Below are 72,089 nucleotides of genomic sequence, written 5' to 3' on the forward strand. Positions count from 1 at the left end.
TACATTTTGCTTGGTGTGGCAAGGCTGCTTAGTCTTTTTAGACCAATATTTTGATGTCCTGAGTTATATTTTCTGCTTAAATGAGTGTTAGGTTGCATTGAAGAAAATCTGAACCCTAACCATAACGTCCCAAACCCTTAGATAGGGTTAGGGTTAGTATTATTAGAAAACATAGAGGATGTTTGATGGCATGTGTGTGTTTTAGGACAGAAGTGAAATTGAGGAAAAGTGTTAGTTTAATGTTCTCTGCACTTTTTTTTTCTTGCATATATGGCTCTATGTATTGCATTGCCCTAAATGGGAATGTTGTCCAAATCCCCGAAAAGCAAAAGATTGAAAGAAAGTGGTTAAATGTCTCAATCTGTTGCATTTGGCATTTAATGCATTGGCATTTTAACAGGTGTAGCTAACATTTATTGGGTTTTCCTGATTCTTAACCTCTGAAACGCTGATACCATGGTCATGGATGGCAGGATTCGACACAAAATTTCCAATACCAGAATTCTTGTCAAAAAATTAAATTGTACCACAGTTGATACATTTTACGTGGTATGGCAAGGGTGCTTTGACTTTTCAGACCAATATTTTGATGTCCTGAGTTATATTTTCTGCTTAAATGAGTGTTAGGTTGCATTGAAGAAAATCTGAACCCTAACCCTAACGTCCCAAACCCTTAGCTAGGGTTAGGGTTAGTATTATTAGAAAACATAGAGGATGTTTGATGCCATGGCTGTGTTTTAGGACAGAAGTGAAATTGAGGAAAAGTGTTAGTTTAATGTTCTCTGCACTTTTTTTTTCTTGCATATATGGCTCTATGTACTGCATTGCCCTAAATGGGAATATTGTCCAAATCCCCGAAAAGCAAAAGACTGAAAGAAAGTGGTTAAATGTCTCAATCTGTTGCATTTGGCATTGAATGCACTGGCCTTTTAACAGGTGTAGCTAACATTTATTGGGTTTTCCTGACTCTTAACCTCTTTAACGCTGATACCATGGTCATGGAGGGCAGGATTCGACACAAAATTTCCAATACCAGAATTCTTGTTAAAAATTAAATTGTACCACAGTTGATACATTTTGCTTGGTGTGGCAAGGCTGCTTAGTTTTTTTAGACCAATATTTTGATGTCCTGAGTTATATTTTCTGCTTAAATGAGTGTTAGGTTGCATTGAAGAAAATCTGAACCCTAACCCTAATGTCCCAAACCCTTAGCTAGGGATAGGGTTAGTATTATTAGAAAACATAGAGGATGTTTGATGGCATGGGTGTATTTTAGGACAGAAGTGAAATTGAGGAAAAGTGTAAGTTTAATGTTCTCTGCACTTTTTTTTTCTTGCATATATGGCTCTATGTACTGCTTTGCCCTAAATGGGAATGTTGTCCAAATCCCTGAAAAGCAAAAGATTGAAGGAAAGTGGTTAAATGTCTGAATCTGTTGCATTTGGCATTTAATGCATTGGCATTTTAACAGATGTAGATAACATTTATTGGGTTTTCCTGATTGTTAACCTCTTAAACGCTGATACCATGGTCATGGAGGGCAGGATTCGACACAAAATTTCCAATACCAGAATTCTTGTCAAAAAATGAAATTGTACCACAGTTGATACATTTTGTGTGGTGTGGCAAGGCTGCTAAGTCTTTTCAGACTAATATTTTGATGCCCTGAGTTATATTTTCTGATTAAATGAGTGTTAGGTTGCATTGAAGAAAATCTGAACCCTAACCCTAACGTCCCAAACCCTTAGCTAGGGTTAGGGTTAGTATTATTAGAAAACATAGAGGATGTTTGATGGCATGGCTCTATTTTAGGACAGAAGTGAAGTTGAGGAAAAGTGTTAGTTTAATTTTCTCTGCACTTTTTTTTCTTGCATATATGGCTCTATGTACTGCATTGCCCTAAATGGGAATGTTGTCCAAATCCCCGAAAAGCAAAAGACTGAAAGAAAGTGGTTAAATGTCTCAATCTGTTGCATTTGGCATTGAATGCACTGGCCTTTTAACAGGTGTAGCTAACATTTATTGGGTTTTCCTGACTCTTAACCTCTTAAACGCTGATACCATGGTCATGGAGGGCAGGATTCGACACAAAATTTCCAATACCAGAATTCTTGTTAAAAATGAAATTGTACCACAGTTGATACATTTTGCGTGGTGTGGCAAGGCTGCTTAGTCTTTTCAGACCAATATTTTGATGTCCTGAGTTATATTTTCTGCTTAAATGAGTGTTAGGTTGCATTGAAGAAGTTCTGAACCCTAACCCTAACGTCCCAAACTCTTAGGTAGGGTTAGGGTTAGTATTATTAGAAAACATAGAGGATGTTTGATGGCATGGCTGTGTTTTAGGACAGAAGTGAAGTTGAGGAAAAGTGTTAGTTTAATGTTCTCTGCACTTTTTTTTTCTTGCATATATGGCTCTATGTACTGCATTGCCCTAAATGGGAATGTTGTCCAAATCCCCGAAAAGCAAAAGACTGAAAGAAAGTGGTTAGATGTCTCAATCTGTTGCATTTGGCATTGAATGCATTGGCATTTTAACAGGTGTAGCTAACATTTATAGGGTTTTCCTAATTCTTAACCTCTTAAACGCTGATACCATGGTCATAGAGGGCAGGATTCGACAAAAAATTTCCAATACCAGAATTCTTGTCAAAAAATGAAATTGTACCACAGTTGATACATTTTGCTTGGTGTGGCAAGGCTGCTTAGTCTTTTCAGACCAATATTTTGATGTCCTGAGTTATATTTTCTGCTTAAATGAGTGTTAGGTTGCATTGAAGAAAATCTGAACCCTAACCCTAACGTCCCAAACCCTTAGCTAGGGTTAGGGTTAGTATTATTAGGAAACATAGAGGATGTTTGATGGCATGGCTGTGTTTTAGGACAGAAGAGAAATTGAGGAAAAGTGTTAGTTTAATGTTCTCTGCACTTTTTTTTTCTTGCATATATGGCTCTATGTACTGCATTGCCCTAAAAGGAAATGTTGTCCAAATCCCCGAAAAGCAAAAGATTGAAAGAAAGTGTTTAAATGTCTCAATCTGTTGCATTTGGCATTTAATGCATTGGCATTTTAAGAGGTGTAGCTTACAATTATTGGGTTTTCCTGATTCTTAACCTCTTTAACGCTGATACCATGGTCATGGAGGGCAGGATTCGACACAAAATTTCCAATACTAGAATTCTTGTCAAAAAATGAAATTGTACCACAGTTGATACATTTTGCTTGGTGTGGCAAGGCTGCTAAGTCTTTTCAGACCAATATTTTGATGTCCTGAGTTATATTTTCTGCTTAAATGAGTGTTAGGTAGCATTGAAGAAAATCTAAACCCTAACCCTAACGTCCCAAACCCTTAGCTAGGGTTAGGGTTTGTATTATTAGAAAACATAGAGGATGTTTGATGGCATGGCTGTGTTTTAGGACAGAAGAGAAATTGAGGAAAAGTGTTAGTTTAATGTTCTCTGCACTTTGTTTTTCTTGCATATATGGCTCTATGTACTGCATTGCCCTAAAAGGGAATGTTGTCCAAATCCCCGAAAAGCAAAAGATTGAAAGAAAGTGGTTAAATGTCTCAATCTGTTGCATTTGGCATTTAATGCATTGGCATTTTAACAGGTGTAGCTAACATTTATTGGGTTTTCCTGATTCTTAACTTCTTAAACGCTGATACCATGGTCATGGAGGGCAGGATTCGACACAAAATTTCCAATACCAGAATTCTTGTCAAAAAATGAAATTGTACCACAGTTGATACATTTTGCTTGGTGTGGCAAGGCTGCTTAGTCTTTTCAGACCAATATTTTGATGTCCTGAGTTATATTTTCTGCTTAAATGAGTGTTAGGTTGCATTGAAGAAATTCTGAACCCTAACCCTAACGTCCCAAACCCTTAGTTAGGGTTAGGGTTAGTATTATTAGGAAACATAGAGGATGTTTGATGGCATGGCTGTGTTTTAGGACAGAAGAGAAATTGAGGAAAAGTGTTAGTTTAATGTTCTCTGCACTTTTTTTTTCTTGCATATATGGCTCTATGTACTGCATTGCCCTAAAAGGAAATGTTGTCCAAATCCCCGACAAGCAAAAGATTGAAAGAAAGTGTTTAAATGTCTCAATCTGTTGCATTTGGCATTTAATGCATTGGCATTTTAATAGGTGTAGCTAACATTTATTGGGTTTTCCTGACTCTTAACCTCTTTAACGCTGATACCATGGTCATGGAGGGCAGGATTCGACACAAAATTTCCAATACCAGAATTCTTGTCAAAAAATGAAATTGTACCACAGTTGATACATTTTGCTTGGTGTGGCAAGGCTGCTTAGTCTTTTCAGACCAATATTTTGATGTCCTGAGTTATATTTTCTGCTTAAATGAGTGTTAGGTTGCATTGAAGAAATTCTGAACCCTAACCCTAATGTCCCAAACCCTTAGCTAGGGTTAGGGTTAGTATTATCAGAAAACATAGAGGATGTTTGATGGCATGGCTGTGTTTTAGGACAGAAGTGAAGTTGAGGAAAAGTGTTAGTTTAATGTTCTCTGCACTTTTTTTTTCTTGCATATATGGCTCTATGTACTGCATTGCCCTAAATGGGAATGTTGTCCAAATCCCCGAAAAGCAAAAGACTGAAAGAAAGTGGTTAAATGTCTCAATCTGTTGCATTTGGCATTGAATGCACTGGCATTTTAACAGGTGTAGCTAACATTTATTGGGTTTTCCTGACTCTTAACCTCTTTAACGCTGATACCATGGTCATGGAGGGCAGGATTCGACACAAAATTTCCAATACCAGAATTCTTGTCAAAAAATGAAATTGTACCACAGTTGATACATTTTGCTTGGTGTGGCAAGGCTGCTTAGTCTTTTCAGACCAATATTTTGATGTCCTGAGTTATATTTTCTGCTTAAATGAGTGTTAGGTTGCATTGAAGAAATTCTGAACCCTAACCCTAACGTCCCAAACCCTTAGCTAGGGTTAGGGTTAGTATTATCAGAAAACATAGAGGATGTTTGATGGCATGGCTGTGTTTTAGGACAGAAGTGAAGTTGAGGAAAAGTGTTAGTTTAATGTTCTCTGCACTTTTTTTTTCTTGCATATATGGCTCAATGTACTGCATTGCCCTAAAAGGGAATGTTGTCCAAATCCCCAAAAAGCAAAAGATTGAAAGAAAGTGGTTAAATGTCTCAATCTGTTGCATTTGGCATTGAATGCATTGGCATTTTAACAGGTATAGCTAACATTTATTGGGTTTTCCTGTTTCTTAACCTCTTAAACGCTGATACCATGGTCATGGAGGGCAGGATTCGACACAAAATTTCCAATACCAGAATTCTTGTCAAAAAATGAAATTGTACCACAGTTGATACATTTTGCTTGGTGTGGCAAGGCTGCTTACTCTTTTCAGACCAATATTTTGATGTCCTGAGTTATATTTTCTGCTTAAATGAGTGTTAGGTAGCATTGAAGAAAATCTGAACCCTAACCCTAACGTCCCAAACCCTTAGCTAGGGTTAGGGTTAGTATTATTAGAAAACATAGAGGATGTTTGATGGCATGGCTGTGTTTTAGGACAGAAGAGAAATTTAGGAAAAGTGTTAGTTTAATGTTCTCTGCACTTTTTTTTTCTTGCATATATGGCTCAATGTACTGCATTGCCCTAAAAGGGAATGTTGTCCAAATCCCCGAAAAGCAAAAGATTGAAAGAAAGTGGTTAAATGTCTCAATCTGTTGCATTTGGCATTTAATGCATTGGCATTTTAACAGGTATAGCTAACATTTATTGGGTTTTCCTGTTTCTTAACCTCTTAAACGCTGATACCATGGTCATGGAGGGCAGGATTCGACACAAAATTTCCAATACCAGAATTCTTGTCAAAAAATGAAATTTTACCACAGTTGATACATTTTGCGTGGTGTGGCAAGGCTGCTAAGTCTTTTCAGACTAATATTTTGATGCCCTGAGTTATATTTTCTGCTTAAATGAGTGTTAGGTAGCATTGAAGAAAATCTGAACCCTAACCCTAACGTCCCAAACCCTTAGTTAGGGTTAGGGTTAGTATTATTAGGAAACATAGAGGATGTTTGATGGCATGGCTGTGTTTTAGGACAGAAGTGAAGTTGAGGAAAAGTGTTAGTTTAATGTTCTCTGCACTTTTTTTTTCTTGCATATATGGCTCTATGTACTGCATTGCCCTAAATGGGAATGTTGTCCAAATCCCCGAAAAGCAAAAGACTGAAAGAAAGTGGTTAAATGTCTCAATCTGTTGCATTTGGCATTGAATGCACTGGCATTTTAACAGGTGTAGCTAACATTTATTGGGTTTTCCTGACTCTTAACCTCTTTAACGCTGATACCATGGTCATGGAGGGCAGGATTCGACACAAAATTTCCAATACCAGAATTCTTGTCAAAAAATGAAATTGTACCACAGTTGATACATTTTGCTTGGTGTGGCAAGGCTGCTTAGTCTTTTCAGACCAATATTTTGATGTCCTGAGTTATATTTTCTGCTTAAATGAGTGTTAGGTAGCATTGAAGAAAATCTAAACCCTAACCCTAACGTCCCAAACCCTTAGCTAGGGTTAGGGTTAGTATTATTAGAAAACATAGAGGATGTTTGATGGCATGGCTGTGTTTTAGGACAGAAGAGAAATTGAGGAAAAGTGTTAGTTTAATGTTCTCTGCACTTTTTTTTCTTGCATATATGGCTCAATGTACTGCATTGCCCTAAAAGGGAATGTTGTCCAAATCCCCGAAAAGCAAAAGAATGAAAGAAAGTGGTTAAATGTCTCAATCTGTTGCATTTGGCATTTAATGCATTGGCATTTTAACAGGTATAGCTAACATTTATTGGGTTTTCCTGTTTCTTAACCTCTTAAACGCTGATACCATGGTCATGGAGGGCAGGATTCGACAGAAAATTTCCAATACCAGAATTCTTGTCAAAAAATGAAATTGTACCACAGTTGATACATTTTGCGTGGTGTGGCAAGGCTGCTAAGTCTTTTCAGACTAATATTTGATGCCCTGAGTTATATTTTCTGCTTAAATGAGTGTTAGGTTGCATTGAGGAAAATCTGAACCCTAACCCTAACGTCCCAAACCCTTAGTTAGGGTTAGGGTTAGTATTATTAGGAAACATAGAGGATGTTTGATGGCATGGCTGTGTTTTAGGACAGAAGAGAAATTGAGGAAAAGTGTTAGTTTAATGTTCTCTGCACTTTTTTTTTCTTGCATATATGGCTCTATGTACTGCATTGCCCTAAAAGGAAATGTTGTCCAAATCCCCGACAAGCAAAAGATTGAAAGAAAGTGTTTAAATGTCTCAATCTGTTGCATTTGGCATTTAATGCATTGGCATTTTAACAGGTGTAGCTAACATTTATTGGGTTTTCCTGACTCTTAACCTCTTTAACGCTGATACCATGGTCATGGAGGGCAGGATTCGACACAAAATTTCCAATACCAGAATTCTTGTCAAAAAATGAAATTGTACCACAGTTGATACATTTTGCTTGGTGTGGCAAGGCTGCTTAGTCTTTTCAGACCAATATTTTGATGTCCTGAGTTATATTTTCTGCTTAAATGAGTGTTAGGTTGCATTGAAGAAATTCTGAACCCTAATCCTAATGTCCCAAACCCTTAGCTAGGGTTAGGGTTAGTATTATCAGAAAACATAGAGGATGTTTGATGGCATGGCTGTGTTTTAGGACAGAAGTGAAGTTGAGGAAAAGTGTTAGTTTAATGTTCTCTGCACTTTTTTTTTCTTGCATATATGGCTCTATGTACTGCATTGCCCTAAATGGGAATGTTGTCCAAATCCCCGAAAAGCAAAAGACTGAAAGAAAGTGGTTAAATGTCTCAATCTGTTGCATTTGGCATTGAATGCACTGGCATTTTAACAGGTGTAGCTAACATTTATTGGGTTTTCCTGACTCTTAACCTCTTTAACGCTGATACCATGGTCATGGAGGGCAGGATTCGACACAAAATTTCCAATACCAGAATTCTTGTCAAAAAATGAAATTGTACCACAGTTGATACATTTTGCTTGGTGTGGCAAGGCTGCTTAGTCTTTTCAGACCAATATTTTGATGTCCTGAGTTATATTTTCTGCTTAAATGAGTGTTAGGTTGCATTGAAGAAATTCTGAACCCTAACCCTAACGTCCCAAACCCTTAGCTAGGGTTAGGGTTAGTATTATCAGAAAACATAGAGGATGTTTGATGGCATGGCTGTGTTTTAGGACAGAAGTGAAGTTGAGGAAAAGTGTTAGTTTAATGTTCTCTGCACTTTTTTTTTCTTGCATATATGGCTCAATGTACTGCATTGCCCTAAAAGGGAATGTTGTCCAAATCCCCAAAAAGCAAAAGATTGAAAGAAAGTGGTTAAATGTCTCAATCTGTTGCATTTGGCATTTAATGCATTGGCATTTTAACAGGTATAGCTAACATTTATTGGGTTTTCCTGTTTCTTAACCTCTTAAACGCTGATACCATGGTCATGGAGGGCAGGATTCGACACAAAATTTCCAATACCAGAATTCTTGTCAAAAAATGAAATTGTACCACAGTTGATACATTTTGCTTGGTGTGGCAAGGCTGCTTACTCTTTTCAGACCAATATTTTGATGTCCTGAGTTATATTTTCTGCTTAAATGAGTGTTAGGTAGCATTGAAGAAAATCTGAACCCTAACCCTAACGTCCCAAACCCTTAGCTAGGGTTAGGGTTAGTATTATTAGAAAACATAGAGGATGTTTGATGGCATGGCTGTGTTTTAGGACAGAAGAGAAATTTAGGAAAAGTGTTAGTTTAATGTTCTCTGCACTTTTTTTTTCTTGCATATATGGCTCAATGTACTGCATTGCCCTAAAAGGGAATGTTGTCCAAATCCCCGAAAAGCAAAAGATTGAAAGAAAGTGGTTAAATGTCTCAATCTGTTGCATTTGGCATTTAATGCATTGGCATTTTAACAGGTATAGCTAACATTTATTGGGTTTTCCTGTTTCTTAACCTCTTAAACGCTGATACCATGGTCATGGAGGGCAGGATTCGACACAAAATTTCCAATACCAGAATTCTTGTCAAAAAATGAAATTGTACCACAGTTGATACATTTTGCGTGGTGTGGCAAGGCTGCTAAGTCTTTTCAGACTAATATTTTGATGCCCTGAGTTATATTTTCTGCTTAAATGAGTGTTAGGTAGCATTGAAGAAAATCTGAACCCTAACCCTAACGTCCCAAACCCTTAGTTAGGGTTAGGGTTAGTATTATTAGGAAACATAGAGGATGTTTGATGGCATGGCTGTGTTTTAGGACAGAAGTGAAGTTGAGGAAAAGTGTTAGTTTAATGTTCTCTGCACTTTTTTTTTCTTGCATATATGGCTCTATGTACTGCATTGCCCTAAATGGGAATGTTGTCCAAATCCCCGAAAAGCAAAAGACTGAAAGAAAGTGGTTAAATGTCTCAATCTGTTGCATTTGGCATTGAATGCACTGGCATTTTAACAGGTGTAGCTAACATTTATTGGGTTTTCCTGACTCTTAACCTCTTTAACGCTGATACCATGGTCATGGAGGGCAGGATTCGACACAAAATTTCCAATACCAGAATTCTTGTCAAAAAATGAAATTGTACCACAGTTGATACATTTTGCTTGGTGTGGCAAGGCTGCTTAGTCTTTTCAGACCAATATTTTGATGTCCTGAGTTATATTTTCTGCTTAAATGAGTGTTAGGTAGCATTGAAGAAAATCTAAACCCTAACCCTAACGTCCCAAACCCTTAGCTAGGGTTAGGGTTAGTATTATTAGAAAACATAGAGGATGTTTGATGGCATGGCTGTGTTTTAGGACAGAAGAGAAATTGAGGAAAAGTGTTAGTTTAATGTTCTCTGCACTTTTTTTTCTTGCATATATGGCTCAATGTACTGCATTGCCCTAAAAGGGAATGTTGTCCAAATCCCCGAAAAGCAAAAGAATGAAAGAAAGTGGTTAAATGTCTCAATCTGTTGCATTTGGCATTTAATGCATTGGCATTTTAACAGGTATAGCTAACATTTATTGGGTTTTCCTGTTTCTTAACCTCTTAAACGCTGATACCATGGTCATGGAGGGCAGGATTCGACAGAAAATTTCCAATACCAGAATTCTTGTCAAAAAATGAAATTGTACCACAGTTGATACATTTTGCGTGGTGTGGCAAGGCTGCTAAGTCTTTTCAGACTAATATTTGATGCCCTGAGTTATATTTTCTGCTTAAATGAGTGTTAGGTTGCATTGAGGAAAATCTGAACCCTAACCCTAACGTCCCAAACCCTTAGCTAGGGTTAGGGTTTGTATTATTAGAAAACATAGAGGATGTTTGATGGCATGGCTGTGTTTTAGGACAGAAGAGAAATAGAGGAAAAGTGTTAGTTTAATGTTCTCTGCACTTTGTTTTTCTTGCATATATGGCTCTATGTACTGCATTGCCCTAAAAGGGAATGTTGTCCAAATCCCCGAAAAGCAAAAGATTGAAAGAAAGTGGTTAAATGTCTCAATCTGTTGCATTTGGCATTTAATGCATTGGCATTTTAACAGGTGTAGCTAACATTTATTGGGTTTTCCTGATTCTTAACTTCTTAAACGCTGATACCATGGTCATGGAGGGCAGGATTCGACACAAAATTTCCAATACCAGAATTCTTGTCAAAAAATGAAATTGTACCACAGTTGATACATTTTGCGTGGTGTGGCAAGGCTGCTAAGTCTTTTCAGACTAATATTTTGATGCCCTGAGTTATATTTTCTGCTTAAATGAGTGTTAGGTAGCATTGAAGAAAATCTGAACCCTAACCCTAACGTCCCAAACCCTTAGTTAGGGTTAGGGTTAGTATTATTAGGAAACATAGAGGATGTTTGATGGCATGGCTGTGTTTTAGGACAGAAGAGAAATTGAGGAAAAGTGTTAGTTTAATGTTCTCTGCACTTTTTTTTTCTTGCATATATGGCTCTATGTACTGCATTGCCCTAAAAGGGAATGTTGTCCAAATCCCCAAAAAGCAAAAGATTGAAAGAAAGTGGTTAAATGTCTCAATCTGTTGCATTTGGCATTTAATGCATTGGCATTTTAACAGGTATAGCTAACATTTATTGGGTTTTCCTGTTTCTTAACCTCTTAAACGCTGATACCATGGTCATGGAGGGCAGGATTCGACACAAAATTTCCAATACCAGAATTCTTGTCAAAAAATGAAATTGTACCACAGTTGATACATTTTGCTTGGTGTGGCAAGGCTGCTTACTCTTTTCAGACCAATATTTTGATGTCCTGAGTTATATTTTCTGCTTAAATGAGTGTTAGGTAGCATTGAAGAAAATCTGAACCCTAACCCTAACGTCCCAAACCCTTAGCTAGGGTTAGGGTTAGTATTATTAGAAAACATAGAGGATGTTTGATGGCATGGCTGTGTTTTAGGACAGAAGAGAAATTTAGGAAAAGTGTTAGTTTAATGTTCTCTGCACTTTTTTTTTCTTGCATATATGGCTCAATGTACTGCATTGCCCTAAAAGGGAATGTTGTCCAAATCCCCGAAAAGCAAAAGATTGAAAGAAAGTGGTTAAATGTCTCAATCTGTTGCATTTGGCATTTAATGCATTGGCATTTTAACAGGTATAGCTAACATTTATTGGGTTTTCCTGTTTCTTAACCTCTTAAACGCTGATACCATGGTCATGGAGGGCAGGATTCGACACAAAATTTCCAATACCAGAATTCTTGTCAAAAAATGAAATTGTACCACAGTTGATACATTTTGCGTGGTGTGGCAAGGCTGCTAAGTCTTTTCAGACTAATATTTTGATGCCCTGAGTTATATTTTCTGCTTAAATGAGTGTTAGGTAGCATTGAAGAAAATCTGAACCCTAACCCTAACGTCCCAAACCCTTAGTTAGGGTTAGGGTTAGTATTATTAGGAAACATAGAGGATGTTTGATGGCATGGCTGTGTTTTAGGACAGAAGTGAAGTTGAGGAAAAGTGTTAGTTTAATGTTCTCTGCACTTTTTTTTTCTTGCATATATGGCTCTATGTACTGCATTGCCCTAAATGGGAATGTTGTCCAAATCCCCGAAAAGCAAAAGACTGAAAGAAAGTGGTTAAATGTCTCAATCTGTTGCATTTGGCATTGAATGCACTGGCATTTTAACAGGTGTAGCTAACATTTATTGGGTTTTCCTGACTCTTAACCTCTTTAACGCTGATACCATGGTCATGGAGGGCAGGATTCGACACAAAATTTCCAATACCAGAATTCTTGTCAAAAAATGAAATTGTACCACAGTTGATACATTTTGCTTGGTGTGGCAAGGCTGCTTAGTCTTTTCAGACCAATATTTTGATGTCCTGAGTTATATTTTCTGCTTAAATGAGTGTTAGGTAGCATTGAAGAAAATCTAAACCCTAACCCTAACGTCCCAAACCCTTAGCTAGGGTTAGGGTTAGTATTATTAGAAAACATAGAGGATGTTTGATGGCATGGCTGTGTTTTAGGACAGAAGAGAAATTGAGGAAAAGTGTTAGTTTAATGTTCTCTGCACTTTTTTTTCTTGCATATATGGCTCAATGTACTGCATTGCCCTAAAAGGGAATGTTGTCCAAATCCCCGAAAAGCAAAAGAATGAAAGAAAGTGGTTAAATGTCTCAATCTGTTGCATTTGGCATTTAATGCATTGGCATTTTAACAGGTATAGCTAACATTTATTGGGTTTTCCTGTTTCTTAACCTCTTAAACGCTGATACCATGGTCATGGAGGGCAGGATTCGACAGAAAATTTCCAATACCAGAATTCTTGTCAAAAAATGAAATTGTACCACAGTTGATACATTTTGCGTGGTGTGGCAAGGCTGCTAAGTCTTTTCAGACTAATATTTGATGCCCTGAGTTATATTTTCTGCTTAAATGAGTGTTAGGTTGCATTGAGGAAAATCTGAACCCTAACCCTAACGTCCCAAACCCTTAGCTAGGGTTAGGGTTTGTATTATTAGAAAACATAGAGGATGTTTGATGGCATGGCTGTGTTTTAGGACAGAAGAGAAATAGAGGAAAAGTGTTAGTTTAATGTTCTCTGCACTTTGTTTTTCTTGCATATATGGCTCTATGTACTGCATTGCCCTAAAAGGGAATGTTGTCCAAATCCCCGAAAAGCAAAAGATTGAAAGAAAGTGGTTAAATGTCTCAATCTGTTGCATTTGGCATTTAATGCATTGGCATTTTAACAGGTGTAGCTAACATTTATTGGGTTTTCCTGATTCTTAACTTCTTAAACGCTGATACCATGGTCATGGAGGGCAGGATTCGACACAAAATTTCCAATACCAGAATTCTTGTCAAAAAATGAAATTGTACCACAGTTGATACATTTTGCGTGGTGTGGCAAGGCTGCTAAGTCTTTTCAGACTAATATTTTGATGCCCTGAGTTATATTTTCTGCTTAAATGAGTGTTAGGTAGCATTGAAGAAAATCTGAACCCTAACCCTAACGTCCCAAACCCTTAGTTAGGGTTAGGGTTAGTATTATTAGGAAACATAGAGGATGTTTGATGGCATGGCTGTGTTTTAGGACAGAAGAGAAATTGAGGAAAAGTGTTAGTTTAATGTTCTCTGCACTTTTTTTTTCTTGCATATATGGCTCTATGTACTGCATTGCCCTAAAAGGAAATGTTGTCCAAATCCCCGACAAGCAAAAGATTGAAAGAAAGTGTTTAAATGTCTAAATCTGTTGAATTTGGCATTTAATGCATTGGCATTTTAACAGGTGTAGCTAACATTTATTGGGTTTTCCTGACTCTTAACCTCTTTAACGCTGATACCATGGTCATGGAGGGCAGGATTCGACACAAAATTTCCAATACCAGAATTCTTGTCAAAAAATGAAATTGTACCACAGTTGATACATTTTGCTTGGTGTGGCAAGGCTGCTTAGTCTTTTCAGACCAATATTTTGATGTCCTGAGTTATATTTTCTGCTTAAATGAGTGTTAGGTAGCATTGAAGAAAATCTGAACCCTAACCCTAACGTCCCAAACCCTTAGTTAGGGTTAGGGTTAGTATTATTAGGAAACATAGAGGATGTTTGATGGCATGGCTGTGTTTTAGGACAGAAGTGAAGTTGAGGAAAAGTGTTAGTTTAATGTTCTCTGCACTTTTTTTTTCTTGCATATATGGCTCTATGTACTGCATTGCCCTAAATGGGAATGTTGTCCAAATCCCCGAAAAGCAAAAGACTGAAAGAAAGTGGTTAAATGTCTCAATCTGTTGCATTTGGCATTGAATGCACTGGCATTTTAACAGGTGTAGCTAACATTTATTGGGTTTTCCTGACTCTTAACCTCTTTAACGCTGATACCATGGTCATGGAGGGCAGGATTCGACACAAAATTTCCAATACCAGAATTCTTGTCAAAAAATGAAATTGTACCACAGTTGATACATTTTGCTTGGTGTGGCAAGGCTGCTTAGTCTTTTCAGACCAATATTTTGATGTCCTGAGTTATATTTTCTGCTTAAATGAGTGTTAGGTTGCATTGAAGAAATTCTGAACCCTAACCCTAACGTCCCAAACCCTTAGCTAGGGTTAGGGTTAGTATTATTAGAAAACATAGAGGATGTTTGATGGCATGGCTGTGTTTTAGGACAGAAGTGAAGTTGAGGAAAAGTGTTAGTTTAATGTTCTCTGCACTTTTTTTTTCTTGCATATATGGCTCAATGTACTGCATTGCCCTAAAAGGGAATGTTGTCCAAATCCCCGAAAAGCAAAAGATTGAAAGAAAGTGGTTAAATGTCTCAATCTGTTGCATTTGGCATTTAATGCATTGGCATTTTAACAGGTATAGCTAACATTTATTGGGTTTTCCTGTTTCTTAACCTCTTAAACGCTGATACCATGGTCATGGAGGGCAGGATTCGACACAAAATTTCCAATACCAGAATTCTTGTCAAAAAATGAAATTGTACCACAGTTGATACATTTTGCTTGGTGTGGCAAGGCTGCTTACTCTTTTCAGACCAATATTTTGATGTCCTGAGTTATATTTTCTGCTTAAATGAGTGTTAGGTAGCATTGAAGAAAATCTGAACCCTAACCCTAACGTCCCAAACCCTTAGCTAGGGTTAGGGTTAGTATTATTAGAAAACATAGAGGATGTTTGATGGCATGGCTGTGTTTTAGGACAGAAGAGAAATTGAGGAAAAGTGTTAGTTTAATGTTCTCTGCACTTTTTTTTTCTTGCATATATGGCTCAATGTACTGCATTGCCCTAAAAGGGAATGTTGTCCAAATCCCCGAAAAGCAAAAGATTGAAAGAAAGTGGTTAAATGTCTCAATCTGTTGCATTTGGCATTTAATGCATTGGCATTTTAACAGGTATAGCTAACATTTATTGGGTTTTCCTGTTTCTTAACCTCTTAAACGCTGATACCATGGTCATGGAGGGCAGGATTCGACACAAAATTTCCAATACCAGAATTCTTGTCAAAAAATGAAATTGTACCACAGTTGATACATTTTGCGTGGTGTGGCAAGGCTGCTAAGTCTTTTCAGACTAATATTTTGATGCCCTGAGTTATATTTTCTGCTTAAATGAGTGTTAGGTAGCATTGAAGAAAATCTGAACCCTAACCCTAACGTCCCAAACCCTTAGTTAGGGTTAGGGTTAGTATTATTAGGAAACATAGAGGATGTTTGATGGCATGGCTGTGTTTTAGGACAGAAGAGAAATTGATTAAAAGTGTTAGTTTAATGTTCTCTGCACTTTGTTTTTCTTGCATATATGGCTCTATGTACTGCATTGCCCTAAAAGGGAATGTTGTCCAAATCCCCGAAAAGCAAAAGATTGAAAGAAAGTGGTTAAATGTCTCAATCTGTTGCATTTGGCATTTAATGCATTGGCATTTTAACAGGTGTAGCTAACATTTATTGGGTTTTCCTGATTCTTAACTTCTTAAACGCTGATACCATGGTCATGGAGGGCAGGATTCGACACAAAATTTCCAATACCAGAATTCTTGTCAAAAAATGAAATTGTACCACAGTTGATACATTTTGCTTGGTGTGGCAAGGCTGCTTAGTCTTTTCAGACCAATATTTTGATGTCCTGAGTTATATTTTCTGCTTAAATGAGTGTTAGGTAGCATTGAAGAAAATCTGAACCCTAACCCTAACGTTGCAAACCCTTAGCTAGGGTTAGGGTTAGTATTATTAGAAAGTATAGAGGATGTTTGATGGCATGGCTGTGTTTTAGGACAGAAGAGAAATTGAGGAAAAGTGTTAGTTTAATGTTCTCTGCACTTTTTTTTTCTTGCATATATGGCTCAATGTACTGCATTGCCCTAAAAGGGAATGTTGTCCAAATCCCCGAAAAGCAAAAGACTGAAAGAAAGTGGTTAGATGTCTCAATCTGTTGCATTTGGCATTGAATGCATTGGCATTTTAACAGGTGTAGCTAACATTTATTGGGTTTTCCTGATTCTTAACTTCTTAAACGCTGATACCATGGTCATGGAGGGCAGGATTCGACACAAAATTTCCAATACCAGAATTCTTGTCAAAAAATGAAATTGTACCACAGTTGATACATTTTGCTTGGTGTGGCAAGGCTGCTTAGTCTTTTCAGACCAATATTTTGATGTCCTGAGTTATATTTTCTGCTTAAATGAGTGTGAGGTAGCATTGAAGAAAATCTGAACCCTAACCCTAACGTCCCAAACCCTTAGCTAGGGTTAGGGTTAGTATTATTAGAAAACATAGAGGATGTTTGATGGCATGGCTGTGTTTTAGGACAGAAGAGAAATTTAGGAAAAGTGTTAGTTTAATGTTCTCTGCACTTTTTTTTTCTTGCATATATGGCTCAACGTACTGCATTGCCCTAAAAGGGAATGTTGTCCAAATCCCCGAAAAGCAAAAGATTGAAAGAAAGTGGTTAAATGTCTCAATCTGTTGCATTTGGCATTTAATGCATTGGCATTTTAACAGGTATAGCTAACATTTATTGGGTTTTCCTGTTTCTTAACCTCTTAAACGCTGATACCATGGTCATGGAGGGCAGGATTCGACACAAAATTTCCAATACCAGAATTCTTGTCAAAAAATGAAATTGTACCACAGTTGATACATTTTGCGTGGTGTGGCAAGGTTGCTAAGTCTTTTCAGACTAATATTTTGATGCCCTGAGTTATATTTTCTGCTTAAATGAGTGTTAGGTAGCATTGAAGAAAATCTGAACCCTAACCCTAACGTCCCAAACCCTTAGTTAGGGTTAGGGTTAGTATTATTAGGAAACATAGAGGATGTTTGATGGCATGGCTGTGTTTTAGGACAGAAGAGAAATTGAGGAAAAGTGTTAGTTTAATGTTCTCTGCACTTTTTTTTTCTTGCATATATGGCTCTATGTACTGCATTGCCCTAAATGGGAATGTTGTCCAAATCCCCGAAAAGCAAAAGACTGAAAGAAAGTGGTTAAATGTCTCAATCTGTTGCATTTGGCATTGAATGCACTGGCATTTTAACAGGTGTAGCTAACATTTATTGGGTTTTCCTGACTCTTAACCTCTTTAACGCTGATACCATGGTCATGGAGGGCAGGATTCGACACAAAATTTCCAATACCAGAATTCTTGTCAAAAAATGAAATTGTACCACAGTTGATACATTTTGCTTGGTGTGGCAAGGCTGCTTAGTCTTTTCAGACCAATATTTTGATGTCCTGAGTTATATTTTCTGCTTAAATGAGTGTTAGGTTGCATTGAGGAAAATCTGAACCCTAACCCTCACGTCCCAAACCCTTAGCTAGGGTTAGGGTTTGTATTATTAGAAAACATAGAGGATGTTTGATGGCATGGCTGTGTTTTAGGACAGAAGAGAAATTTAGGAAAAGTGTTAGTTTAATGTTCTCTGCACTTTGTTTTTCTTGCATATATGGCTCTATGTACTGCATTGCCCTAAAAGGGAATGTTGTCCAAATCCCCGAAAAGCAAAAGACTGAAAGAAAGTGGTTAGATGTCTCAATCTGTTGCATTTGGCATTGAATGCATTGGCATTTTAACAGGTGTAGCTAACATTTATTGGGTTTTCCTAATTCTTAACCTCTTAAACGCTGATACCATGGTCATGGAGGGCAGGATTCGACACAAAATTTCCAATACCAGAATTCTTGTCAAAAAATGAAATTGTACCACAGTTGATACATTTTGCGTGGTGTGGCAAGGCTGCTAAGTCTTTTCAGACTAATATTTTGATGCCCTGAGTTATATTTTCTGCTTAAATGAGTGTTAGGTTGCATTGAAGAAATTCTGAACCCTAACCCTAATGTCCCAAACCCTTAGCTAGGGTTAGGGTTAGTATTATCAGAAAACATAGAGGATGTTTGATGGCATGGCTGTGTTTTAGGACAGAAGTGAAGTTGAGGAAAAGTGTTAGTTTAATGTTCTCTGCACTTTTTTTTTCTTGCATATATGGCTCTATGTACTGCATTGCCCTAAATGGGAATGTTGTCCAAATCCCCGAAAAGCAAAAGACTGAAAGAAAGTGGTTAAATGTCTCAATCTGTTGCATTTGGCATTGAATGCACTGGCATTTTAACAGGTGTAGCTAACATTTATTGGGTTTTCCTGACTCTTAACCTCTTTAACGCTGATACCATGGTCATGGAGGGCAGGATTCGACACAAAATTTCCAATACCAGAATTCTTGTCAAAAAATGAAATTGTACCACAGTTGATACATTTTGCTTGGTGTGGCAAGGCTGCTTAGTCTTTTCAGACCAATATTTTGATGTCCTGAGTTATATTTTCTGCTTAAATGAGTGTTAGGTTGCATTGAAGAAATTCTGAACCCTAACCCTAACGTCCCAAACCCTTAGCTAGGGTTAGGGTTAGTATTATTAGAAAACATAGAGGATGTTTAATGGCATGGCTGTGTTTTAGGACAGAAGTGAAGTTGAGGAAAAGTGTTAGTTTAATGTTCTCTGCACTTTTTTTTTCTTGCATATATGGCTCAATGTACTGCATTGCCCTAAAAGGGAATGTTGTCCAAATCCCCGAAAAGCAAAAGATTGAAAGAAAGTGGTTAAATGTCTCAATCTGTTGCATTTGGCATTTAATGCATTGGCATTTTAACAGGTATAGCTAACATTTATTGGGTTTTCCTGTTTCTTAACCTCTTAAACGCTGATACCATGGTCATGGAGGGCAGGATTCGACACAAAATTTCCAATACCAGAATTCTTGTCAAAAAATGAAATTGTACCACAGTTGATACATTTTGCGTGGTGTGGCAAGGCTGCTAAGTCTTTTCAGACTAATATTTGATGCCCTGAGTTATATTTTCTGCTTAAATGAGTGTTAGGTTGCATTGAGGAAAATCTGAACCCTAACCCTCACGTCCCAAACCCTTAGCTAGGGTTAGGGTTTGTATTATTAGAAAACATAGAGGATGTTTGATGGCATGGCTGTGTTTTAGGACAGAAGAGAAATTGAGGAAAAGTGTTAGTTTAATGTTCTCTGCACTTTGTTTTTCTTGCATATATGGCTCTATGTACTGCATTGCCCTAAAAGGGAATGTTGTCCAAATCCCCGAAAAGCAAAAGACTGAAAGAAAGTGGTTAGATGTCTCAATCTGTTGCATTTGGCATTGAATGCATTGGCATTTTAACAGGTGTAGCTAACATTTATTAGGTTTTCCTAATTCTTAACCTCTTAAACGCTGATACCATGGTCATGGAGGGCAGGATTCGACAAAAAATTTCCAATACCAGAATTCTTGTCAAAAAATGAAATTGTACCACAGTTGATACATTTTGCGTGGTGTGGCAAGGCTGCTAAGTCTTTTCAGACTAATATTTGATGCCCTGAGTTATATTTTCTGCTTAAATGAGTGTTAGGTTGCATTGAGGAAAATCTGAACCCTAACCCTAACGTCCCAAACCCTTAGCTAGGGTTAGGGTTTGTATTTTTAGTAAACATAGAGGATGTTTGATGGCATGGCTGTGTTTTAGGACAGAAGAGAAATTGAGGAAAAGTGTTAGTTTAATGTTCTCTGCACTTTGTTTTTCTTGCATATATGGCTCTATGTACTGCATTGCCCTAAAAGGGAATGTTGTCCAAATCCCCGAAAAGCAAAAGATTGAAAGAAAGTGGTTAAATGTCTCAATCTGTTGCATTTGGCATTTAATGCATTGGCATTTTAACAGGTGTAGCTAACATTTATTGGGTTTTCCTGATTCTTAACTTCTTAAACGCTGATACCATGGTCATGGAGGGCAGGATTCGACACAAAATTTCCAATACCAGAATTCTTGTCAAAAAATGAAATTGTACCACAGTTGATACATTTTGCGTGGTGTGGCAAGGTTGCTAAGTCTTTTCAGACTAATATTTTGATGCCCTGAGTTATATTTTCTGCTTAAATGAGTGTTAGGTAGCATTGAAGAAAATCTGAACCCTAACCCTAACGTCCCAAACCCTTAGTTAGGGTTAGGGTTAGTATTATTAGGAAACATAGAGGATGTTTGATGGCATGGCTGTGTTTTAGGACAGAAGAGAAATTGAGGAAAAGTGTTAGTTTAATGTTCTCTGCACTTTTTTTTTCTTGCATATATGGCTCTATGTACTGCATTGCCCTAAAAGGAAATGTTGTCCAAATCCCCGACAAGCAAAATATTGAAAGAAAGTGTTTAAATGTCTCAATCTGTTGCATTTGGCATTTAATGCATTGGCATTTTAACAGGTGTAGCTAACATTTATTGGGTTTTCCTGACTCTTAACCTCTTTAACGCTGATACCATGGTCATGGAGGGCAGGATTCGACACAAAATTTCCAATACCAGAATTCTTGTCAAAAAATGAAATTGTACCACAGTTGATACATTTTGCTTGGTGTGGCAAGGCTGCTTAGTCTTTTCAGACCAATATTTTGATGTCCTGAGTTATATTTTCTGCTTAAATGAGTGTTAGGTTGCATTGAAGAAATTCTGAACCCTAACCCTAATGTCCCAAACCCTTAGCTAGGGTTAGGGTTTGTATTATTAGAAAACATAGAGGATGTTTGATGGCATGGCTGTGTTTTAGGACAGAAGAGAAATTTAGGAAAAGTGTTAGTTTAATGTTCTCTGCACTTTGTTTTTCTTGCATATATGGCTCTATGTACTGCATTGCCCTAAAAGGGAATGTTGTCCAAATCCCCGAAAAGCAAAAGACTGAAAGAAAGTGGTTAGATGTCTCAATCTGTTGCATTTGGCATTGAATGCATTGGCATTTTAACAGGTGTAGCTAACATTTATTGGGTTTTCCTAATTCTTAACCTCTTAAACGCTGATACCATGGTCATGGAGGGCAGGATTCGACACAAAATTTCCAATACCAGAATTCTTGTCAAAAAATGAAATTGTACCACAGTTGATACATTTTGCGTGGTGTGGCAAGGCTGCTAAGTCTTTTCAGACTAATATTTTGATGCCCTGAGTTATATTTTCTGCTTAAATGAGTGTTAGGTTGCATTGAAGAAAATCTGAACCCTAACCCTAACGTCCCAAACCCTTAGCTAGGGTTAGGGTTAGTATTATCAGAAAACATAGAGGATGTTTGATGGCATGGCTGTGTTTTAGGACAGAAGTGAAGTTGAGGAAAAGTGTTAGTTTAATGTTCTCTGCACTTTTTTTTTCTTGCATATATGGCTCTATGTACTGCATTGCCCTAAATGGGAATGTTGTCCAAATCCCCGAAAAGCAAAAGACTGAAAGAAAGTGGTTAAATGTCTCAATCTGTTGCATTTGGCATTGAATGCACTGGCATTTTAACAGGTGTAGCTAACATTTATTGGGTTTTCCTGACTCTTAACCTCTTTAACGCTGATACCATGGTCATGGAGGGCAGGATTCGACACAAAATTTCCAATACCAGAATTCTTGTCAAAAAATGAAATTGTACCACAGTTGATACATTTTGCTTGGTGTGGCAAGGCTGCTTAGTCTTTTCAGACCAATATTTTGATGTCCTGAGTTATATTTTCTGCTTAAATGAGTGTTAGGTTGCATTGAAGAAATTCTGAACCCTAACCCTAACGTCCCAAACCCTTAGCTAGGGTTAGGGTTAGTATTATTAGAAAACATAGAGGATGTTTAATGGCATGGCTGTGTTTTAGGACAGAAGTGAAGTTGAGGAAAAGTGTTAGTTTAATGTTCTCTGCACTTTTTTTTTCTTGCATATATGGCTCAATGTACTGCATTGCCCTAAAAGGGAATGTTGTCCAAATCCCCGAAAAGCAAAAGATTGAAAGAAAGTGGTTAAATGTCTCAATCTGTTGCATTTGGCATTTAATGCATTGGCATTTTAACAGGTATAGCTAACATTTATTGGGTTTTCCTGTTTCTTAACCTCTTAAACGCTGATACCATGGTCATGGAGGGCAGGATTCGACACAAAATTTCCAATACCAGAATTCTTGTCAAAAAATGAAATTATACCACAGTTGATACATTTTGCGTGGTGTGGCAAGGCTGCTAAGTCTTTTCAGACTAATATTTGATGCCCTGAGTTATATTTTCTGCTTAAATGAGTGTTAGGTTGCATTGAGGAAAATCTGAACCCTAACCCTCACGTCCCAAACCCTTAGCTAGGGTTAGGGTTTGTATTATTAGAAAACATAGAGGATGTTTGATGGCATGGCTGTGTTTTAGGACAGAAGAGAAATTGAGAAAAAGTGTTAGTTTAATGTTCTCTGCACTTTGTTTTTCTTGCATATATGGCTCTATGTACTGCATTGCCCTAAAAGGGAATGTTGTCCAAATCCCCGAAAAGCAAAAGACTGAAAGAAAGTGGTTAGATGTCTCAATCTGTTGCATTTGGCATTGAATGCATTGGCATTTTAACAGGTGTAGCTAACATTTATTAGGTTTTCCTAATTCTTAACCTCTTAAACGCTGATACCATGGTCATGGAGGGCAGGATTCGACAAAAAATTTCCAATACCAGAATTCTTGTCAAAAAATGAAATTGTACCACAGTTGATACATTTTGCGTGGTGTGGCAAGGCTGCTAAGTCTTTTCAGACTAATATTTGATGCCCTGAGTTATATTTTCTGCTTAAATGAGTGTTAGGTTGCATTGAGGAAAATCTGAACCCTAACCCTAACGTCCCAAACCCTTAGCTAGGGTTAGGGTTTGTATTTTTAGAAAACATAGAGGATGTTTGATGGCATGGCTGTGTTTTAGGACAGAAGAGAAATTGAGGAAAAGTGTTAGTTTAATGTTCTCTGCACTTTGTTTTTCTTGCATATATGGCTCTATGTACTGCATTGCCCTAAAAGGGAATGTTGTCCAAATCCCCGAAAAGCAAAAGATTGAAAGAAAGTGGTTAAATGTCTCAATCTGTTGCATTTGGCATTTAATGCATTGGCATTTTAACAGGTGTAGCTAACATTTATTGGGTTTTCCTGATTCTTAACTTCTTAAACGCTGATACCATGGTCATGGAGGGCAGGATTCGACACAAAATTTCCAATACCAGAATTCTTGTCAAAAAATGAAATTGTACCACAGTTGATACATTTTGCTTGGTGTGGCAAGGCTGCTTAGTCTTTTCAGACCAATATTTTGATGTCCTGAGTTACATTTTCTGCTTAAATGAGTGTTAGGTTGCATTGAAGAAATTCTGAACCCTAACCCTAATGTCCCAAACCCTTAGCTAGGGTTAGGGTTAGTATTATTAGAAAACATAGAGGATGTTTGATGGCATGGCTGTGTTTTAGGACAGAAGTGAAGTTGAGGAAAAGTGTTAGTTTAATGTTCTCTGCACTTTTTTTTTCTTGCATATATGGCTCTATGTACTGCATTGCCCTAAATGGGAATGTTGTCCAAATCCCCGAAAAGCAAAAGACTGAAAGAAAGTATTTAAATGTCTCAATCTGTTGCATTTGGCATTGAATGCACTGGCATTTTAACAGGTGTAGCTAACATTTATTGGGTTTTCCTGACTCTTAACCTCTTTAACGCTGATACCATGGTCATGGAGGGCACGATTCGACACAAAATATCCAAAACCAGAATTCTTGTCAAAAAATGAAATTGTACCACAGTTGATACATTTTGCTTGGTGTGGCAAGGCTGCTTAGTCTTTTCAGACCAATATTTTGATGTCCTGAGTTATATTTTCTGCTTAAATGAGTGTTAGGTAGCATTGAAGAAAATCTGAACCCTAACCCTAACGTCCCAAACCCTTAGCTAGGGTTAGGGTTAGTATTATTAGAAAACATAGAGGATGTTTGATGGCATGGCTGTGTTTTAGGACAGAAGAGAAATTGAGGAAAAGTGTTAGTTTAATGTTCTCTGCACTTTTTTTTTCTTGCATATATGGCTCAATGTACTGCATTGCCCTAAAAGGGAATGTTGTCCAAATCCCCGAAAAGCAAAAGATTGAAAGAAAGTGGTTAAATGTCTCAATCTGTTGCATTTGGCATTGAATGCACTGGCATTTTAACAGGTGTAGCTAACATTTATTGGGTTTTCCTGACTCTTAACCTCTTTAACGCTGATACCATGGTCATGGAGGGCACGATTCGACACAAAATTTCCAATACCAGAATTCTTGTCAAAAAATGAAATTGTACCACAGTTGATACATTTTGCTTGGTGTGGCAAGGCTGCTTAGTCTTTTCAGACCAATATTTTGATGTCCTGAGTTATATTTTCTGCTGAAATGAGTGTTAGGTAGCATTGAAGAAAATCTGAACCCTAACCCTAACGTCCCAAACCCTTAGCTAGGGTTAGGGTTAGTATTATTAGAAAACATAGAGGATGTTTGATGGCATGGCTGTGTTTTAGGACAGAAGAGAAACTGAGGAAAAGTGTTAGTTTAATGTTCTCTGCACTTTTTTTTTCTTGCATATATGGCTCAATGTACTGCATTGCCCTAAAAGGGAATGTTGTCCAAATCCCCAAAAAGCAAAAGATTGAAAGAAAGTGGTTAAATGTCTCAATCTGTTGCATTTGGCATTTAATGCATTGGCATTTTAACAGGTATAGCTAACATTTATTGGGTTTTCCTGTTTCTTAACCTCTTAAACGCTGATACCATGGTCATGGAGGGCAGGATTCGACACAAAATTTCCAATACCAGAATTCTTGTCAAAAAATGAAATTGTACCACAGTTGATACATTTTGCTTGGTGTGGCAAGGCTGCTTAGTCTTTTCAGACCAATATTTTGATGTCCTGAGTTATATTTTCTGCTTAAATGAGTGTTAGGTAGCATTGAAGAAAATCTGAACCCTAACCCTAACGTCCCAAACCCTTAGCTAGGGTTAGGGTTAGTATTATTAGAAAACATAGAGGATGTTTGATGGCATGGCTGTGTTTTAGGACAGAAGTAAAGTTGAGGAAAAGTGTTAGTTTAATGTTCTCTGCACTTTTTTTCTTGCATATATGGCTCTATGTACTGCATTGCCCTAAATGGGAATGTTGTCCAAATCCCCGAAAAGCAAAAGATTGAAAGAAAGTGGTTAAATGTCTCAATCTGTTGCATTTGGCATTGAATGCATTGGCATTTTAACAGGTGTAGCTAACATTTATTGGGTTTTCCTAATTCTTAACCTCTTAAACGCTGATACCATGGTCATGGAGGGCAGGATTCGACAAAAAATTTCCAATACCAGAATTCTTGTCAAAAAATGAAATTGTACCACAGTTGATACATTTTGCGTGGTGTGGCAAGGCTGCTAAGTCTTTTCAGACTAATATTTGATGCCCTGAGTTATATTTTCTGCTTAAATGAGTGTTAGGTTGCATTGAGGAAAATCTGAACCCTAACCCTAACGTCCCAAACCCTTAGCTAGGGTTAGGGTTTGTATTTTTAGAAAACATAGAGGATGTTTGATGGCATGGCTGTGTTTTAGGACAGAAGAGAAATTGAGGAAAAGTGTTAGTTTAATGTTCTCTGCACTTTGTTTTTCTTGCATATATGGCTCTATGTACTGCATTGCCCTAAAAGGGAATGTTGTCCAAATCCCCGAAAAGCAAAAGATTGAAAGAAAGTGGTTAAATGTCTCAATCTGTTGCATTTGGCATTTAATGCATTGGCATTTTAACAGGTGTAGCTAACATTTATTGGGTTTTCCTGATTCTTAACTTCTTAAACGCTGATACCATGGTCATGGAGGGCAGGATTCGACACAAAATTTCCAATACCAGAATTCTTGTCAAAAAATGAAATTGTACCACAGTTGATACATTTTGCTTGGTGTGGCAAGGCTGCTTAGTCTTTTCAGACCAATATTTTGATGTCCTGAGTTATATTTTCTGCTTAAATGAGTGTTAGGTAGCATTGAAGAAAATCTGCACCCTAACCCTAACGTCCCTAACCCTTAGCTAGGGTTAGGGTTAGTATTATTAGAAAACATAGAGGATGTTTGATGGCATGGCTGTGTTTTAGGACAGAAGAGAAATTGAGGAAAAGTGTTAGTTTAATGTTCTCTGCACTTTTTCTTTCTTGCATATATGGCTCAATGTACTGCATTGCCCTAAAAGGGAATGTTGTCCAAATCCCCGAAAAGCAAAAGATTGAAAGAAAGTGGTTAAATGTCTCAATCTGTTGCATTTGGCATTGAATGCATTGGCATTTTAACAGGTGTAGCTAACATTTATTGGGTTTTCCTGTTTCTTAACCTCTTAAACGCTGATACCATGGTCATGGAGGGCAGGATTCGACACAAAATTTCCAATACCAGAATTCTTGTCAAAAAATGAAATTGTACCACAGTTGATACATTTTGCGTGGTGTGGCAAGGCTGCTAAGTCTTTTCAGACTAATATTTTGATGCCCTAAGTTATATTTTCTGCTTAAATGAGTGTTAGGTAGCATTGAAGAAAATCTGAACCCTAACCCTAACGTCCCAAACCCTTAGCTAGGGTTATTGTTAGTATTATTAGGAAACATAGAGGATGTTTGATGGCATGGCTGTGTTTTAGGACAGAAGAGAAATTGAGGAAAAGTGTTAGTTTAATGTTCTCTGCACTTTTTTTTTCTTGCATATATGGCTCTATTTACTGCATTGCCCTAAAAGGAAATGTTGTCCAAATCCCCGAAAAGCAAAAGATTGAAAGAAAGTGTTTAAATGTCTCAATCTGTTGCATTTGGCATTTAATGCATTGGCATTTTAACAGGTGTAGCTAACATTTATTGGGTTTTCCTGATTCTTAACCTCTTTAACGCTGATACCATGGTCATGGAGTGCAGGATTCGACACAAAATTTCCAATACCAGAATTCTTGTCAAAAAATGAAATTGTACCACAGTTGATACATTTTGCTTGGTGTGGCAAGGCTGCTTAGTCTTTTCAGACCAATATTTTGATGTCCTGAGTTATATTTTCTGCTTAAATGAGTGTTAGGTAGCATTGAAGAAAATCTGAACCCTAACCCTAACGTCCCAAACCCTTAGCTAGGGTTAGGGTTAGTATTATTAGAAAGTATAGAGGATGTTTGATGGCATGGCTGTGTTTTAGGACAGAAGAGAAATTGAGGAAAAGTGTTAGTTTAATGTTCTCTGCACTTTTTTTTTCTTGCATATATGGCTCAATGTACTGCATTGCCCTAAATGGGAATGTTGTCCAAATCCCCGAAAAGCAAAAGACTGAAAGAAAGTGGTTAGATGTCTCAATCTGTTGCATTTGGCATTGAATGCATTGGCATTTTAACAGGTGTAGCTAACATTTATTGGGTTTTCCTAATTCTTAACCTCTTAAACGCTGATACCATGGTCATGGAGGGCAGGATTCGACAAAAAATTTCCAATACCAGAATTCTTGTCAAAAAATGAAATTGTACCACAGTTGATACATTTTGCGTGGTGTGGCAAGGCTGCTAAGTCTTTTCAGACTAATATTTGATGCCCTGAGTTATATTTTCTGCTTAAATGAGTGTTAGGTTGCATTGAGGAAAATCTGAACCCTAACCCTAACGTCCCAAACCCTTAGCTAGGGTTAGGGTTTGTATTATTAGAAAACATAGAGGATGTTTGATGGCATGGCTGTGTTTTAGGACAGAAGAGAAAATGAGGAAAAGTGTTAGTTTAATGTTCTCTGCACTTTGTTTTTCTTGCATATATGGCTCTATGTACTGCATTGCCATAAAAGGGAATGTTGTCCAAATCCCCGAAAAGCAAAAGACTGAAAGAAAGTGGTTAGATGTCTCAATCTGTTGCATTTGGCATTGAATGCATTGGCATTTTAACAGGTGTAGCTAACATTTATTGGGTTTTCCTGATTCTTAACTTCTTAAACGCTGATACCATGGTCATGGAGGGCAGGATTCGACACAAAATTTCCAATACCAGAATTCTTGTCAAAAAATGAAATTGTACCACAGTTGATACATTTTGCTTGGTGTGGCAAGGCTGCTTAGTCTTTTCAGACCAATATTTTGATGTCCTGAGTTACATTTTCTGCTTAAATGAGTGTTAGGTTGCATTGAAGAAATTCTGAACCCTAACCCTAATGTCCCAAACCCTTAGCTAGGGTTAGGGTTAGTATTATTAGAAAACATAGAGGATGTTTGATGGCATGGCTGTGTTTTAGGACAGAAGTGAAGTTGAGGAAAAGTGTTAGTTTAATGTTCTCTGCACTTTTTTTTTCTTGCATATATGGCTCTATGTACTGCATTGCCCTAAATGGGAATGTTGTCCAAATCCCCGAAAAGCAAAAGACTGAAAGAAAGTGGTTAAATGTCTCAATCTGTTGCATTTGGCATTGAATGCACTGGCATTTTAACAGGTGTAGCTAACATTTATTGGGTTTTCCTGACTCTTAACCTCTTTAACGCTGATACCATGGTCATGGAGGGCACGATTCGACACAAAATTTCCAATACCAGAATTCTTGTCAAAAAATGAAATTGTACCACAGTTGATACATTTTGCTTGGTGTGGCAAGGCTGCTTAGTCTTTTCAGACCAATATTTTGATGTCCTGAGTTATATTTTCTGCTTAAATGAGTGTTAGGTAGCATTGAAGAAAATCTGAACCCTAACCCTAACGTCCCAAACCCTTAGCTAGGGTTAGGGTTAGTATTATTAGAAAACATAGAGGATGTTTGATGGCATGGCTGTGTTTTAGGACAGAAGAGAAATTGAGGAAAAGTGTTAGTTTAATGTTCTCTGCACTTTTTTTTTCTTGCATATATGGCTCAATGTACTGCATTGCCCTAAAAGGGAATGTTGTCCAAATCCCCGAAAAGCAAAAGATTGAAAGAAAGTGGTTAGATGTCTCAATCTGTTGCATTTGGCATTGAATGCATTGGCATTTTAACAGGTGTAGCTAACATTTATTGGGTTTTCCTGATTCTTAACTTCTTAAACGCTGATACCATGGTCATGGAGGGCAGGATTCGACACAAAATTTCCAATACCAGAATTCTTGTCAAAAAATGAAATTGTACCACAGTTGATACATTTTGCTTGGTGTGGCAAGGCTGCTTAGTCTTTTCAGACCAATATTTTGATGTCCTGAGTTACATTTTCTGCTTAAATGAGTGTTAGGTTGCATTGAAGAAATGCTGAACCCTAACCCTAATGTCCCAAACCCTTAGCTAGGGTTAGGGTTAGTATTATTAGAAAACATAGAGGATGTTTGATGGCATGGCTGTGTTTTAGGACAGAAGTGAAGTTGAGGAAAAGTGTTAGTTTAATGTTCTCTGCACTTTTTTTTTCTTGCATATATGGCTCTATGTACTGCATTGCCCTAAATGGGAATGTTGTCCAAATCCCCGAAAAGCAAAAGACTGAAAGAAAGTATTTAAATGTCTCAATCTGTTGCATTTGGCATTGAATGCACTGGCATTTTAACAGGTGTAGCTAACATTTATTGGGTTTTCCTGACTCTTAACCTCTTTAACGCTGATACCATGGTCATGGAGGGCACGATTCGACACAAAATATCCAATACCAGAATTCTTGTCAAAAAATGAAATTGTACCACAGTTGATACATTTTGCTTGGTGTGGCAAGGCTGCTTAGTCTTTTCAGACCAATATTTTGATGTCCTGAGTTATATTTTCTGCTTAAATGAGTGTTAGGTAGCATTGAAGAAAATCTGAACCCTAACCCTAACGTCCCAAACCCTTAGCTAGGGTTAGGGTTAGTATTATTAGAAAACATAGAGGATGTTTGATGGCATGGCTGTGTTTTAGGACAGAAGAGAAATTGAGGAAAAGTGTTAGTTTAATGTTCTCTGCACTTTTTTTTTCTTGCATATATGGCTCAATGTACTGCATTGCCCTAAAAGGGAATGTTGTCCAAATCCCCGAAAAGCAAAAGATTGAAAGAAAGTGGTTAAATGTCTCAATCTGTTGCATTTGGCATTGAATGCACTGGCATTTTAACAGGTGTAGCTAACATTTATTGGGTTTTCCTGACTCTTAACCTCTTTAACGCTGATACCATGGTCATGGAGGGCACGATTCGACACAAAATTTCCAATACCAGAATTCTTGTCAAAAAATGAAATTGTACCACAGTTGATACATTTTGCTTGGTGTAGCAAGGCTGCTTAGTCTTTTCAGACCAATATTTTGATGTCCTGAGTTATATTTTCTGCTTAAATGAGTGTTAGGTAGCATTGAAGAAAATCTGAACCCTAACCCTTACGTCCCAAACCCTTAGCTAGGGTTAGGGTTAGTATTATTAGAAAAAATAGAGGATGTTTGATGGCATGGCTGTGTTTTAGGACAGAAGAGAAATTGAGGAAAAGTGTTAGTTTAATGTTCTCTGCACTTTTTTTTTCTTGCATATATGGCTCAATGTACTGCATTGCCCTAAAAGGGAATGTTGTCCAAATCCCCGAAAAGCAAAAGATTGAAAGAAAGTGGTTAAATGTCTCAATCTGTTGCATTTGGCATTTAATGCATTGGCATTTTAACAGGTATAGCTAACATTTATTGGGTTTTCCTGTTTCTTAACCTCTTAAACGCTGATACCATGGTCATGGAGGGCAGGATTCGACACAAAATTTCCAATACCAGAATTCTTGTCAAAAAATGAAATTGTACCACAGTTGATACATTTTGCTTGGTGTGGCAAGGCTGCTTAGTCTTTTCAGACCAATATTTTGATGTCCTGAGTTATATTTTCTGCTTAAATGAGTGTTAGGTAGCATTGAAGAAAATCTGAACCCTAACCCTAACGTCCCAAACCCTTAGCTAGGGTTAGGGTTAGTATTATTAGAAAACATAGAGGATGTTTGATGGCATGGCTGTGTTTTAGGACAGAAGTAAAGTTGAGGAAAAGTGTTAGTTTAATGTTCTCTGCACTTTTTTTTTCTTGCATATATGGCTCTATGTACTGCATTGCCCTAAATGGGAATGTTGTCCAAATCCCCGAAAAGCAAAAGACTGAAAGAAAGTGGTTAAATGTCTCAATCTGTTGCATTTGGCATTGAATGCACTGGCATTTTAACAGGTGTAGCTAACATTTATTGGGTTTTCCTGACTCTTAACCTCTTTAACGCTGATACCATGGTCATGGAGGGCAGGATTCGACACAAAATTTCCAATACCAGAATTCTTGTCAAAAAATGAAATTGTACCACAGTTGATACATTTTGCTTGGTGTGGCAAGGCTGCTTAGTCTTTTCAGACCAATATTTTGATGTCCTGAGTTATATTTTCTGCTTAAATGAGTGTTAGGTAGCATTGAAGAAAATCTGAACCCTAACCCTAACGTCCCAAACCCTTAGCTAGGGTTAGGGTTAGTATTATTAGAAAACATAGAGGATGTTTGATGGCATGGCTGTGTTTTAGGACAGAAGAGAAATTGAGGAAAAGTGTTAGTTTAATGTTCTCTGCACTTTTTTTTTCTTGCATATATGGCTCAATGTACTGCATTGCCCTAAAAGGGAATGTTGTCCAAATCCCCGAAAAGCAAAAGATTGAAAGAAAGTGGTTAAATGTCTCAATCTGTTGCATTTGGCATTGAATGCATTGGCATTTTAACAGGTGTAGCTAACATTTATTCGGTTTTCCTGTTTCTTAACCTCTTAAACGCTGATACCATGGTCATGGAGGGCAGGATTCGACACAAAATTTCCAATACCAGAATTCTTGTCAAAAAATGAAATTGTACCACAGTTGATACATTTTGCTTGGTGTGGCAAGGCTGCTTAGTCTTTTCAGACCAATATTTTGATGTCCTGAGTTATATTTTCTGCTTAAATGAGTGTTAGGTAGCATTGAAGAAAATCTGAACCCTAACCCTAACGTCCCAAACCCTTAGCTAGGGTTAGGGTTAGTATTATTAGAAAACATAGAGGATGTTTGATGGCATGGCTGTGTTTTAGGACAGAAGTAAAGTTGAGGAAAAGTGTTAGTTTAATGTTCTCTGCACTTTTTTTCTTGCATATATGGCTCTATGTACTGCATTGCCCTAAATGGGAATGTTGTCCAAATCCCCGAAAAGCAAAAGATTGAAAGAAAGTGGTTAAATGTCTCAATCTGTTGCATTTGGCATTGAATGCATTGGCATTTTAACAGGTGTAGCTAACATTTATTGGGTTTTCCTAATTCTTAACCTCTTAAACGCTGATACCATGGTCATGGAGGGCAGGATTCGACACAAAATTTCCAATACCAGAATTCTTGTCAAAAAATGAAATTGTACCACAGTTGATACATTTTGCGTGGTGTGGCAAGGCTGCTAAGTCTTTTCAGACTAATATTTTGATGCCCTGAGTTATATTTTCTGCTTAAATGAGTGTTAGGTTGCATTGAAGAAAATCTGAACCCTAACCCTAACGTCCCAACCCTTAGCTAGGGTTAGGGTTAGTATTATTAGAAAACATAGAGGATGTTTGATGGCATGGCTGTGTTTTAGGACAGAAGTGAATTTGAGGAAAAGTGTTAGTTTAATGTTCTCTGCACTTTTTTTTTCTTGCATATATGGCTCTATGTACTGCATTGCCCTAAATGGGAATGTTGTCCAAATCCCCAAAAAGCAAAAGATTGAAAGAAAGTGGTTAAATGTCTCAATCTGTTGCATTTGGCATTTAATGCATTGGCATTTTAACAGGTGTAGCTAACATTTATTGGTTTTTCCTGACTCTTAACCTCTTTAACGCTGATACCATGGACATGGAGGGCAGGATTCGACACAAAATTTCCAATACCAGAATTCTTGTCAAAAAATGAAATTATACCACAGTTGATATATTTTGCGTGGTGTGGCAAGGCTGCTAAGTCTTTTCAGACTAATATTTTGATGCCCTGAGTTATATTTTCTGCTTAAATGAGTGTTAGGTAGCATTGAAGAAAATCTGAACCCTAACCCTAACGTCCCAAACCCTTAGCTAGGGTTAGGGTTAGTATTATTAGAAAACATAGAGGATGTTTGATGGCATGGCTGTGTTTTAGGACGGAAGAGAAATTGAGGAAAAGTGTTAGTTTAATGTTCTCTGCACTTTTTTTTTCTTGCATATATGGCTCTATGTACTGCATTGCCCTAAAAGGAAATGTTGTCCAAATCCCCGAAAAGCAAAAGATTGAAAGAAAGTGTTTAAATGTCTCAATCTGTTGCATTTGGCATTTAATGCATTGGCATTTTAACAGGTATAGCTAACATTTATTGGGTTTTCCTGATTCTTAACCTCTTAAACGCTGATACCATGGTCATGGAGGGCAGGATTCGACACAAAATTTCCAATACTAGAATTCTTGTCAAAAAATGAAATTGTACCACAGTTGATACATTTTGCGTGGTGTGGCAAGGCTGCTAAGTCTTTTCAGACTAATATTTTGATGCCCTGAGTTATATTTTCTGCTTAAATGAGTGTTAGGTTGCATTGAAGAAAATCTGAACCCTAACCCTAACGTCCCAACCCTTAGCTAGGGTTAGGGTTAGTATTATTAGAAAACATAGAGGATGTTTGATGGCATGGCTGTGTTTTAGGACAGAAGTGAAGTTGAGGAAAAGTGTTAGTTTAATGTTCTCTGCACTTTTTTTTTTTCCATATATGGCTCTATGTACTGCATTACCCTAAATGGGAATGTTGTCCAAATCCCCGAAAAGCAAAAGACTGAAAGAAAGTGGTTAAATGTCTCAATCTGTTGCATTTGGCATTGAATGCACTGGCATTTTAACAGGTGTAGCTAACATTTATTGGGTTTTCCTGACTCTTAAGCTCTTTAACGCTGATACCATGGTCATGGAGGGCAGGATTCGACACAAAATTTCCAATACCAGAATTCTTGTCAAAAAATGAAATTGTACCACAGTTGATACATTTTGCTTGGTGTGGCAAGGCTGCTTAGTCTTTTCAGACCAATATTTTGATGTCCTGAGTTATATTTTCTGCTTAAATGAGTGTTAGGTTGCATTGAAGAAATTCTGAACCCTAACCATAACGTCCCAAACCCTTAGCTAGGGTTAGGGTTAGTATTATTAGAAAACATAGAGGATGTTTGATGGCATGGCTGTGTTTTAGGACAGAAGTGAAGTTGAGGAAAAGTGTTAGTTTAATGTTCTCTGCACTTTTTTTTTCTTGCATATTTGGCTCTATGTACTGCATTGCCCTAAATGGGAATGTTGTCCAAATCCCCGAAAAGCAAAAGACTGAAAGAAAGTGGTTAAATGTCTCAATCTGTTGCATTTGGCATTTAATGCATTGGCATTTTAACAGGTGTAGCTAACATTTATTGGGTTTTCCTGATTCTTAACTTCTTAAACGCTGATACCATGGTCATGGAGGGCAGGATTCGACACAAAATTTCCAATACCAGATTTCTTGTCAAAAAATGAAATTGTACCACACTTGATACATTTTGCGTGATGTGGCAAGGCTGCTAAGTCTTTTCAGACTAATATTTTGATGCCCTGAGTTATATTTTCTGCTTAAATGAGTGTTAGGTTGCATTGAAGAAAATCTGAACCCTAACCCTAACGTCCCAACCCTTAGCTAGGGTTAGGGTTAGTATTATTAGAAAACATAGAGGATGTTTGATGGCATAGCTGTGTTTTAGGACAGAAGTGAAGTTGAGGAAAAGTGTTAGTTTAATGTTCTCTGCACTTTTTTTTTTCCATATATGGCTCTATGTACTGCATTACCCTAAATGGGAATGTTGTCCAAATCCCCGAAAAGCAAAAGACTGAAAGAAAGTGGTTAAATGTCTCAATCTGTTGCATTTGGCATTGAATGCACTGGCATTTTAACAGGTGTAGCTAACATTTATTGGGTTTTCCTGACTCTTAAGCTCTTTAACGCTGATACCATGGTCATGGAGGGCAGGATTCGACACACAATTTCCAATACCAGAATTCTTGTCAAAAAATGAAATTGTACCACAGTTGATACATATTGCTTGGTGTGGCAAGGCTGCTTAGTCTTTTCAGACCAATATTTTGATGTCCTGAGTTATATTTTCTGCTTAAATGAGTGTTAGGTTGCATTGAAGAAATTCTGAACCCTAACCCTAACGTCCCAAACCCTTAGCTAGGGTTAGGGTTAGTATTATTAGAAAACATAGAGGATGTTTGATGGCATGGCTGTGTTTTAGGACAGAAGTGAATTTGAGGAAAAGTGTTAGTTTAATGTTCTCTGCACTTTTTTTTTCTTGCATATATGGCTCTATGTACTGCATTGCCCTAAATGGGAATGTTGTCCAAATCCCCAAAAAGCAAAAGATTGAAAGAAAGTGGTTAAATGTCTCAATCTGTTGCATTTGGCATTTAATGCATTGGCATTTTAACAGGTGTAGCTAACATTTATTGGTTTTTCCTGACTCTTAACCTCTTTAACGCTGATACCATGGACATGGAGGGCAGGATTCGACACAAAATTTCCAATACCAGAATTCTTGTCAAAAAATGAAATTATACCACAGTTGATACATTTTGCGTGGTGTGGCAAGGCTGCTAAGTCTTTTCAGACTAATATTTTGATGCCCTGAGTTATATTTTCTGCTTAAATGAGTGTTAGGTAGCATTGAAGAAAATCTGAACCCTAACCCTAACGTCCCAAACCCTTAGCTAGGGTTAGGGTTAGTATTATTAGAAAACATAGAGGATGTTTGATGGCATGACTGTGTTTTAGGACAGAAGAGAAATTGAGGAAAAGTGTTAGTTTAATGTTCTCTGCACTTTTTTTTTCTTGCATATATGGCTCTATGTACTGCATTGCCCTAAAAGGAAATGTTGTCCAAATCCCCGAAAAGCAAAAGATTGAAAGAAAGTGTTTAAATGTCTCAATCTGTTGCATTTGGCATTTAATGCATTGGCATTTTAACAGGTATAGCTAACATTTATTGGGTTTTCCTGATTCTTAACCTCTTAAACGCTGATACCATGGTCATGGAGGGCAGGATTCGACACAAAATTTCCAATACTAGAATTCTTGTCAAAAAATGAAATTGTACCACAGTTGATACATTTTGCGTGGTGTGGCAAGGCTGCTAAGTCTTTTCAGACTAATATTTTGATGCCCTGAGTTATATTTTCTGCTTAAATGAGTGTTAGGTTGCATTGAAGAAAATCTGAACCCTAACCCTAACGTCCCAACCCTTAGCTAGGGTTAGGGTTAGTATTATTAGAAAACATAGAGGATGTTTGATGGCATGGCTGTGTTTTAGGACAGAAGTGAAGTTGAGGAAAAGTGTTAGTTTAATGTTCTCTGCACTTTTTTTTTTCCATATATGGCTCTATGTACTGCATTACCCTAAATGGGAATGTTGTCCAAATCCCCGAAAAGCAAAAGACTGAAAGAAAGTGGTTAAATGTCTCAATCTGTTGCATTTGGCATTGAATGCACTGGCATTTTAACAGGTGTAGCTAACATTTATTGGGTTTTCCTGACTCTTAAGCTCTTTAACGCTGATACCATGGTCATGGAGGGCAGGATTCGACACACAATTTCCAATACCAGAATTCTTGTCAAAAAATGAAATTGTACCACAGTTGATACATTTTGCTTGGTGTGGCAAGGCTGCTTAGTTTTTTCAGACCAATATTTTGATGTCCTGAGTTATATTTTCTGCTTAAATGAGTGTTAGGTTGCATTGAAGAAAATCTGAACCCTAACCCTAACGTCCCAAACCCTTAGCTAGGGTTAGGGTTAGTATTATTAGAAAACATAGAGGATGTTTGATGGCATGGCTGTGTTTTAGGACAGAAGTGAATTTGAGGAAAAGTGTTAGTTTAATGTTCTCTGCACTTTTTTTTTCTTGCATATATGGCTCTATGTACTGCATTGCCCTAAATGGGAATGTTGTCCAAATCCCCAAAAAGCAAAACATTGAAAGAAAGTGGTTAAATGTCTCAATCTGTTGCATTTGGCATTTAATGCATTGGCATTTTAACAGGTATAGCTAACATTTATTGGGTTTTCCTGATTCTTAACCTCTTAAACGCTGATACCATGGTCATGGAGGACAGGATTCGACACAAAATTTCCAATACTAGAATTCTTGTCAAAAAATGAAATTGTACCACAGTTGATACATTTTGCTTGGTGTGGCAAGGCTGCTTAGTTTTTTCAGACCAATATTTTGATGTCCTGAGTTATATTTTCTGCTTAAATGAGTGTTAGGTTGCATTGAAGAAATTCTGAACCCTAACCCTAACGTCCCAAACCCTTAGCTAGGGTTAGGGTTAGTATTATTAGAAAACATAGAGGATGTTTGATGGCATGGCTGTGTTTTAGGACAGAAGTGAAGTTGAGGAAAAGTGTTAGTTTAATGTTCTCTGCACTTTTTTTTTTTGCATATATGGCTCTATGTACTGCATTGCCCTAAATGGGAATGCTGTCCAAATCCCCAAAAAGCAAAACATTGAAAGAAAGTGGTTAAATGTCTCAATCTGTTGCATTTGGCATTTAATGCATTGGCATTTTAACAGGTGTAGCTAACATTTATTGGGTTTTCCTGACTCTTAAGCTCTTTAACGCTGATACCATGGTCATGGAGGGCAGGATTCGACACACAATTTCCAATACCAGAATTCTTGTCAAAAAATGAAATTGTACCACAGTTGATACATTTTGCTTGGTGTGGCAAGGCTGCTTAGTCTTTTCAGACCAATATTTTGATGTCCTGAGTTATATTTTCTGCTTAAATGAGTGTTAGGTTGCATTGAAGAAATTCTGAACCCTAACCCTAACGTCCCAAACCCTTAGCTAGGGTTAGGGTTAGTATTATTAGAAAACATAGAGGATGTTTGATGGCATGGCTGTGTTTTAGGACAGAAGTGAAGTTGAGGAAAAGTGTTAGTTTAATGTTCTCTGCACTTTTTTTTTCTTGCATATATGGCTCTATGTACTGCATTGCCCTAAATGGGAATGTTGTCCAAATCCCCAAGAAGCAAAAGACTGAAAGAAAGTGGATAAATGTCTCAATCTGTTGCATTTGGCATTTAATGCATTGGCATTTTAACAGGTGTAGCTAACATTTATTGGGTTTTCCTGATTCTTAACTTCTTAAACGCTGATACCATGGTCATGGAGGGCAGGATTCGACACAAAATTTCCAATACCAGAATTCTTGTCAAAAAATGAAATTGTACCACAGTTGATACATTTTGCGTGATGTGGCAAGGCTGCTAAGTCTTTTCAGACTAATATTTTGATGCCCTGAGTTATATTTTCTGCTTAAATGAGTGTTAGGTAGCATTGAAGAAAATCTGAACCCTAACCCTAACGTCCCAAACCCTTAGCTAGGGTTAGGGTTAGTATTATTAGGAAACATAGAGGATGTTTGATGGCATGGCTGTGTTTTAGGACAGAAGAGAAATTGAGGAAAAGTGTTAGTTTAATGTTCTCTGCACTTTTTTTTCTTGCATATATGGCTCTATGTACTGCATTGCCCTAAAAGGAAATGTTGTCCAAATCCCCGAAAAGCAAAAGATTGAAAGAAAGTGTTTAAATGTCTCAATCTGTTGCATTTCGCATTTAATGCATTGGCATTTTAACAGGTATAGCTAACATTTATTGGGTTTTCCTGATTCTTAACCTCTTAAACGCTGATACCATGGTCATGGAGGGCAGGATTCGACACAAAATTTCCAATACCAGAATTCTTGTCAAAAAATGAAATTGTACCACAGTTGATACATTTTGCGTGGTGTGGCAAGGCTGCTAAGTCTTTTCAGACTAATATTTTGATGCCCTGAGTTATATTTTCTGCTTAAATGAGTGTTAGGTAGCATTGAAGAAAATCTGAACCCTAACCCTAACGTCCCAAACCCTTAGCTAGGGTTAGGGTTAGTATTTTTAGGAAACATAGAGGATGTTTGATGGCATGGCTGTGTTTTAGGACAGAAGAGAAATTGAGGAAAAGTGTTAGTTTAATGTTCTCTGCACTTTTTTTTTCTTGCATATATGGCTCTATGTACTGCATTGCCCTAAAAGGATATGTTGTCCAAATCCCCGAAAAGCAAAAGATTGAAAGAAAGTGTTTAAATGTCTCAATCTGTTGCATTTGGCATTTAATGCATTGGCATTTTAACAGGTGTAGCTAACATTTATTGGGTTTTCCTAATTCTTAACTTCTTAAACGCTGATACCATGGTCATGGAGGGCAGGATTCGACACAAAATTTCCAATACCAGAATTCTTGTCAAAAAATGAAATTGTACCACAGTTGATACATTTTGCGTGGTGTGGCAAGGCTGCTAAGTCTTTTCAGACTAATATTTTGATGCCCTGAGTTATATTTTCTGCTTAAATGAGTGTTAGGTTGCATTGAAGAAAATCTGAACCCTAACCCTAACGTCCCAACCCTTAGCTAGGGTTAGGGTTAGTATTATTAGAAAACATAGAGGATGTTTGATGGCATGGCTGTGTTTTAGGACAGAAGTGAAGTTGAGGAAAAGTGTTAGTTTAATGTTCTCTGCACTTTTTTTTTTGCATATATGGCTCTATGTACTGCATTACCCTAAATGGGAATGTTGTCCAAATCCCCGAAAAGCAAAAGACTGAAAGAAAGTGGTTAAATGTCTCAATCTGTTGCATTTGGCATTGAATGCACTGGCATTTTAACAGGTGTAGCTAACATTTATTGGGTTTTCCTGACTCTTAAGCTCTTTAACGCTGATACCATGGTCATGGAGGGCAGGATTCGACACACAATTTCCAATACCAGAATTCTTGTCAAAAAATGAAATTGTACCACAGTTGATACATTTTGCTTGGTGTGGCAAGGCTGCTTAGTCTTTTCAGACCAATATTTTGATGTCCTGAGTTATATTTTCTGCTTAAATGAGTGTTAGGTTGAATTGAAGAAATTCTGAACCCTAACCCTAACGTCCCAAACCCTTAGCTAGGGTTAGGGTTAGTATTATTAGAAAACATAGAGGATGTTTGATGGCATGGCTGTGTTTTAGGACAGAAGTGAATTTGAGGAAAAGTGTTAGTTTAATGTTCTCTGCACTTTTTTTTTCTTGCATGTATGGCTCTATGTACTGCATTGCCCTAAATGGGAATGTTGTCCAAATCCCCAAAAAGCAAAAGACTGAAAGAAAGTGGATAAATGTCTCAATCTGTTGCATTTGGCATTTAATGCATTGGCATTTTAACAGGTGTAGCTAACATTTATTGGGTTTTCCTGATTCTTAACTTCTTAAACGCTGATACCATGGTCATGGAGGGCAGGATTCGACACAAAATTTCCAATACCAGAATTCTTGTCAAAAAATGAAATTGTACCACAGTTGATACATTTTGCGTGATGTGGCAAGGCTGCTAAGTCTTTTCAGACTAATATTTTGATGCCCTGAGTTATATTTTCTGCTTAAATGAGTGTTAGGTAGCATTGAAGAAAATCTGAACCCTAACCCTAACGTCCCAAACCCTTAGCTAGGGTTAGGGTTAGTATTATTAGGAAACATAGAGGATGTTTGATGGCATGGCTGTGTTTTAGGACAGAAGAGAAATTGAGGAAAAGTGTTAGTTTAATGTTCTCTGCACTTTTTTTTTCTTGCATATATGGCTCTATGTACTGCATTGCCCTAAAAGGAAATGTTGTCCAAATCCCCGAAAAGCAAAAGATTGAAAGAAAGTGTTTAAATGTCTCAATCTGTTGCATTTCGCATTTAATGCATTGGCATTTTAACAGGTATAGCTAACATTTATTGGGTTTTCCTGATTCTTAACCTCTTAAACGCTGATACCATGGTCATGGAGGGCAGGATTCGACACAAAATTTCCAATACCAGAATTCTTGTCAAAAAATGAAATTGTACCACAGTTGATACATTTTGCGTGGTGTGGCAAGGCTGCTAAGTCTTTTCAGACTAATATTTTGATGCCCTGAGTTATATTTTCTGCTTAAATGAGTGTTAGGTAGCATTGAAGAAAATCTGAACCCTAACCCTAACGTCCCAAACCCTTAGCTAGGGTTAGGGTTAGTATTATTAGGAAACATAGAGGATGTTTGATGGCATGGCTGTGTTTTAGGACAGAAGAGAAATTGAGGAAAAGTGTTAGTTTAATGTTCTCTGCACTTTTTTTTTCTTGCATATATGGCTCTATGTACTGCATTGCCCTAAAAGGATATGTTGTCCAAATCCCCGAAAAGCAAAAGATTGAAAGAAAGTGTTTAAATGTCTCAATCTGTTGCATTTGGCATTTAATGCATTGGCATTTTAACAGGTGTAGCTAACATTTATTGGGTTTTCCTGATTCTTAACTTCTTAAACGCTGATACCATGGTCATGGAGGGCAGGATTCGACACAAAATTTCCAATACCAGAATTCTTGTCAAAAAATGAAATTGTACCACAGTTGATACATTTTGCGTGGTGTGGCAAGGCTGCTAAGTCTTTTCAGACTAATATTTTGATGCCCTGAGTTATATTTTCTGCTTAAATGAGTGTTAGGTTGCATTGAAGAAAATCTGAACCCTAACCCTAACGTCCCAACCCTTAGCTAGGGTTAGGGTTAGTATTATTAGAAAACATAGAGGATGTTTGATGGCATGGCTGTGTTTTAGGACAGAAGTGAAGTTGAGGAAAAGTGTTAGTTTAATGTTCTCTGCACTTTTTTTTTTGCATATATGGCTCTATGTACTGCATTACCCTAAATGGGAATGTTGTCCAAATCCCCGAAAAGCAAAAGACTGAAAGAAAGTGGTTAAATGTCTCAATCTGTTGCATTTGGCATTGAATGCACTGGCATTTTAACAGGTGTAGCTAACATTTATTGGGTTTTCCTGACTCTTAAGCTCTTTAACGCTGATACCATGGTCATGGAGGGCAGGATTCGACACACAATTTCCAATACCAGAATTCTTGTCAAAAAATGAAATTGTACCACAGTTGATACATTTTGCTTGGTGTGGCAAGGCTGCTTAGTCTTTTCAGACCAATATTTTGATGTCCTGAGTTATATTTTCTGCTTAAATGAGTGTTAGGTTGCATTGAAGAAATTCTGAACCCTAACCCTAACGTCCCAAACCCTTAGCTAGGGTTAGGGTTAGTATTATTAGAAAACATAGAGGATGTTTGATGGCATGGCTGTGTTTTAGGACAGAAGTGAATTTGAGGAAAAGTGTTAGTTAAATGTTCTCTGCACTTTTTTTTTCTTGCATATATGGCTCTATGTACTGCATTGCCCTAAATGGGAATGTTGTCCAAATCCCCAAAAAGCAAAAGATTGAAAGAAAGTGGTTAAATGTCTCAAACTGTTGCATTTGGCATTTAATGCATTGGCATTTTAACAGGTGTAGCTAACATTTATTGGTTTTTCCTGACTCTTAACCTCTTTAACGCTGATACCATGGACATGGAGGGCAGGATTCGACACAAAATTTCCAATACCAGAATTCTTGTCAAAAAATGAAATTATACCTCAGTTGATTCATTTTGCGTGGTGTGGCAAGGCTGCTAAGTCTTTTCAGACTAATATTTTGATGCCCTGAGTTATATTTTCTGCTTAAATGAGTGTTAGGTAGCATTGAAGAAAATCTGAACCCTAACCCTAACGTCCCAAACCCTTAGCTAGGGTTAGGGTTAGTATTATTAGGAAACATAGAGGATGTTTGATGGCATGGCTGTGTTTTAGGACAGAAGAGAAATTGAGGAAAAGTGTTAGTTTAATGTTCTCTGCACTTTTTTTTTCTTGCATATATGGCTCTATGTACTGCATTGCCCTAAAAGGAAATGTTGTCCAAATCCCCGAAAAGCAAAAGATTGAAAGAAAGTGTTTAAATGTCTCAATCTGTTGCATTTGGCATTTAATGCATTGGCATTTTAACAGATATAGCTAACATTTATTGGGTTTTCCTGATTCTTAACCTCTTAAACGCTGATACCATGGTCATGGAGGGCAGGATTCGACACAAAATTTCCAATACCAGAATTCTTGTCAAAAAATGAAATTGTACCACAGTTGATACATTTTGCGTGATGTGGCAAGGCTGCTAAGTCTTTTCAGACTAATATTTTGATGCCCTGAGTTATATTTTCTGCTTAAATGAGTGTTAGGTTGCATTGAAGAAAATCTGAACCCTAACCCTAACGTCCCAACCCTTAGCTAGGGTTAGGGTTAGTATTATTAGAAAACATAGAGGATGTTTGATGGCATGGCTGTGTTTTAGGACAGAAGTGAAGTTGAGGAAAAGTGTTAGTTTAATGTTCTCTGCACTTTTTTTTTCTTGCATATATGGCTCTATGTACTGCATTGCCCTAAATGGGAATGTTGTCCAAATCCCCGAAAAGCAAAAGACTGAAAGAAAGTGGTTAAATGTCTCAATCTGTTGCATTTGGCATTGAATGCACTGGCATTTTAACAGGTGTAGCTAACATTTATTGGGTTTTCCTGACTCTTAACCTCTTTAACGCTGATACCATGGTCATGGAGGGCAGGATTCGACACAAAATTTCCAATACCAGAATTCTTGTCAAGAAATGAAATTGTACCACAGTTGATACATTTTGCTTGGTGTGGCAAGGCTGCTTAGTCTTTTCAGACCAATATTTTGATGTCCTGAGTTATATTTTCTGCTTAAATGAGTGTTAGGTAGCATTGAAGAAAATCTGAACCCTAACCCTAACGTCCCAAACCCTTAGCTAGGGTTAGGGTTAGTATTATTAGAAAACATAGAGGATGTTTGATGGCATGGCTGTGTTTTAGGACAGAAGTGAAGTTGAGGAAAAGTGTTAGTTTAATGTTCTCTGCACTTTTTTTTTCTTGCATATATGGCTCTATGTACTGCATTGCCCTAAATGGGAATGTTGTCCAAATCCCCGAAAAGCAAAAGATTGAAAGAAAGTGGTTAAATGTCTCAATCTGTTGCATTTGGCATTTAATGCATTGGCATTTTAACAGGTGTAGCTAACATTTATTCGGTTTTCCTGATTCTTAACTTCTTAAACGCTGATACCATGGTCATGGAGGGCAGGATTCGACACAAAATTTCCAATACCAGAATTCTTGTCAAAAAATGAAATTGTACCACAGTTGATACATTTTGCTTGGTGTGGAAAGGCTGCTTAGTCTTTTCAGACCAATATTTTGATGTCCTGAGTTATATTTTCTGCTTAAATGAGTGTTAGGTTGAATTGAAGAAATTCTGAACCCTAACCCTAACGTCCCAAACCCTTAGCTAGGGTTAGGGTTAGTATTATTAGAAAACAAAGAGGATGTTTGATGGCATGGCTGTGTTTTAGGACAGAAGTGAATTTGAGGAAAAGTGTTAGTTTAATGTTCTCTGCACTTTTTTTTTCTTGCATGTATGGCTCTATGTACTGCATTGCCCTAAATGGGAATGTTGTCCAAATCCCCAAAAAGCAAAAGACTGAAAGAAAGTGGATAAATGTCTCAATCTGTTGCATTTGGCATTTAATGCATTGGCATTTTAACAGGTGTAGCTAACATTTATTGGGTTTTCCTGATTCTTAACTTCTTAAACGCTGATACCATGGTCATGGAGGGCAGGATTCGACACAAAATTTCCAATACCAGAATTCTTGTCAAAAAATGAAATTGTACCACAGTTGATACATTTTGCGTGATGTGGCAAGGCTGCTAAGTCTTTTCAGACTAATATTTTGATGCCCTGAGTTATATTTTCTGCTTAAATGAGTGTTAGGTAGCATTGAAGAAAATCTGAACCCTAACCCTAACGTCCCAAACCCTTAGCTAGGGTTAGGGTTAGTATTATTAGGAAACATAGAGGATGTTTGATGGCATGGCTGTGTTTTAGGACAGAAGAGAAATTGAGGAAAAGTGTTAGTTTAATGTTCTCTGCACTTTTTTTTTCTTGCATATATGGCTCTATGTACTGCATTGCCCTAAAAGGAAATGTTGTCCAAATCCCCGAAAAGCAAAAGATTGAAAGAAAGTGTTTAAATGTCTCAATCTGTTGCATTTCGCATTTAATGCATTGGCATTTTAACAGGTATAGCTAACATTTATTGGGTTTTCCTGATTCTTAACCTCTTAAACGCTGATACCATGGTCATGGAGGGCAGGATTCGACACAAAATTTCCAATACCAGAATTCTTGTCAAAAAATGAAATTGTACCACAGTTGATACATTTTGCGTGGTGTGGCAAGGCTGCTAAGTCTTTTCAGACTAATATTTTGATGCCCTGAGTTATATTTTCTGCTTAAATGAGTGTTAGGTAGCATTGAAGAAAATCTGAACCCTAACCCTAACGTCCCAAACCCTTAGCTAGGGTTAGGGTTAGTATTATTAGGAAACATAGAGGATGTTTGATGGCATGGCTGTGTTTTAGGACAGAAGAGAAATTGAGGAAAAGTGTTAGTTTAATGTTCTCTGCACTTTTTTTTTCTTGCATATATGGCTCTATGTACTGCATTGCCCTAAAAGGATATGTTGTCCAAATCCCCGAAAAGCAAAAGATTGAAAGAAAGTGTTTAAATGTCTCAATCTGTTGCATTTGGCATTTAATGCATTGGCATTTTAACAGGTGTAGCTAACATTTATTGGGTTTTCCTGATTCTTAACTTCTTAAACGCTGATACCATGGTCATGGAGGGCAGGATTCGACACAAAATTTCCAATACCAGAATTCTTGTCAAAAAATGAAATTGTACCACAGTTGATACATTTTGCGTGGTGTGGCAAGGCTGCTAAGTCTTTTCAGACTAATATTTTGATGCCCTGAGTTATATTTTCTGCTTAAATGAGTGTTAGGTTGCATTGAAGAAAATCTGAACCCTAACCCTAACGTCCCAAACCGTTAGCTAGGGTTAGGGTTAGTATTATTAGGAAACATAGAGGATGTTTGATGGCATGGCTGTGTTTTAGGACAGAAGAGAAATTGAGGAAAAGTGTTAGTTTAATGTTCTCTGCACTTTTTTTTTTTTGTATATATGGCTCTATGTACTGCATTGCCCTAAAAGGAAATGTTGTCCAAATCCCCGAAAAGCAAAAGATTGAAAGAAAGTGTTTAAATGTCTCAATCTGTTGCATTTGGCATTTAATGCATTGGCATTTTAACAGGTATAGCTAACATTTACTGGGTTTTCCTGATTCTTAACCTCTTAAACGCTGATACCATGGTCATGGAGGGCAGGATTCGACACAAAATTTCCAATACCAGAATTCTTGTCAAAAAATGAAATTGTACCACAGTTGATACATTTTGCGTGGTGTGGCAAGGCTGCTAAGTCATTTCAGACTAATATTTTGATGCCCTGAGTTATATTTTCTGCTTAAATGAGTGTTAGGTTGCATTGAAGAAAATCTGAACCCTAACCCTAACGTCCAAAACCCTTAGCTAGGGTTAGGGTTAGTATTATTAGGAAACATAGAGGATGTTTGATGGCATGGCTGTGTTTTAGGACAGAAGAGAAATTGAGGAAAAGTGTTAGTTTAATGTTCTCTGCACTTTTTTTTTCTTGCATATATGGCTCTATGTACTGCATTGCCCTAAAAGGAAATGTTGTCCAAATCCCCGAAAAGCAAAAGATTGAAAGAAAGTGTTTAAATGTCTCAATCTGTTGCATTTGGCATTTAATGCATTGGCATTTTAACAGGTGTAGCTAACATTTATTGGGTTTTCCTGATTCTTAACTTCTTAAACGCTGATACCATGGTCATGAAGGGCAGGATTCGACACAAAATTTCCAATACCAGAATTCTTGTCAAAAAATGAAATTGTACCACAGTTGATACATTTTGCGTGATGTGGCAAGGCTGCTAAGTCTTTTCAGACTAATATTTTGATGCCCTGAGTTATATTTTCTGCTTAAATGAGTGTTAGGTTGCATTGAAGAAAATCTGAACCCTAACCCTAACGTCCCAACCCTTAGCTAGGGTTAGGGTTAGTATTATTAGAAAACATAGAGGATGTTTGATGGCATGGCTGTGTTTTAGGACAGAAGTGAAGTTGAGGAAAAGTGTTAGTTTAATGTTCTCTGCACTTTTTTTTTCTTGCATATATGGCTCTATGTACTGCATTGCCCTAAATGGGAATGTTGTCCAAATCCCCGAAAAGCAAAAGACTGAAAGAAAGTGGTTAAATGTCTCAATCTGTTGCATTTGGCATTGAATGCACTGGCATTTTAACAGGTGTAGCTAACATTTATTGGGTTTTCCTGACTCTTAAGCTCTTTAACGCTGATACCATGGTCATGGAGGGCAGGATTCGACACACAATTTCCAATACCAGAATTCTTGTCAAAAAATGAAATTGTACCACAGTTGATAAATTTTGCTTGGTGTCGCAAGGCTGCTTAGTCTTTTCAGACCAATATTTTGATGTCCTGAGTTATATTTTCTGCTTAAATGAGTGTTAGGTTGCATTGAAGAAATTCTGAACCCTAACCCTAACGTCCCAAACCCTTAGCTAGGGTTAGGGTTAGTATTATTAGAAAATATAGAGGATGTTTGATGGCATGGCTGTGTTTTAGGACAGAAGTGAATTTGAGGAAAAGTGTTAGTTTAATGTTCTCTGCACTTTTTTTTTCTTGCATATATGGCTCTATGTACTGCATTGCCCTAAATGGGAATGTTGTCCAAATCCCCGAAAAGCAAAAGACTGAAAGAAAGTGGTTAAATGTCTCAATCTGTTGCATTTGGCATTTAATGCATTGGCATTTTAACAGGTGTAGCTAACATTTATTGGGTTTTCCTGATTCTTAACTTCTTAAACGCTGATACCATGGTCATGGATGGCAGGATTCGACACAAAATTTCCAATACCAGAATTCTTGTCAAAAAATGAAATTGTACCACAGTTGATACATTTTGGGTGATGTGGCAAGGCTGCTAAGTCTTTTCAGACTAATATTTTGATGCCCTGAGTTATATTTTCAGCTTAAATGAGTGTTAGGTTGCATTGAAGAAAATCTGAACCCTAACCCTAACGTCCCAACCCTTAGCTAGGGTTAGGGTTAGTATTATTAGAAAACATAGAGGATGTTTGATGGCATGGCTGTGTTTTAGGACAGAAGTGAAGTTGAGGAAAAGTGTTAGTTTAATGTTCTCTGCACTTTTTTTTTCTTGCATATATGGCTCTATGTACTGCATTGCCCTAAATGGGAATGTTGTCCAAATCCCCGAAAAGCAAAAGACTGAAAGAAAGTGGTTAAATGTCTCAATCTGTTGCATTTGGCATTGAATGCACTGGCATTTTAACAGGTGTAGCTAACATTTATTGGGTTTTCCTGACTCTTAAGCTCTTTAACGCTGATACCATGGTCATGGAGGGCAGGATTCGACACACAATTTCCAATACCAGAATTCTTGTCAAAAAATGAAATTGTACCACAGTTGATACATTTTGCTTGGTGTGGCAAGGCTGCTTAGTCTTTTCAGACCAATATTTTGATGTCCTGAGTTATATTTTCTGCTTAAATGAGTGTTAGGTTGCATTTAAGAAATTCTGAACCCTAACCCTAACGTCCCAAACCCTTAGCTAGGGTTAGGGTTAGTATTATTAGAAAACATAGAGGATGTTTGATGGCATGGCTGTGTTTTAGGACAGAAGTGAAGTTGAGGAAAAGTGTTAGTTTAATGTTCTCTGCACTTTTTTTTTCTTGCATATATGGCTCTATGTACTGCATTGCCCTAAATGGGAATGTTGTCCAAATCCCCGAAAAGCAAAAGACTGAAAGAAAGTGGTTAAATGTCTCAATCTGTTGCATTTGGCATTGGATGCACTGGCATTTTAATAGGTGTAGCTAACCTTTATTGGGTTTTCCTGATTCTTGACCTCTTTAACGCTGATACCATGGTCATGGAGGGCAGGATTCGACACAAAATTTCCAATACCAGAATTCTTGTCAAAAAATGAAATTATACCACAGTTGATACATTTTGCGTGGTGTGGCAAGGCTGCTAAGTCTTTTCAGACTAATATTTTGATGCCCTGAGTTATATTTTCTGCTTAAATTAGTGTTAGGTAGCATTGAAGAAAATCTGAACCCTAACCCTAACGTCCCAAACCGTTAGCTAGGGTTAGGGTTTGTATTATTAGGAAACATAGAGGATGTTTGATGGCATGGCTGTGTTTTAGGACAGAAGAGAAATTGAGGAAAAGTGTTAGTTTAATGTTCTCTGCACTTTTTTTTTCTTGTATATATGGCTCTATGTACTGCATTGCCCTAAAAGGAAATGTTGTCCAAATCCCCGAAAAGCAAAAGATTGAAAGAAAGTGTTTAAATGTCTCAATCTGTTGCATTTGGCATTTAATGCATTGGCATTTTAACAGGTATTGCTAACATTTATTGGGTTTTCCTGATTCTTAACCTCTTAAACGCTGATACCATGGTCATGGAGGGCAGGATTCGACACAAAATTTCCAATACCAGAATTCTTGTCAAAAAATGAAATTGTACCACAGTTGATACATTTTGCGTGGTGTGGCAAGGCTGCTAAGTCTTTTCAGACTAATATTTTGATGCCCTGAGTTATATTTTCTGCTTAAATGAGTGTTAGGTTGCATTGAAGAAAATCTGAACCCTAACCCTAACGTCCCAACCCTTAGCTAGGGTTAGGGTTAGTATTTTTAGAAAACATAGAGGATGTTTGATGGCATGGCTGTGTTTTAGGACAGAAGTGAAGTTGAGGAAAAGTGTTAGTTTAATGTTCTCTGCACTTTTTTTTTTTGCATATATGGCTCTATGTACTGCATTACCCTAAATGGGAATGTTGTCCAAATCCCCGAAAAGCAAAAGACTGAAAGAAAGTGGTTAAATGTCTCAATCTGTTGCATTTGGCATTGAATGCACTGGCATTTTAACAGGTGTAGCTAATATTTATTGGGTTTTCCTGACTCTTAACCTCTTTAACGCTGATACCATGGTCATGGAGGGCAGGATTCGACACAAAATTTCCAATACCAGAATTCTTGTCAAGAAATGAAATTGTACCACAGTTGATACATTTTGCGTGGTGTGGCAAGGCTGCTAAGTCTTACAGACTAATATTTTGATGCCCTGAGTTATATTTTCTGCTTAAATGAGTGTTAGGTAGCATGGAAGAAAATCTGAACCCTAACCCTAACGTCCCAAACCCTTAGCTAGGGTTAGGGTTAGTATTATTAGAAAACATAGAGGATGTTTGATGGCATGGCTGTGTTTTAGTACAGAAGAGAAATTGAGGAAAAGTGTTAGTTTAATGTTCTCTGCACTTTGTTTTTCTTGCATATATGGCTCTATGTACTGCATTGCCCTAAATGGGAATGTTGTCCAAATCCCCGAAAAGCAAAAGATTGAAAGAAAGTGGTTAAATGTCTCAATCTGTTGCATTTGGCATTGAATGCATTGGCATTTTAACAGGTGTAGCTAACATTTATTGGGTTTTCCTGATTCTTAACTTCTTAAACGCTGATACCATGGTCATGGAGGGCAGGATTCGACACAAAATTTCCAATACCAGAATTCTTGTCAAAAAATGAAATTGTACCACAGTTGATACATTTTGCGTGGTGTGGCAAGGCTGCTAAGTCTTACAGACTAATATTTTGATGCCCTGAGTTATATTTTCTGCTTAAATGAGTGTTAGGTAGCATTGAGGAAAATCTGAACCCTAACCCTAACGTCCCAACCCTTAGCTAAGGTTAGGGTTAGTTTTATTAGAAAACATAGAGGATGTTTGATGGCATGGCTGCGTTTTAGGACAGAAGTGAAGTTGAGGAAAAGTGTTAGTTTAATGTTCTCTGCACTTTTTTTTTTTGCATATATGGGTCTATGTACTGCATTACCCTAAATGGGAATGTTGTCCAAATCCCCGAAAAGCAAAAGACTGAAAGAAAGTGGTTAAATGTCTCAATCTGTTGCATTTGGCATTGAATGCACTGGCATTTTAACAGGTGTAGCTAACATTTATTGGGTTTTCCTGACTCTTAAGCTCTTTAACACTGATACCATGGTCATGGAGGGCAGGATTCGACACACAATTTCCAATACCAGAATTCTTGTCAAAAAATGAAATTGTACCACAGTTGATACATTTTGCTTGGTGTGGCAAGGCTTTATAGTCTTTTCAGACCAATATTTTGTTGTCCTGAGTTATATTTTCTGCTTAAATGAGTGTTAGGTTGCATTGAAGAAATTCTGAACCCTAACCCTAACGTCCCAAACCCTTAGCTAGGGTTAGGGTTAGTATTATTAGAAAACATAGAGGATGTTTGATGGCATGGCTGTGTTTCAGGACAGAAGTGAAGTTGAGGAAATGTGTTAGTTTAATGTTCTCTGCACTTTTTTTTTCTTGCATATATGGCTCTATGTACTGCATTACCCTAAATGGGAATGTTGTCCAAATCCCCGAAAAGCAAAAGACTGAAAGAAAGTGGTTAAATGTCTCAATCTGTTGCATTTGGCATTGAATGCACTGGCATTTTAACAGGTGTAGCTAACATTTATTGGGTTTTCCTGACTCTTAAGCTCTTTAACGCTGATACCATGGTCATGGAGGGCAGGATTCGACACACAATTTCCAATACCAGAATTCTTGTCAAAAAATAAAACTGTACCACAGTTGATAAATTTTGCTTGGTGTCGCAAGGCTGCTTAGTCTTTTCAGACCAATATTTTGATGTCCTGAGTTATATTTTCTGCTTAAATGAGTGTTAGGTTGCATTGAAGAAATTCTGAACCCTAACCCTAACGTCCCAAACCATTAGGTAGGGTTAGGGTTAGTATTATTAGAAAATATAGAGGATGTTTGATGGCATGGCTGTGTTTTAGGACAGAAGTGAATTTGAGGAAAAGTGTTAGTTTAATGTTCTCTGCACTTTTTTTTTCTTGCATATATGGCTCTATGTACTGCATTGCCCTAAATGGGAATGTTGTCCAAATCCCCAAAAAGCAAAAGATTGAAAGAAAGTGGTTAAATGTCTCAATCTGTTGCATTTGGCATTTAATGCATTGGCATTTTAACAGGTGTAGCTAACATTTATTGGTTTTTCCTGACTCTTAACCTCTTTAACGCTGATACCATGGAGGGCAGGATTCGACACAAAATTTCCAATACCAGAATTCTTGTCAAAAAATGAAATTATACCACAGTTGATACATTTTGCGTGGTGTGGCAAGGCTGCTAAGTCTTTTCAGACTAATATTTTGATGCCCTGAGTTATATTTTCTGCTTAAATTAGTGTTAGGTAGCATTGAAGAAAATCTGAACCCTAACCCTAACGTCCCAAACCCTTACCTAGGGTTAGGGTTAGTATTATTAGGAAACATAGAGGATGTTTGATGGCATGGCTGTGTTTTAGGACAGAAGAGAAATTGAGGAAAAGTGTTAGTTTAATGTTCTCTGCACTTTTTTTTTCTTGTATATATGGCTCTATGTACTGCATTGCCCTAAAAGGAAATGTTGTCCAAATCCCCGAAAAGCAAAAGATTGAAAGAAAGTGTTTAAATGTCTCAATCTGTTGCATTTGGCATTTAATGCATTGGCATTTTAACAGGTATAGCTAACATTTATTGGGTTTTCCTGATTCTTAACCTCTTAAACGCTGATACCATGGTCATGGAGGGCAGGATTCGACACAAAATTTCCAATACCTGAATTCTTGTCAAAAATTGAAATTGTACCACAGTTGATACATTTTGCGTGGTGTGGCAAGGCTGCTAAGTCTTTTCAGACTAATATTTTGATGCCCTGAGTTATATTTTCTGCTTAAATGAGTGTTAGGTAGCATTGAAGAAAATCTGAACCCTAACCCTAACGTCCCAAACCCTTAGCTAGGGTTAGGGTTAGTATTATTAGGAAACATAGAGGATGTTTGATGGCATGGCTGTGTTTTAGGACAGAAGAGAAATTGAGGAAAAGTGTTAGTTTAATGTTCTCTGCACTTTTTTTTTCTTTCATATATGGCTCTATGTACTGCATTGCCCTAAAAGGAAATGTTGTCCAAATCCCCGAAAAGCAAAAGATTGAAAGAAAGTGTTTAAATGTCTCAATCTGTTGCATTTGGCATTTAATGCATTGGCATTTTAACAGGTGTAGCTAACATTTATTGGGTTTTCCTGATTCTTAACCTCTTAAACGCTGATACCATGGTCATGGAGGGCAGGATTCGACACAAAATTTCCAAAACCAGAATTCTTGTCAAAAAATGAAATTGTACCACAGTTGATACATTTTGCGTGGTGTGGCAAGGCTGCTAAGTCTTTTCAGACTAATATTTTGATGCCCTGAGTTATATTTTCTGCTTAAATGAGTGTTAGGTAGCATTGAAGAAAATCTGAACCCTAACCCTAACGTCCCAAACCCTTAGCTAGGGTTAGGGTTAGTATTATTAGAAAATATAGAGGATGTTTGATGGCATGGCTGTGTTTTAGGACAGAAGAGAAATTGAGGAAAAGTGTTAGTTTAATGTTCTCTGCACTTTTTTTTTCTTGCATATATGGCTCTATGTACTGCATTGCCCTAAATGGGAATGTTGTCCAAATCCCCGAAAAGCAAAAGACTGAAAGAAAGTGGTTAAATGTCTCAATCTGTTGCATTTGGCATTGAATGCACTGGCATTTTAACAGGTGTAGCTAACATTTATTGGGTTTTCCTGACTCTTAACCTCTTTAACGCTGATACCATGGTCATGGAGGGCAGGATTCGACACAGAATTTCCAATACCAGAATTCTTGTCAAAAATTGAAATTGTACCTCAGTTGATACATTTTGCTTGGTGTGACAAGGCTGCTTAGTCTTTTCAGACCAATATTTTGATGCCCTGAGTTATATTTTCTGCTTAAATGAGTATTAGGTAGCATTGAAGAATATCTGAACCCTAACCCTAACGTCCCAAACCCTTAGCTAGGGTTAGCGTTAGTATTATTAGAAAACATAGAGGATGTTTGATGGCATGGCTGTGTTTTAAGACAGAAGAGAAATTGAGGAAAAGTGTTAGTTTAATGTTCTCTGCACTTTTTTTTTCTTGCATATATGGGTCTATGTACTGCATTACCCTAAATGGGAATGTTGTCCAAATCCCCGAAAAGCAAAAGACTGAAAGAAAGTGGTTAAATGTCTCAATCTGTTGCATTTGGCATTGAATGCACTGGCATTTTAACAGGTGTAGCTAACATTTATTGGGTTTTCCTGACTCTTAAGCTCTTTAACACTGATACCATGGTCATGGAGGGCAGGATTCGACACACAATTTCCAATACCAGAATTCTTGTCAAAAAATGAAATTGTACCACAGTTGATACATTTTGCTTGGTGTGGCAAGGCTTTATAGTCTTTTCAGACCAATATTTTGTTGTCCTGAGTTATATTTTCTGCTTAAATGAGTGTTAGGTTGCATTGAAGAAATTCTGAACCCTAACCCTAACGTCCCAAACCCTTAGCTAGGGTTAGGGTTAGTATTATTAGAAAACATAGAGGATGTTTGATGCCATGGTTGTGTTTTAGGACAGAAGTGAAATTGAGGAAAAGTGTTAGTTTAATGTTCTTTGCACTTTTTTTTTCTTGCATATATGGCTCTATGTACTGCATTGCCCTAAATGGGAATGTTGTCCAAATCCCCGAAAAGCAAAAGACTGAAAGAAAGTGGTTAAATGTCTCAATCTGTTGCATTTGGCATTGAATGCACTGGCATTTTAACAGGTGTAGCTAACATTTATTGGGTTTTCCTGACTCTTAAGCTCTTTAACGCTGATACCATGGTCATGGAGGGCAGGATTCGACACACAATTTCCAATACCAGAATTCTTGTCAAAAAATAAAACTGTACCACAGTTGATAAATTTTGCTTGGTGTCGCAAGGCTGCTTAGTCTTTTCAGACCAATATTTTGATGTCCTGAGTTATATTTTCTGCTTAAATGAGTGTTAGGTTGCATTGAAGAAATTCTGAACCCTAACCCTAACGTCCCAAACCCTTAGGTAGGGTTAGGGTTAGTATTATTAGAAAATATAGAGGATGTTTGATGGCATGGCTGTGTTTTAGGACAGAAGTGAATTTGAGGAAAAGTGTTAGTTTAATGTTCTCTGCACTTTTTTTTTCTTGCATATATGGCTCTATGTACTGCATTGACCTAAATGGGAATGTTGTCCAAATCCCCAAAAAGCAAAAGATTGAAAGAAAGTGGTTAAATGTCTCAATCTGTTGCATTTGGCATTTAATGCATTGGCATTTTAACAGGTGTAGCTAACATTTATTGGTTTTTCCTGACTCTTAACCTCTTTAACGCTGATACCATGGACATGGAGGGCAGGATTCGACACAAAATTTCCAATACCAGAATTCTTGTCAAAAAATGAAATTATACCACAGTTGATACATTTTGCGTGGTGTGGCAAGGCTGCTAAGTCTTTTCAGACTAATATTTTGATGCCCTGAGTTATATTTTCTGCTTAAATTAGTGTTAGGTAGCATTGAAGAAAATCTGAACCCTAACCCTAACGTCCCAAACCCTTAGCTAGGGTTAGGGTTCGAATTATTAGGAAACATAGAGGATGTTTGATGGCATGGCTGTGTTTTAGGACAGAAGAGAAATTGAGGAAAAGTGTTAGTTTAATGTTCTCTGCACTTTTTTTTTCTTGCATATATGGCTCTATGTACTGCATTGCCCTAAAAGGGAATGTTGTCCAAATCCCCGAAAAGCAAAAGATTGAAAGAAAGTGATTAAATGTCTCAATCTGTTGCATTTGGCATTTAATGCATTGGCATTTTAACAGGTATAGCTAACATTTATTGGGTTTTCCTGATTCTTAACCTCTTTAACTCTGATACCATGGTCATGGAGGGCAGGATTCGACACAAAATTTCCAATACCAGAATTCTTGTCAAAAATTGAAATTGTACCACAGTTGATACATTTTGCGTGGTGTGGCAAGGCTGCTAAGTCTTTTCAGACTAATATTTTGATGCCCTGAGTTATATTTTCTGCTTAAATGAGTGTTAGGTTGCATTGAAGAAAATCTGAACCCTAACCCTAACGTCCCAACCCTTAGCTAGGGTTAGGGTTAGTATTATTAGAAAACATAGAGGATGTTTGATGGCATGGCTGTGTTTTAGGACAGAAGTGAAGTTGAGGAAAAGTGTTAGTTAAATGTTCTCTGCACATTTTTTTTTTGCATATATGGCTCTATGAACTGCATTACCCTAAATGGGAATGTTGTCCAAATCCCCGAAAAGCAAAAGACTGAAAGAAAGTGGTTAAATGTCTCAATCTGTTGCATTTGGCATTGAATGCACTGGCATTTTAAGAGGTGTAGCTAACATTTATTGGGTTTTCCTGACTCTTAACCTCTTTAACGCTGATACCATGGTCATGGAGGGCAGGATTCGACACATAATTTCCAATACCAGAATTCCTGTCAAAAAATGAAATTGTACCACAGTTGATACATTTTGCGTGGTGTGGCAAGGCTGCTAAGTCTTTTCAGACTAATATTTTGATGCCCTGAGTTATATTTTCTGCTTAAATGAGTGTTAGGTTGCATTGAAGAAAATCTGAACCCTAACCCTAACGTCCCAACCCTTAGCTAGGGTTAGGGTTAGTATGATTAGAAAACATAGAGGATGTTTGATGGCATGGCTGTGTTTTAGGACAGAAGTGAAATTGAGGAAAAGTGTTAGTTTAATGTTCTCTGCACTTTTTTTTTCTTGCATATATGGCTCTATGTACTGCATTGCCCTAAATGGGAATGTTGTCCAAATCCCCGAAAAGCAAAAGACTGAAAGAAAGTGGTTAAATGTCTCAATCTGTTGCATTTGGCATTTAATGCATTGGCATTTTAACAGGTGTAGCTAACATTTATTGGGTTTTCCTGATTCTTAACTTCTTAAAAGCTGATACTATGGTCATGGAGGGCAGGATTCGACACAAAATTTCCAATACCAGAATTCTTGTCAAAAAATGAAATTGTACCACAGTTGATACATTTTGCGTGGTGTGGCAAGGCTGCTAAGTCTTTTCAGACTAATATTTTGATGCCCTGAGTTATATTTTCTGCTTAAATGAGTGTTAGGTTGCATTGAAGAAAATCTGAACCCTAACCCTAACGTCCCAACCCTTAGCTAGGGTTAAGGTTAGTATTATTAGAAAACATAGAGGATGTTTGATGGCATGGCTGTGTTTTAGGACAGAAGTGAAATTGAGGAAAAGTGTTAGTTTAATGTTCTCTGCACTTTTTTTTTCTTGCATATATGGCTCTATGTACTGCATTGCCCTAAATGGGAATGTTGTCCAAATCCCCGATAAGCAAAAGACTGAAAGAAAGTGGTTAAATGTCTCAATCTGTTGCATTTGGTATTGAATGCACTGGCATTTTAACAGGTGTAGCTAACATTTATTGGGTTTTCCTGACTCTTAACCTCTTTAACGCTGATACCATGGTCATGGAGGGCAGGATTCGACACAAAATTTCCAATACCAGAATTCTTGTCAAAAAATGAAATTGTACCACAGTTGATACATTTTGCGTGGTGTGGCAAGGCTGCTATGTCTTTTCAGACCAATATTTTGATGTCCTGAGTTATATTTACTGCTTAAATGAGTGTTAGGTTGCATTGAAGAAAATCTGAACCCTAACCCTAACGTCCCAAACCCTTAGCTAGGGTTAGCGTTAGTATTATTAGAAAACATAGAGGATGTTTGATGGCATGGCTGTGTTTTAGGACAGAAGAGAAATTGAGGAAAAGTGTTAGTTTAATGTTCTCTGCACTTTTTTTTTCTTGCATATATGGCTCTATGTACTGCATTGCCCTAAAAGTGAATGTTGTCCAAATCCCCGAAAAGCAAAAGATTGAAAGAAAGTGGTTAAATGTCTCAATCTGTTGCATTTGGCATTTAATGCATTGGCATTTTAACAGGTATAGCTAACATTTATTGGGTTTTCCTGACTCTTAACCTCTTTAACGCTGATACCATGGTCATGGAGGGCAGGATTCGACACACAATTTCCAATACCAGAATTCTTGTCAAAAAATGAAATTGTACCACAGTTGATACATTTTGCTTGGTGTGGCAAGGCTGCTTAGTCTTTTCAGACCAATATTTTGATGTCCTGAGTTATATTTTCTGCTTAAATGAGTGTTAGGTTGCATTGAAGAAAATCTGAACCCTAACCCTAACGTCCCAAACCCTTAGCTAGGGTTAGGGTTAGTATTATTAGAAAACATAGAGGATGTTTGATGCCATGGTTGTGTTTTAGGACAGAAGTGAAATTGAGGAAAAGTGTTAGTTTAATGTTCTTTGCACTTTTTTTTTCTTGCATATATGGCTCTATGTACTGCATTGCCCTAAATGGGAATGTTGTCCAAATCCCCGAAAAGCAAAAGACTGAAAGAAAGTGGTTAAATGTCTCAATCTGTTGCATTTGGCATTGAATGCACTGGCATTTTAACAGGTGTAGCTAACATTTATTGGGTTTTCCTGACTCTTAAGCTCTTTAACGCTGATACCATGGTCATGGAGGGCAGGATTCGACACACAATTTCCAATACCAGAATTCTTGTCAAAAAATAAAACTGTACCACAGTTGATAAATTTTGCTTGGTGTCGCAAGGCTGCTTAGTCTTTTCAGACCAATATTTTGATGTCCTGAGTTATATTTTCTGCTTAAATGAGTGTTAGGTTGCATTGAAGAAATTCTGAACCCTAACCCTAACGTCCCAAACCCTTAGGTAGGGTTAGGGTTAGTATTATTAGAAAATATAGAGGATGTTTGATGGCATGGCTGTGTTTTAGGACAGAAGTGAATTTGAGGAAAAGTGTTAGTTTAATGTTCTCTGCACTTTTTTTTTCTTGCATATATGGCTCTATGTACTGCATTGACCTAAATGGGAATGTTGTCCAAATCCCCAAAAAGCAAAAGATTGAAAGAAAGTGGTTAAATGTCTCAATCTGTTGCATTTGGCATTTAATGCATTGGCATTTTAACAGGTGTAGCTAACATTTATTGGTTTTTCCTGACTCTTAACCTCTTTAACGCTGATACCATGGACATGGAGGGCAGGATTCGACACAAAATTTCCAATACCAGAATTCTTGTCAAAAAATGAAATTATACCACAGTTGATACATTTTGCGTGGTGTGGCAAGGCTGCTAAGTCTTTTCAGACTAATATTTTGATGCCCTGAGTTATATTTTCTGCTTAAATTAGTGTTAGGTAGCATTGAAGAAAATCTGAACCCTAACCCTAACGTCCCAAACCCTTAGCTAGGGTTAGGGTTCGAATTATTAGGAAACATAGAGGATGTTTGATGGCATGGCTGTGTTTTAGGACAGAAGAGAAATTGAGGAAAAGTGTTAGTTTAATGTTCTCTGCACTTTTTTTTTCTTGCATATATGGCTCTATGTACTGCATTGCCCTAAAAGGGAATGTTGTCCAAATCCCCGAAAAGCAAAAGATTGAAAGAAAGTGATTAAATGTCTCAATCTGTTGCATTTGGCATTTAATGCATTGGCATTTTAACAGGTATAGCTAACATTTATTGGGTTTTCCTGATTCTTAACCTCTTTAACTCTGATACCATGGTCATGGAGGGCAGGATTCGACACAAAATTTCCAATACCAGAATTCTTGTCAAAAATTGAAATTGTACCACAGTTGATACATTTTGCGTGGTGTGGCAAGGCTGCTAAGTCTTTTCAGACTAATATTTTGATGCCCTGAGTTATATTTTCTGCTTAAATGAGTGTTAGGTTGCATTGAAGAAAATCTGAACCCTAACCCTAACGTCCCAACCCTTAGCTAGGGTTAGGGTTAGTATTATTAGAAAACATAGAGGATGTTTGATGGCATGGCTGTGTTTTAGGACAGAAGTGAAGTTGAGGAAAAGTGTTAGTTAAATGTTCTCTGCACTTTTTTTTTTTGCATATATGGCTCTATGAACTGCATTACCCTAAATGGGAATGTTGTCCAAATCCCCGAAAAGCAAAAGACTGAAAGAAAGTGGTTAAATGTCTCAATCTGTTGCATTTGGCATTGAATGCACTGGCATTTTAAGAGGTGTAGCTAACATTTATTGGGTTTTCCTGACTCTTAACCTCTTTAACGCTGATACCATGGTCATGGAGGGCAGGATTCGACACACAATTTCCAATACCAGAATTCTTGTCAAAAAATGAAATTGTACCACAGTTGATACATTTTGCGTGGTGTGGCAAGGCTGCTAAGTCTTTTCAGACTAATATTTTGATGCCCTGAGTTATATTTTCTGCTTAAATGAGTGTTAGGTTGCATTGAAGAAAATCTGAACCCTAACCCTAACGTCCCAACCCTTAGCTAGGGTTAGGGTTAGTATGATTAGAAAACATAGAGGATGTTTGATGGCATGGCTGTGTTTTAGGACAGAAGTGAAATTGAGGAAAAGTGTTAGTTTAATGTTCTCTGCACTTTTTTTTTCTTGCATATATGGCTCTATGTACTGCATTGCCCTAAATGGGAATGTTGTCCAAATCCCCGAAAAGCAAAAGACTGAAAGAAAGTGGTTAAATGTCTCAATCTGTTGCATTTGGCATTTAATGCATTGGCATTTTAACAGGTGTAGCTAACATTTATTGGGTTTTCCTGATTCTTAACTTCTTAAAAGCTGATACCATGGTCATGGAGGGCAGGATTCGACACAAAATTTCCAATACCAGAATTCTTGTCAAAAAATGAAATTGTACCACAGTTGATACATTTTGCGTGGTGTGGCAAGGCTGCTAAGTCTTTTCAGACTAATATTTTGATGCCCTGAGTTATATTTTCTGCTTAAATGAGTGTTAGGTTGCATTGAAGAAAATCTGAACCCTAACCCTAACGTCCCAACCCTTAGCTAGGGTTAGGGTTAGTATTATTAGAAAACATAGAGGATGTTTGATGGCATGGCTGTGTTTTAGGACAGAAGTGAAATTGAGGAAAAGTGTTAGTTTAATGTTCTCTGCACTTTTTTTTTCTTGCATATATGGCTCTATGTACTGCATTGCCCTAAATGGGAATGTTGTCCAAATCCCCGATAAGCAAAAGACTGAAAGAAAGTGGTTAAATGTCTCAATCTGTTGCATTTGGTATTGAATGCACTGGCATTTTAACAGGTGTAGCTAACATTTATTGGGTTTTCCTGACTCTTAACCTCTTTAACGCTGATACCATGGTCATGGAGGGCAGGATTCGACACAAAATTTCCAATACCAGAATTCTTGTCAAAAAATAAAATTGTACCACAGTTGATACATTTTGCGTGGTGTGGCAAGGCTGCTTAGTCTTTTCAGACCAATATTTTGATGTCCTGAGTTATATTTACTGCTTAAATGAGTGTTAGGTTGCATTGAAGAAAATCTGAACCCTAACCCTAACGTCCCAAACCCTTAGCTAGGGTTAGGGTTAGTATTATTAGAAAACATAGAGGATGTTTGATGTCATGGGTGTGTTTTAGGACAGAAGTGAAATTGAGGAAAAGTGTTAGTTTAATGTTCTCTGCACTTTTTTTTTCTTGCATATATGGCTCTATGTACTGCATTGCCCTAAATGGGAATGTTGTCCAAATCCCCGAAAAGGAAAAGATTCAAAGAAAGTGGTTAAATGTCTCAATCTGTTGCATTTGGCATTGAATGCACTGGCATTTTAAGAGGTGTAGCTAACATTTATTGGGTTTTCCTGACTCTTAACCTCTTTAACGCTGATACCATGGTCATGGAGGGCAGGATTCGACACAAAATTTCCAATACCAGAATTCTTGTCAAAAAATGAAATTATACCACAGTTGATACATTTTGCGTGGTGTGGCAAGGCTGCTAAGTCTTTTCAGACTAATATTTTGATGCCCTGAGTTATATTTTCTGCTTAAATGAGTGTTAGGTTGCATTGAAGAAAATCTGAACCCTAACCCTAACGTCCCAAACCCTTAGCTAGGGTTAGGGTTCGAATTATTAGGAAACATAGAGGATGTTTGATGGCATGGCTGTGTTTTAGGACAGAAGAGAAATTGAGGAAAAGTGTTAGTTTAATGTTCTCTGCACTTTTTTTTTCTTGCATATATGGCTCTATGTACTGCATTGCCCTAAAAGGGAATGTTGTCCAAATCCCCGAAAAGCAAAAGACTGAAAGAAAGTGGTTAAATGTCTCAATCTGTTGCATTTGGCATTGAATGCACTGGCATTTTAAGAGGTGTAGCTAACATTTATTGGGTTTTCCTGACTCTTAACCTCTTTAACGCTGATACCATGGTCATGGAGGGCAGGATTCGACACACAATTTCCAATACCAGAATTCCTGTCAAAAAATGAAATTGTACCACAGTTGATACATTTTGCGTGGTGTGGCAAGGCTGCTAAGTCTTTTCAGACTAATATTTTGATGCCCTGAGTTATATTTTCTGCTTAAATGAGTGTTAGGTTGCATTGAAGAAAATCTGAACCCTAACCCTAACGTCCCAACCCTTAGCTAGGGTTAGGGTTAGTATGATTAGAAAACATAGAGGATGTTTGATGGCATGGCTGTGTTTTAGGACAGAAGTGAAATTGAGGAAAAGTGTTAGTTTAATGTTCTCTGCACTTTTTTTTTCTTGCATATATGGCTCTATGTACTGCATTGCCCTAAATGGGAATGTTGTCCAAATCCCCGAAAAGCAAAAGACTGAAAGAAAGTGGTTAAATGTCTCAATCTGTTGCATTTGGCATTTAATGCATTGGCATTTTAACAGGTGTAGCTAACATTTATTGGGTTTTCCTGATTCTTAACTTCTTAAAAGCTGATACCATGGTCATGGAGGGCAGGATTCGACACAAAATTTCCAATACCAGAATTCTTGTCAAAAAATGAAATTGTACCACAGTTGATACATTTTGCGTGGTGTGGCAAGGCTGCTAAGTCTTTTCAGACCAATATTTTGATGTCCTGAGTTATATTTTCTGCTTAAATGAGTGTTAGGTTGCATTGAAGAAAATCTGAACCCTAACCCTAACGTCCCAACCCTTAGCTAGGGTTAGGGTTAGTATTATTAGAAAACATAGAGGATGTTTGATGGCATGGCTGTGTTTTAGGACAGAAGTGAAATTGAGGAAAAGTGTTAGTTTAATGTTCTCTGCACTTTTTTTTTCTTGCATATATGGCTCTATGTACTGCATTGCCCTAAATGGGAATGTTGTCCAAATCCCCGATAAGCAAAAGACTGAAAGAAAGTGGTTAAATGTCTCAATCTGTTGCATTTGGTATTGAATGCACTGGCATTTTAACAGGTGTAGCTAACATTTATTGGGTTTTCCTGACTCTTAACCTCTTTAACGCTGATACCATGGTCATGGAGGGCAGGATTCGACACAAAATTTCCAATACCAGAATTCTTGTCAAAAAATAAAATTGTACCACAGTTGATACATTTTGCGTGGTGTGGCAAGGCTGCTTAGTCTTTTCAGACCAATATTTTGATGTCCTGAGTTATATTTACTGCTTAAATGAGTGTTAGGTTGCATTGAAGAAAATCTGAACCCTAACCCTAACGTCCCAAACCCTTAGCTAGGGTTAGGGTTAGTATTATTAGAAAACATAGAGGATGTTTGATGTCATGGGTGTGTTTTAGGACAGAAGTGAAATTGAGGAAAAGTGTTAGTTTAATGTTCTCTGCACTTTTTTTTTCTTGCATATATGGCTCTATGTACTGCATTGCCCTAAATGGGAATGTTGTCCAAATCCCCGAAAAGGAAAAGATTCAAAGAAAGTGGTTAAATGTCTCAATCTGTTGCATTTGGCATTGAATGCACTGGCATTTTAAGAGGTGTAGCTAACATTTATTGGGTTTTCCTGACTCTTAACCTCTTTAACGCTGATACCATGGTCATGGAGGGCAGGATTCGACACACAATTTCCAATACCAGAATTCTTGTCAAAAAATGAAATTGTACCACAGTTGATATATTTTGCTTGGTGTGGCAAGGCTGCTTAGTCTTTTCAGACCAATATTTTGATGTCCTGAGTTATATTTTCTGCTTAAATGAGTGTTAGGTTGCATTGAAGAAAATCTGAACCCTAACCCTAACGTCCCAAACCCTTAGCTAGGGTTAGGGTTAGTATTATTAGAAAACATAGAGGATGTTTGATGGCATGGTTGTGTTTTAGGACAGAAGTGAAATTGAGGAAAAGTGTTAGTTTAATGTTCTCTGCACTTTTTTTTTCTTGCATATATGGCTCTATGTACTGCATTGCCCTAAATGGGAATGTTGTCCAAATCCCCGAAAAGCAAAAGACTGAAAGAAAGTGGTTAAATGTCTCAATCTGTTGCATTTGGTATTGAATGCACTGGCATTTTAACAGGTGTAGCTAACATTTATTGGGTTTTCCTGACTCTTAACCTCTTTAACGCTGATACCATGGTCATGGAGGGCAGGATTCGACACAAAATTTCCAATACCAGAATTCTTGTCAAAAAATGAAATTGTACCACAGTTGATACATTTTGCTTGGTGTGGCAAGGCTGCTTAGTCTTTTCAGACCAATATTTTGATGTCCTGAGTTATATTTTCTGCTTAAATGAGTGTTAGGTTGCATTGAAGAAAATCTGAACCCTAACCCTAACGTCCCAAATCCTTAGCTAGGGTTAGGGTTAGAATTATTAGAAAACATAGAGGATTTTTGATGGCATAGCTGTGTTTTAGGACAGAAGAGAAATTGAGGAAAAGTGTTAGTTTAATGTTCTCTGCACTTTTTTTTTCTTGCATATATGGCTCAATGTACTGCATTGCCCTAAAAGATAATGTTGTCCAAATCCCCGAAAAGCAAAAGATTGAAAGAAAGTGGTTAAATGTCTCAATCTGTTGCATTTGGCATTTAATGCATTGGCATTTTAACAGGTATAGCTAACATTTATTGGGTTTTCCTGTTTCTTAACCTCTTAAACGCTGATACCATGGTCATGGAGGGCAGGATTCGATACAAAATTTCCAATACCAGAATTCTTGACAAAAAATGAAATTGTACCACAGTTGATACATTTTGCGTGGTGTGGCAAGGCTGCTAAGTCTTTTCAGACTAATATTTTGATGCCCTGAGTTATATTTTCTGCTTAAATGAGTGTTAGGTAGCATTGAAGAAAATCTGAACCCTAACCCTAACGTCCAAAACCCTTAGCTAGGGTTAGGCTTAGTATTATTAGGAAACATAGAGGATGTTTGATGGCATGGCTGTGTTTTAGGACAGAAGAGAAATTGAGGAAAAGTGTTAGTTTAATGTTCTCTGCACTTTTTTTTTCTTGCATATATGGCTCAATGTACTGCATTGCCCTAAAAGGGAATGTTGTCCAAATCCCCAAAAAGCAAAAGATTGAAAGAAAGTGGTTAAATGTCTCAATCTGTTGCATTTGGCATTTAATGCATTGGCATTTTAACAGGTATAGCTAACATTTATTGGGTTTTCCTGATTCTTAACCTCTTTAACTCTGATACCATGGTCATGGAGGGCAGGATTCGACACAAAATTTCCAATACCAGAATTCTTGTCAAAAATTGAAATTGTACCACAGTTGATACATTTTGCGTGGTGTGGCAAGGCTGCTAAGTCTTTTCAGACTAATATTTTGATGCCCTGAGTTATATTTTCTGCTTAAATGAGTGTTAGGTTGCATTGAAGAAAATCTGAACCCTAACCCTAACGTCCCAACCCTTAGCTAGGGTTAGGGTTAGTATTATTAGAAAACATAGAGGATGTTTGATGGCATGGCTGTGTTTTAGGACAGAAGTGAAGTTGAGGAAAAGTGTTAGTTAAATGTTCTCTGCACTTTTTTTTTTTGCATATATGGCTCTATGTACTGCATTACCCTAAATGGGAATGTTGTCCAAATCCCCGAAAAGCAAAAGACTGAAAGAAAGTGGTTAAATGTCTCAATCTGTTGCATTTGGCATTTAATGCATTGGCATTTTAACAGGTGTAGCTAACATTTATTGGGTTTTCCTGACTCTTAACCTCTTTAACGCTGATACCATGGTCATGGAGGGCAGGATTCGACACACAATTTCCAATACCAGAATTCCTGTCAAAAAATGAAATTGTACCACAGTTGATACATTTTGCGTGGTGTGGCAAGGCTGCTAAGTCTTTTCAGACTAATATTTTGATGCCCTGAGTTATATTTTCTGCTTAAATGAGTGTTAGGTTGCATTGAAGAAAATCTGAACCCTAACCCTAACGTCCCAACCCTTAGCTAGGGTTAGGGTTAGTATGATTAGAAAACATAGAGGATGTTTGATGGCATGGCTGTGTTTTAGGACAGAAGTGAAATTGAGGAAAAGTGTTAGTTTAATGTTCTCTGCACTTTTTTTTTCTTGCATATATGGCTCTATGTACTGCATTGCCCTAAATGGGAATGTTGTCCAAATCCCCGAAAAGCAAAAGACTGAAAGAAAGTGGTTAAATGTCTCAATCTGTTGCATTTGGCATTTAATGCATTGGCATTTTAACAGGTGTAGCTAACATTTATTGGGTTTTCCTGATTCTTAACTTCTTAAAAGCTGATACCATGGTCATGGAGGGCAGGATTCGACACAAAATTTCCAATACCAGAATTCTTGTCAAAAAATGAAATTGTACCACAGTTGATACATTTTGCGTGGTGTGGCAAGGCTGCTAAGTCTTTTCAGACTAATATTTTGATGCCCTGAGTTATATTTTCTGCTTAAATGAGTGTTAGGTTGCATTGAAGAAAATCTGAACCCTAACCCTAACGTCCCAACCCTTAGCTAGGGTTAGGGTTAGTATTATTAGAAAACATAGAGGATGTTTGATGTCATGGGTGTGTTTTAGGACAGAAGTGAAATTGAGGAAAAGTGTTAGTTTAATGTTCTCTGCACTTTTTTTTTCTTGCATATATGGCTCTATGTACTGCATTGCCCTAAATGGGAATGTTGTCCAAATCCCCGAAAAGGAAAAGATTCAAAGAAAGTGGTTAAATGTCTCAATCTGTTGCATTTGGCATTGAATGCACTGGCATTTTAAGAGGTGTAGCTAACATTTATTGGGTTTTCCTGACTCTTAACCTCTTTAACGCTGATACCATGGTCATGGAGGGCAGGATTCGACACACAATTTCCAATACCAGAATTCTTGTCAAAAAATGAAATTGTACCACAGTTGATATATTTTGCTTGGTGTGGCAAGGCTGCTTAGTCTTTTCAGACCAATATTTTGATGTCCTGAGTTATATTTTCTGCTTAAATGAGTGTTAGGTTGCATTGAAGAAAATCTGAACCCTAACCCTAACGTCCCAAACCCTTAGCTAGGGTTAGGGTTAGTATTATTAGAAAACATAGAGGATGTTTGATGGCATGGCTGTGTTTTAGGACAGAAGTGAAATTGAGGAAAAGTGTTAGTTTAATGTTCTCTGCACTTTTTTTTTCTTGCATATATGGCTCTATGTACTGCATTGCCCTAAATGGGAATGTTGTCCAAATCCCCGAAAAGCAAAAGACTGAAAGAAAGTGGTTAAATGTCTCAATCTGTTGCATTTGGTATTGAATGCACTGGCATTTTAACAGGTGTAGCTAACATTTATTGGGTTTTCCTGACTCTTAACCTCTTTAACGCTGATACCATGGTCATGGAGGGCAGGATTCGATACAAAATTTCCAATACCAGAATTCTTGACAAAAAATGAAATTGTACCACAGTTGATACATTTTGCGTGGTGTGGCAAGGCTGCTAAGTCTTTTCAGACTAATATTTTGATGCCCTGAGTTATATTTTCTGCTTAAATGAGTGTTAGGTAGCATTGAAGAAAATCTGAACCCTAACCCTAACGTCCAAAACCCTTAGCTAGGGTTAGGCTTAGTATTATTAGGAAACATAGAGGATGTTTGATGGCATGGCTGTGTTTTAGGACAGAAGAGAAATTGAGGAAAAGTGTTAGTTTAATGTTCTCTGCACTTTTTTTTTCTTGCATATATGGCTCAATGTACTGCATTGCCCTAAAAGGGAATGTTGTCCAAATCCCCAAAAAGCAAAAGATTGAAAGAAAGTGGTTAAATGTCTCAATCTGTTGCATTTGGCATTTAATGCATTGGCATTTTAACAGGTATAGCTAACATTTATTGGGTTTTCCTGATTCTTAACCTCTTTAACTCTGATACCATGGTCATGGAGGGCAGGATTCGACACAAAATTTCCAATACCAGAATTCTTGTCAAAAATTGAAATTGTACCACAGTTGATACATTTTGCGTGGTGTGGCAAGGCTGCTAAGTCTTTTCAGACTAATATTTTGATGCCCTGAGTTATATTTTCTGCTTAAATGAGTGTTAGGTTGCATTGAAGAAAATCTGAACCCTAACCCTAACGTCCCAACCCTTAGCTAGGGTTAGGGTTAGTATTATTAGAAAACATAGAGGATGTTTGATGGCATGGCTGTGTTTTAGGACAGAAGTGAAGTTGAGGAAAAGTGTTAGTTAAATGTTCTCTGCACTTTTTTTTTTTGCATATATGGCTCTATGTACTGCATTACCCTAAATGGGAATGTTGTCCAAATCCCCGAAAAGCAAAAGACTGAAAGAAAGTGGTTAAATGTCTCAATCTGTTGCATTTGGCATTTAATGCATTGGCATTTTAACAGGTGTAGCTAACATTTATTGGGTTTTCCTGACTCTTAACCTCTTTAACGCTGATACCATGGTCATGGAGGGCAGGATTCGACACACAATTTCCAATACCAGAATTCTTGTCAAAAAATGAAATTGTACCACAGTTGATATATTTTGCTTGGTGTGGCAAGGCTGCTTAGTCTTTTCAGACCAATATTTTGATGTCCTGAGTTATATTTTCTGCTTAAATGAGTGTTAGGTTGCATTGAAGAAAATCTGAACCCTAACCCTAACGTCCCAAACCCTTAGCTAGGGTTAGGGTTAGTATTATTAGAAAACATAGAGGATGTTTGATACCATGGTTGTGTTTTAGGACAGAAGTGAAATTGAGGAAAAGTGTTAGTTTAATGTTCTTTGCACTTTTTTTTTCTTGCATATATGCCTCTATGTACTGCATTGCCCTAAATGGGAATGTTGTCCAAATCCCCGAAAAGGAAAAGATTCAAAGAAAGTGGTTAAATGTCTCAATCTGTTGCATTTGGCATTTAATGTATTTGCATTTTAACAGGTGTAGCTAACATTTATTGGGTTTTCCTGATTCTTAACCTCTTAAACGCTGATACCATGGTCATGGAGGGCAGGATTCGACACAAAATTTCCAATACCAGAATTCTTGTCAAAAAATGAAATTGTACCACAGTTGATACATTTTGCGTGGTGTGGCAAGGCTGCTAAGTTTTTCAGACTAATATTTTGATGCCCTGAGTTATATTTTCTGCTTAAATGAGTGTTAGGTTGCATTGAAGAAAATCTGAACCCTAACCCTAACGTCCCAACCCTTAGCTAGGGTTAGGGTTAGTATTATTAGAAAACATAGAGGATGTTTGATGGCATGGCTGTGTTTTAGGACAGAAGTGAAATTGAGGAAAAGTGTTAGTTTAATGTTCTCTGCACTTTTTTTTTCTTGCATATATGGCTCTATGTACTGCATTGCCCTAAATGGGAATGTTGTCCAAATCCCCGAAAAGCAAAAGACTGAAAGAAAGTGGTTAAATGTCTCAATCTGTTGCATTTGGTATTGAATGCACTGGCATTTTAACAGGTGTAGCTAACATTTATTGGGTTTTCCTGACTCTTAACCTCTTTAACGCTGATACCATGGTCATGGAGGGCAGGATTCGACACAAAATTTCCAATACCAGAATTCTTGTCAAAAAATGAAATTGTACCACAGTTGATACATTTTGCTTGGTGTGGCAAGGCTGCTTAGTCTTTTCAGACCAATATTTTGATGTCCTGAGTTATATTTTCTGCTTAAATGAGTGTTAGGTTGCATTGAAGAAAATCTGAACCCTAACCCTAACGTCCCAAATCCTTAGCTAGGGTTAGGGTTAGAATTATTAGAAAACATAGAGGATTTTTGATGGCATAGCTGTGTTTTAGGACAGAAGAGAAATTGAGGAAAAGTGTTAGTTTAATGTTCTCTGCACTTTTTTTTTCTTGCATATATGGCTCAATGTACTGCATTGCCCTAAAAGATAATGTTGTCCAAATTCCCGAAAAGCAAAAGATTGAAAGAAAGTGGTTAAATGTCTCAATCTGTTGCATTTGGCATTTAATGCATTGGCATTTTAACAGGTATAGCTAACATTTATTGGGTTTTCCTGTTTCTTAACCTCTTAAACGCTGATACCATGGTCATGGAGGGCAGGATTCGATACAAAATTTCCAATACCAGAATTCTTGACAAAAAATGAAATTGTACCACAGTTGATACATTTTGCGTGGTGTGGCAAGGCTGCTAAGTCTTTTCAGACTAATATTTTGATGCCCTGAGTTATATTTTCTGCTTAAATGAGTGTTAGGTAGCATTGAAGAAAATCTGAACCCTAACCCTAACGTCCAAAACCCTTAGCTAGGGTTAGGCTTAGTATTATTAGGAAACATAGAGGATGTTTGATGGCATGGCTGTGTTTTAGGACAGAAGAGAAATTGAGGAAAAGTGTTAGTTTAATGTTCTCTGCACTTTTTTTTTCTTGCATATATGGCTCAATGTACTGCATTGCCCTAAAAGGGAATGTTGTCCAAATCCCCAAAAAGCAAAAGATTGAAAGAAAGTGGTTAAATGTCTCAATCTGTTGCATTTGGCATTTAATGCATTGGCATTTTAACAGGTATAGCTAACATTTATTGGGTTTTCCTGATTCTTAACCTCTTTAACTCTGATACCATGGTCATGGAGGGCAGGATTCGACACAAAATTTCCAATACCAGAATTCTTGTCAAAAATTGAAATTGTACCACAGTTGATACATTTTGCGTGGTGTGGCAAGGCTGCTAAGTCTTTTCAGACTAATATTTTGATGCCCTGAGTTATATTTTCTGCTTAAATGAGTGTTAGGTTGCATTGAAGAAAATCTGAACCCTAACCCTAACGTCCCAACCCTTAGCTAGGGTTAGGGTTAGTATTATTAGAAAACATAGAGGATGTTTGATGGCATGGCTGTGTTTTAGGACAGAAGTGAAGTTGAGGAAAAGTGTTAGTTAAATGTTCTCTGCACTTTTTTTTTTTGCATATATGGCTCTATGTACTGCATTACCCTAAATGGGAATGTTGTCCAAATCCCCGAAAAGCAAAAGACTGAAAGAAAGTGGTTAAATGTCTCAATCTGTTGCATTTGGCATTTAATGCATTGGCATTTTAACAGGTGTAGCTAACATTTATTGGGTTTTCCTGATTCTTAACCTCTTAAACGCTGATACCATGGTCATGGAGGGCAGGATTCGACACAAAATTTCCAAAACCAGAATTCTTGTCAAAAAATGAAATTGTACCACAGTTGATACATTTTGCGTGGTGTGGCAAGGCTGCTAAGTCTTTTCAGACTAATATTTTGATGCCCTGAGTTATATTTTCTGCTTAAATGAGTGTTAGGTAGCATTGAAGAAAATCTGAACCCTAACCCTAACGTCCCAAACCCTTAGCTAGGGTTAGGGTTAGTATTATTAGAAAATATAGAGGATGTTTGATGGCATGGCTGTGTTTTAGGACAGAAGAGAAATTGAGGAAAAGTGTTAGTTTAATGTTCTCTGCACTTTTTTTTTCTTGCATATATGGCTCTATGTACTGCATTGCCCTAAATGGGAATGTTGTCCAAATCCCCGAAAAGCAAAAGACTG

Source organism: Atractosteus spatula, chromosome 13 (assembly GCF_055471065.1).
Source record: "Atractosteus spatula isolate fAtrSpa1 chromosome 13, fAtrSpa1.hap1, whole genome shotgun sequence".
Classification (NCBI taxonomy): domain Eukaryota; kingdom Metazoa; phylum Chordata; class Actinopteri; order Semionotiformes; family Lepisosteidae; genus Atractosteus; species Atractosteus spatula.